This window comes from Lolium rigidum, chromosome 7, assembly GCF_022539505.1.
Source record: "Lolium rigidum isolate FL_2022 chromosome 7, APGP_CSIRO_Lrig_0.1, whole genome shotgun sequence".
Classification (NCBI taxonomy): domain Eukaryota; kingdom Viridiplantae; phylum Streptophyta; class Magnoliopsida; order Poales; family Poaceae; genus Lolium; species Lolium rigidum.
In genome coordinates, this window is record NC_061514.1 from 52,144,590 (window position 1) to 52,216,678 (window position 72,089).

At 42.9% G+C, this 72,089-nt stretch overlaps 5 protein-coding genes, 1 non-coding gene and 1 pseudogene across 7 annotated transcripts; 6 read left to right on the plus strand and 1 right to left on the minus strand.

Moving 5' to 3' along the window:
• The first annotated feature begins 7,918 nt into the window (after positions 1-7,918).
• Positions 7,919-8,200, plus strand: LOC124678772. The gene has a single exon (XM_047214629.1). It carries the CDS (start codon positions 7,919-7,921, stop codon positions 8,198-8,200), a length of 282 nt encoding a protein of 93 aa, XP_047070585.1.
• A 5,539-nt stretch (positions 8,201-13,739) lies between these two features.
• On the plus strand, positions 13,740-14,027 carry LOC124675305. The gene has a single exon (XM_047211369.1). The coding sequence runs from the start codon at positions 13,740-13,742 to the stop codon at positions 14,025-14,027; it is 288 nt and encodes a 95-aa protein (XP_047067325.1).
• Positions 14,028-14,297: 270 nt separating this feature from the next.
• On the plus strand, positions 14,298-14,712 carry LOC124671350 (annotated as a pseudogene).
• Positions 14,713-33,426: 18,714 nt separating this feature from the next.
• Positions 33,427-33,717, plus strand: LOC124675341. Its single transcript, XM_047211413.1, has one exon. The coding sequence runs from the start codon at positions 33,427-33,429 to the stop codon at positions 33,715-33,717; it is 291 nt and encodes a 96-aa protein (XP_047067369.1).
• Positions 33,718-35,288: 1,571 nt separating this feature from the next.
• On the minus strand, positions 35,289-35,360 carry TRNAD-GUC. The gene has a single exon. It is a non-coding gene; the product is annotated as a tRNA-Asp (tRNA).
• Positions 35,361-35,543: 183 nt separating this feature from the next.
• LOC124678444 (mediator of RNA polymerase II transcription subunit 15a-like) lies at positions 35,544-40,768 on the plus strand. Of its 2 annotated transcripts, none has more exons than XM_047214336.1 (11): positions 35,544-35,638; positions 36,456-36,567; positions 36,824-37,487; positions 37,598-37,650; positions 37,930-38,007; positions 38,101-38,399; positions 38,770-39,235; positions 39,331-39,633; positions 39,768-39,959; positions 40,040-40,131; positions 40,220-40,768. In XM_047214336.1, exons 1-11 carry the CDS (start codon positions 35,544-35,546, stop codon positions 40,422-40,424), a joined length of 2,559 nt encoding a protein of 852 aa, XP_047070292.1. In that variant the 3' UTR covers positions 40,425-40,768. The 2 variants fall into 2 exon arrangements, with proteins under 2 accessions (XP_047070292.1, XP_047070293.1); XM_047214337.1 differs by having other exon boundaries at positions 38,773-39,235.
• A 3,029-nt stretch (positions 40,769-43,797) lies between these two features.
• LOC124671352 (gibberellin 3-beta-dioxygenase 1-like) lies at positions 43,798-52,095 on the plus strand. The gene is made up of 5 exons (XM_047207731.1): positions 43,798-43,931; positions 46,202-46,224; positions 50,852-51,287; positions 51,373-51,531; positions 51,621-52,095. Exons 1-5 carry the CDS (start codon positions 43,798-43,800, stop codon positions 52,093-52,095), a joined length of 1,227 nt encoding a protein of 408 aa, XP_047063687.1.
• Positions 52,096-72,089: the final 19,994 nt, after the last annotated feature.

A 72,089-nucleotide genomic window follows, 5' to 3' on the forward strand; every position in this document is an offset into this window, starting at 1 on the left:
TAGTCATTTGGGAGGAACATATGCCTTCAGTTCTTTCGTCCGACCGACCATGTTAAACAGCAGGCCGGATCCATCTCCATGTTATCATCAAAATGACAGAATGAGCCATATCAGAGTCTCACGGTTCCAGTTTCAACACTAAACGACTAGGAGAACTGTTGCCTAGTGTCTTTCTGGGAACAAGACCAATCTTCTTCTTTTTTCAAACCATGCAAGAGCTTTTTTTTTTTGCGAATTTTTTTCAATCTTTTTTTTTGGAACCATACAAGAGCATTGCATGTAGTGTATTATATTCGAATAGGGAAAACCACCAATGAAGCTGAAGTTTTACAAGATGAGCAGCCCACATCAAGAATACAAGAACGACACAAAGTTCAGAAACCAAAATAGGCACCACTAGCCCAAGATTCAGAAGCTCAACATAGAGCTACGCAAAACAAACAGATGAAAGGCTTACTATCGATGAGCGACAAACGACCAACACTAGTTATTGCCTAGCACTTGGTTTCGCTTTGATCTGATAAATCAGCACATTCACAAGCTTGTACCCCTTGTCAAAAAACCCTGGAGTTCCTTTTGTTGGATTGATCTGTCAGGTTAATATACTGTCAGGTTCAGTTAACAGATAAAGGAAATATTTTCAGAAACACTTAACGTTAAGAAGAAAAGGGGGCCCACAGGACCAACGTCCAGGACGACCTTTTCTGTACGTGACTTATCTCTAAACGCCCTGATCGGGAGCGTCGCTAACCAACTGATGGTTCGTGGCCCCCTGTTGCATGCGCACATAAAAGGGGGAACCCCGGTGGCTAGCGATCATCTGTTAGTCGCCTAGTCTCGCTGCTCCCCGATATTCCTAAGGCTCTGCACCGATCGCAGTCCGCGCACAAGCAACGGGAAGGCTGGAACCTCGTCGCTCTGTTCCAGGGCAGTGCAGGTGGCGGCCCGAGGGGATCAGGAGGATCCCCGGATCGTCATCGACCACAAGTTCGTCATCAACACCGCCACACCAAGCCTGCCTCACGCAGGCGTCGATGGGATCGTCAATGCCCCGTAATGCATCTCTAAACCTCTCTGTCTTATGTTAACTAGGTGTTCCAGTGGCTGCTTTTGCGATCTCATGCAATTTTAAGCATAACAATGGTATCAGAGCCTAGTACTGCTAGCACTAGAACCCTAGTAGTGATCTGAGATCACGTTTTTTGTATAAAGATCATGTTTTTAGGCAGTTTATGTTCATGTTTAGGCTCTCAGATTATTCCATCTGCAAGCGATCTCGTGATGCTATCATGTTTTTAAGCCTCAGATTAGATGATGTATGAACCCTAATCTATGTTCCCCAATTTCTGAAAACGAAATTGCAAGATTTGGAGTGTCACCTTACGCCGCCGGGTCGCTGCCTATCCCTCCGGGGGCCGTCGGAGCAGCCGCTGCTCCGGCGAGGGCAGAGGTCCCGCGCCGCCGTTTCCTCCCGACGGAGGGGCGTGCGGGTAGACGCGTCGCGAGGCGCGGAATGGACGCAGACGCGGGTGGCCGCGCGCCGCCTGCCCCTGTCGTCACATAAAGGCTGCCGGCCTCGCCGGTCAGCACCACCTACCCTCAAGGAGACGGCGCCAGTACCACGCTCGACGGAGGAGCGCGCCGGACATGGTCCGTCGCACGCTGCTCCGGCGAGCGCCGCCACCGCGCCGGGATGAAGCAGGGAAGGAGAACGCGGGCCGCCGGGGCCGTGGTCGCCATCGCGCGCTCGCGCCCGCCGGGGCCGTGGCCACCTCGCGCGCTCGGGCCGCCGGGGCCGTGGCCGCCTCGCACGCTCGCCGTGGCCTCCTGGCGCCCTCGCGCCCGCCGGGGCCGGGGCCGCCTCGCGCGCCCGCGCCGCCGGACGGTGGTTTCTCCGCCTCTCTCTCTCTGTCGCGGAATAATCGGGGGAGGAGGCAAGAAATGTTTTAGGGTTAGGGCTCGGCCGCTGTTTTGTTCTGGCCGCGGGGGATCTCGGCCGTCCGATCGATCAGACGGTCCAGATCGCTGCGGGAAGGGGAAGCCAGGCCGGGGGTCCTTTTGGGCTAAATCTGAGGATGGGCTTCGGCCCAGGTTGTCGGTAGTCCAGTAATTTTTCTGGGCTGCCGATTTTCTTTGTCCATTTTCTGTGTTTTTTAGTGCATTCTAAATGTCATTCCTTATGTTTTTTTGCACTATTGTATACAGAAAAATCATTGCCTATAAAATATGATCAGAAAACATGTTATTGTTCTGGAAAGAAATGAACCAACGAGATTTTCTTGTCTAGAATATTTAATATGTTTTAATGTTGAATTATCAAATTAAGCATCACACATGTTGTTCCTTAAATGATTTAAAGTTGATGTTTATTTTGAGAATGTTATGGCTGCAAAATAATTCTGACCAACGTTGTATTATTTCTGCATGTCAACCCCTAATGTTGTTCTATTTCGTGTCATTTCTGCCCAACGGTGTTTGACATAGAATCAGAATTTTATGGCATGTCTATTTTATATTCATGCAATTGTACTTATGAATGTCCATGTCAATTTTCAGCTTCCGCTGCGATGCGTTATGATGCTGTCGAGCAGTTGACCGGCAGCAACTTTCCTCGTTGGAAGAACTCCATTGAGCTATGTTTGGCTTTCAACGAGTTTGATTATGCCTTAAGGGAGGATAAGCCCGTGGCGCCAGTTGCTGGTGCTACGGGGTATGATGAACTAAAGAAAACTTATGACTCCAAGATGGAGAAGTGGGACAAATCCAATCACGTTGCAATGCTCGTGATGAATTCTTCCATTTCACGTGAGATTATTGGGGCTCTCCCCAAGAAAGATACTGCTAAGGAATTTATGGAAGCCTTGGAGGAGCAATTCAAAGGCTCTGAAAAGGTTTATGCTCATGAGCTTTTTCACAAGCTACTTGGCAAGTATAAAAATGATGGTGATGTTAGGGGGACACATACTGAGAATGATAAATGCTTCAAATAAACTGAAGCACCTAAAGTGTGAGCTCAGTGACAACCTCCTTATCATCATGATCTTGGAGTCCCTCCTCGAAGAGTTCGATCAGTTCAAGATCAACTACAATTCCATGAAGGAGAAGTGGACACTTGCTGAGATATCCCCTCGGATTGTCCAGGAAGAAGAACGAATGATAAGGCAGAACAAGGATCGGGCTTTTCATGTTGTCTCCTCAAAGAGAAAGCATGATGGGTCAGGCCCTTCAAAGTCGCCAAAGAAAACCTTCAAGAAGGAAATGCCAAAGTTTAAAGGAAAGGAAAAGGATAATGGACAGTCTTCAGCGCCTACTGATAATGTGTGTTTCTTTTGTAAGAAGGAAGGCCATTACAGGAAGGAATGTCATGAATACCTCAAGTGGATGATGAAGAAAGGGATTAAATTTGATCCAAACCATAACAAGCGGGTTAAGACGACTTAGAGTTGCAAATGGAGTTGAAGTTGATGTTGAAGCTGTTGGGTCACTCACCTTGGAGCTCCACACCGGCTTTCACCTTCATTTAAATAATGTTCTTTATGTACCTACTTTAAGTAGGAATTTAATTTTTCTCTTGTCTCGATGATAACATGTATGAGTGCAAGTTTGGTAACAAACAATTTGTTTTAAACTATTGTAATAAGGATGTTGGTCTCGGTGTCAGACGAGGCAAACTATATATGTTATCTATCAATGATTATGTTTTGCATGTGAGTAATGTTTCGAATGTTGAGAAGAAATGGAAGGGTACTAGCACTTCTTCGAAATTGTGGCACTGTCGTTTAGGCCACATTTCGAGGGGGGAATGGAAAGACTTATTAAAAATGATGTACTCCTCCCATTAGACTTCTCTCGATGCGGACAAATGTGTTGATTGCATCAAAGGTAAATATGCAAAAACAATTAAGAAAGGAGCGGTAAGAGCCACGAGTGTCCTCGAACTCATACATACTGACATATGCGGACCTCTTAATGTTAAGTCTATAGATGGTTTTGATTCGTTCATCACCTTCACGGACGACTTTTCCCGTTATGGGTACATTTACCCTATACGTGATCGATCGAAGCTTTGGACAAATTTAAAGTGTTCAAAGCCGAAGTTGAGAACCAACTGAATGCAAAAATTAAAGTTGTACGATCTGATCGCGGGGAGAGTATTACGGTAGGCACGCTCCTTATGGGCAAATTCCAGGACCTTTTGCTAAGTTCCTAGCTGAGAATGGAATTGTTGCCCATTATTCAATGCCTGGTGAACCTCAACAAAATGGTGTGGCTGAGCGCCGCAATCGCACGCTTTTGGATATGGTGTGTAGCTTGCTCAGTCATGCAAGTTTGCCGGTAAGCCTATGGATGGAGGCATTGAAGATGGCTGCACATATTTTAAATCTTGCTCCCACTAAGTCAGCACCGAACACACCTCACGAGATGTGGACGGGAAAGAAACCGAGCTTGAACTATTTACGTGTGTGGGGCTGTCCTATTGAAGCTAGAATTATCAATCCACAACTTAAGAAGTTAGACCCAAAAACGGTTAGTTGTTTCTTCGTTGGATACCCGCACAGGGGAAAGGGATATCGTTTCTATTGCCCAGGTCATACCACTAAGTACGTGGAGACCCGGCAAGCGGTATTTTTTGAGGATAATGAAGTTAATGAAATAAGGAAGATCGATCTTGAGGAAAAGTGGGTGTGTGCTCCATCCCCGATTATCCAAAAGGTCGTTCTACCAATGCAGAGGAGAATCACTTCTAATGTTGAGACTGAACCTCACAGTTCTGGTCCTCAACCTGATGGTGATCCTGAAACTAATGATAACGCAAATCCAGAAGGTGAAGAAAATCACCAGTCGGATAATGAAGAAGATCCTCATAATAATAATGCCCCTCCACCACCATCGCCTGTGAGAAGATCACATCGAGAAAGAAGAAAAGCCATCTCGGATGATTATATCACCTACATGAGTGAGGATGTAGACGATATAGGAAAGGTGGAGGATCCAACCTCATACAAGGAGGCCATTAAGAGTTTGAATTCGTCTAAGTGGCAAATCGCCATGGAAGACGAGTTGAAATCTATGAGCTCAAATGATGTTTGGGACCTAGTAGAAGTTCCTAATGACGCCAAAAGAGTAGGCTCCAAATGGATCTACAAAACTAAGTACGACCCCAAAGGGAACATCGAAAGGTTCAAAGCTAGACTTGTGGCAAAAGGTTTCACACAGAGAGAAGGAATCGATTATAATGAGACTTTCTCTCATGTGTCATCTAAAGATTCTTTTAGGATCGTCATGGCTCTGGTAGCTCATTTTGACCTAGAATTGCATCAAATGGACGCTAAGACGGTATTTCTAAATGGTGACCTTGATGAAGACGTATACATGACTCAGCCGGAAGGTTTTGTTGTGGAAGGAAAGGAACATTTAGCATGTCGTCTGAAGAAATCCATCTATGGCTTGAAGCAAGCTTCAAGACAGTGGTACCTCAAGTTCGATAAGATTATTAGAACTTTTGGTTTTACTGAAAATGTTAAGGACAACTGCATTTATGTTAAGTTTAAGGGCAGTAGGTTCACAATATTAGTCCTGTATGTGGATGGCATATTATTGGCCTGCAGTGATAAGGATATGCTGCACGAGACCAAGAATTTTCTGTCTTCCAATTTTGATATGAAAGATCTCGGTGAAGCTTCATATGTCCTCGGCATTGAGATTCATTGAGATAGGTCTAAAGGTGTGTTGGGACTATCACAAAAGGCATACTTTGAGCGAGTACTAAAGAAATTCAATATGCATAAGTGCTCTGGCTCACCTGCCCCAGTAGTCAAGGGCGATAAGTTTGGGACATTTCAATGTCCGAGGAACCAAATTGAAACTGATCAGATGAAGTCGGTTCCTTATGCTTCAGTTGTCGGAAGCATCATGTATGCACAAGTTTGTACACGCCCTGACTTGGCTTTTATAACCGGGATGCTTGGCAGATTCCAATCAAATCCAGGACTAGACCACTGGAAGGTCGCAAAGAAAGTCTTGCGTTATATGCAAGAGACAAAAGGGTACATGCTGACGTACAGAAGGTCTGATAACCTACAAGTTGTTGGTTATTCAGATTCTGATCATGCCGGTTGTGTGGATAGTAAGAAATCCACGTCAGGTTATGTATTCACACTTGCCGGAGGAGCTATATCGTGGAAAAGCTCCAAACAAACTATAGTTGCTTCATCTACGATGCAAGCAGAGTTTATAGCATGTTATGAGGCCACTCGGGCAGGCTGTATGGCTAAAGAATTTCATTCCCGGACTTAAAGTGGTCGACAGCATTTCAAAACCACTTCTATTGTACTCGCGATAATGAACCCGCAGTTTTCTATGCGAATAACAACAAGTCAAGTGATGCTGCCAAACACATTGACATTAAGTATCATGTTGTGATGCATAGGATCCAGGATCAAACAACTAATGTTAAGCATATAAGTACGACTCGTATGCTTGCGGATTCGCTAACGAAAGGCTTACCACCCAGAATCTTTCGTGAGCATGTTGCCGGCATGGGATTACTGGAAGCCTTATGATTCTGGAATAAAGGGACCACAATAAGAACCACTCCCAATAAGTATTATGTTATCCATTTCGAAATAGGCTGGTATGTTATAAGTGTTGAGGTTCAATAGCATTTTTCATTGGCTATTGCAACACCTCACTTTGGTTTATTATTTCTATGGAGAATGGGCAAATGAAGTTAACCTAACGATCAAGGGGGAGAATGTTGGATTGATCTGTCAGGTTAATATACTGTCAGGTTCAGTTAACAGATAAAAGAGATATTTTCAGAAACACTTAACGTTAAGAAGAAAAGGGGGCCCACAGGACCAACGTCCAGGACGACCTTTTCTGTACGTGACTTATCTCTAAACGCCCTGATCGGGGGCGTCGCTAACCAACTGATGGTTCGTGGCCCCCTGTTGCATGCGCACATAAAAGGGGGAACCCCGGTGGCTAGCGATCATCTGTTAGTCGCCTAGTCTCGCTGCTCCCCGATATTCCTAAGGCTCTGCACCGATCGCAGTCCGCGCACAAGCAACGGGAAGGCTGGAACCTCGTCGCTCTGTTCCAGGGCAGTGCAGGTGGCGGCCCGAGGGGATCGAGGAGGATCCCCAGATCGTCATCGACCACAAGTTCGTCATCAACACCCCCACACCAAGCCTGCCTCACGCAGGCGTCGATGGGATCGTCAATGCCCCGTAATGCATCTCTAAACCTCTCTGTCTTATGTTAACTAGGTGTTCCAGTGGCTGCTTTTGCGATCTCATGCAATTTTAAGCATAACACCTTTCACACCAGATCGACCATGAGACCTGAATCACAATGGAGCTTAGCTTTGCCCCAATCGGTTTTGTCCAGCATAGCTCTTCCCTGTGTCCACCATTCCTTCAACGACCCATCCATGAGAGGGACGACCTGTTGCAGACTAGCCCAGTTGAGGATGCTACTGGATCAAGACCAATCTCTCCACTTTTTTTTCGATAATGAATTATAAAGCACACAGGAGGTCCATTTCAAATTATTAACCTGATCAATCTGTGAATTATAATAGTATCAGCCTCACACTCATAGGACAGACAACACTGAGGTATCTCCTCAGGTGCGCCGCGCACGCTCTCATCAGCAGACGCTGACATAGAAGCACTAAGTCCCTGGTATCGTGGAAACAATGGCTGTAGCCTCTGGTTTTCCCCATGCGCGTGGCCGTACGTACGAGGTAGCGACGGCCGGCAAGCACACAGCACAGTTACATCGCAACTCCGGCCGGCCTTACCTATAAAACCACCACGACTAGTACCGCCAGCTCGCAGCTCAATTACCATACACACACACAGCATCGAACGAACAACTCGAGCACATCGTCGATACGACACCATACGATCAGATGGCGAGCGGCAAGGCGAAGGCGTCGTCGTGGGCGGCGGCGATGAGCGTGGGCGCGGGCACGGCCGAGGCGCTCAAGGATCGGCATGCCGGGCTGTCAAGCTGGAACCACGCGTTCCGGTCAGTCCAGCAGCGCGCCAGCAGTACTGCGGCGGCCGGGAACAGCAAGAGCAAGGCGGTGCCCGCTGCCGGTGGTGCCGCGGCGAGAAGGAAGGCGAGGCAGGAGCAGGAGGAGGAACTCCGGACTGTCATGTACCTCAGCAACTGGGGACCAAACAACTAACCGATCGATGAACCAACAGTTAGATGTTCTTAATTAGATTAGATGGCTAGATTGGGGTGCTAGTTACTCGTTCTCGATCGGCATGCACATTCTCGGGCTTATGTTGTGTCAGATACGGTACAAGAACAAAGCTCAGCTGTGTGTTTACCTTGCACTATTGGGTGATCGCGTCCAAACCCCACTGCTTGAGCTTTCCTGATTACAAACCAATACAATCCTTGACAATGCTGCTATGACAAGGACAACTGGAAGGTTTTTTTCAGGTCAGTCACTAAAAAATCTGGAAGGGTTTCAGAAATAAAAACTGACATCCATTCCAGCCTCATAGCATTTTTGAAATCTTTCACTGAATTTGCAGCATCGGGCGTGAAGGCCTTGGACCTTCGCATAATTCATGCGATCGACAAACAAAACCTTTATATAATTCATCGTCGTTGGTTTAGCGATCAAGGGAGAAACAGTTGGTAGGAAAACAATATCTCCTCAAGCATACACGGCGACCATGCCTGTGCGTTTGGTAATTGGTAAAGCTGAAATGTCCCATCCATCCTACCCACCGGATTCTATTACATGTGTGATGCGCAAAAAGGGGAAAAAGCGAACTATTGGACGTACAAATTCCAAAAACATAAAAATAATATGGTACAAATGCATTTACAAGAGAGCATTCAAAATCCATATTTTTTTTTGGACAATTGGATGTTTCGGTCACATGAATAGGAAAAAAATACGAGAATCCTAACAAGGTCTAGTATCCACATGTCTGTGTTCCTCATTCCCACAAAGTTTTCGATGATTTAAAATGTTCAGCTTAACGTTGCAAAAACCGCCGCCTTTCTTGTTCATGAATAACTACATACTTCCTCCGATCCATATTAGTTGCAACTAATATAGATGTGTCTAGATATATTTTAGCTCTAGGTAGATTCATACCAGTGCGAAATAATATGAATCGGAGATTTATGCGCAGACCGGAAGACAAAAGTTATGTCGATGATGCATGCCAAACCAATAAATCTACTTTAATTATTTGAATTTTTGTAGCCAAATTGGATACAATAACATGCTATACAAATATCTGGTCCATTCTCCAGGATAAATAAATATGCAGCCTACTCCCTTCATGTAGAAGTTTGGCAATCAAATTGATCATGGATTTCAGATCGTGATGCACCTCATGTGTTTGGGGCCATATTAGTTGTTTTTTTTCTTGAAATAAGGACGATGTTCCAATGATCGTACAATATTTTACTACACATATAGATTTATTCCAGGATATATACTCCATGTTAAACTATTTTTGCATTTTTTATTTACATAATACGATTTGATTATGTTCCTTGCGAATTTTTAGTGGAACTATGATATGCATGCAACACCTAATTGATCACTAGTTGTTCTCTCCCAATACGAGTTTCTCTAGAAATTCGATGCAAATATGGCATCATACATTCATTTGTTCTAGGGTTTTGTCTCCCTTATGATCAACCTATTTATTTGGGTTTTTTCACCACCAATAAGTGATTGAAAAACACAAAGAGAAAACACATCACATCTTTGTATGCTTTTCTAGAGGCAATTCTCCACTAAATTATCGGTCTCACTAGTCCGATGATGAAGCGTGAGACATCCTCCATACGACTACGAGCTTATAGTAGAGACTATGTAGTAAGAAAAAAAGGTAAAAGCATTGTGATTTTATTATTTCATTATAGTTATGTGAAGTACATTAATTCTTCACTACATGTCATAAAGCTTAAATCAATTTTTTGTGTTCCCTACTTAATTTTTAGATGTAGCCATGATCTACATCGGGTGTTGGGGTTGCAACGAAGTAGTAGTTAGCTAGAGGTCCTCGATGCTCCTAATCCTAGTTACATGCCATCTAACTTGGATATTACAGGCTGCCCTCTTATTATAAGTATACCATCAAGGGCAAGGGTAAGGTAATTTGATGACATTGTGTAAATTCTAGATTGTCCCTTACAAGGGAACATCGTATATTGTAGTCTCCATTGACCATATATTTAAGAAATCATACATGATTCTCATCTTGTGTAATTTTAACATTGATATACTTTTGAAAACAAACTCAGTGGTATAATTCTTTTGGAATTTAATATGTTTTATTGGCACAATAAATGGCTGATGTTGAGTCTTAAAACATATGGGCGCCACAAGTAAGTTAACCAAACTTATACTAAGATATGAGTTAGAATTATATGTTTTAAATCGGCATGCGAAGATATTTAAAGATACTAGAATAGACACAAATATATTATAGTACATCAAACTAGCACCAACTCTTTCATACATTAAATTGATATTTGTTTCCTGTGATCTACGTGATTTATTTCGGTGAAATACCCTAAACTAACAAAACATAACATAAATTAATTTTGGGACAAAATCGAATTAGTTTATGGTAGTTTATTTTTAATAATAAAATATTTATTTGTATATTTTTTAGTTAAAATTTGTAATCTTTGAAAATACATATATAATGAAATATGATCAATAATGAAGTAAAAAAGTTAGTATAAAAAATAACAACCATTAGTATTGATTTTTCACGGTCAACATGACTATCATCAAACTGGATATCGAGGTAGATGGATCCCCATATCTACAATGTTCTGTTTCTCACATTCTTTTGCATGTGTAATATTTTACATTGACCTTAGTTAATTAGGATTGTATGTTAATTAATAACGTTGATTTTGTTTTCCAAAAGGGGTTTTCTTCAACTATAATTTTATATATTGGAGATTCATATGTCATGATCATGGTGAAAATGTGTAAACCTTGAGATGTTAACTGTCCGACAATAATTACATGTCCCTACATGCTTCTGTATTTTCTGGAACATTACGTTCCCTAATTCAATTAGGTTGCTAATTTGACTAGCACATTAAACTTAAGTCATGGACAACACTACTTTATTTTGGTATGCAAGTTTTATAATTGAACTGGCATAACTGAGCCATTAAAAAAATCTAGTAGACCATAATATGGATTGAAACATGACTATTGTAGAAAAAATAAAAATAAAAACACAATATTATTCCATTAATCAACCATATACATATTAAGTTCTATAACTATAAGATTAACAATTTGTATATTCTGCATGATTCTTATGGCACACGACTATTCTATTTTTTCAGGGAATTATTGTTATAACTAGCTAACAATTAATAGTGGAATTCAAAGAAGGATGAAAACTACAAGGAGGTGTGGGGGACAATCAAATTGACACGGGCTCAGACGGTAAAAAGATTCTTAAGGGACATCAATGTTCCTGAAGATTTGGCTCTTGATAGAAATGCATGAAAATCAGCAATTCATGTGTCGAAATCTTAGTTTAATTGTTCTTTTTTTCTCTCCTTGTTTTGGTTTCCTCGTTGTTGCTTTGTGCCCCATACCCTTTGTTGCATTGCATGAGAAAGCATTCAAATGGTCATGGGAACTTTCCCATTGCTAAATGTCGATCTCAAGGATATATAAATAAAGAACAACATACTTCAACATCATCGGGTTTGTTTGTCGGGGCAAAAGATATTCATACATGTTACAACCTCCCTTAGAATACTGACCCTAGTTCCTTGTGTGCTATGTGTTGAACTCGAGATGGATTACAAGGGGTGTCGATAGTTTTACACTACTAATCATGAAAAAAAAAAGTAAAACCATGGTTTTGGTACCATCACTTGTACCTATGGTCTCATTGACACCCCAAGAAAGTGTAGTAAAACTTTTTGGTCGAAGGGGCTAGAGAAATGTAATGATCCCATGTTTGCCATTGTAATGGAAAAATAATTATTTGATTGAAAATATTAGTATTGTTGTTTGTTGAATGGTTTATCTTTATATGTGTTCTTGTTCTATTCAATTAAGATACAAAGCTTAAAGTGATTTATTCAAAATATATAATATTATGTGTTATTTCTTGTATTTTATATGTCATGAATGACCTATTATTGTACTTCACAAAGCTATATCATAAGTAATGTTTTTTTTCCGGGTATGCATCCATTCTTTTCCTTGCATTTACCTTTTGGCTTCCGCTAAACGAGACAATAGCATTGGCTGTGTCTTGCATATGTCCAAATATGTAGACATATGTCAATCAGGTCTAGTTATAGAAATTATTTTGACTCTCATTTACTCAATTTATGCAAAGTCTGTGGGTATAAAAGTTTGATGGTTTGCACAATAAGAAAATTGTAGGAACGCTGGAGTAAACATTTACAGCTTCTTAACTGACCGATAAACAACTTTAAGAGTGATTGTGATAGTTCATAGTTCATACGCATGGTGCAACTGAGACATGTACGCAGTAGAAAAACACTATGAAGTTGAAATATGTTCCCAACTGCAATGCTCTCGGTTGTAAACCCACATCACTCTTAACAGCATCACTCTCAACTGCGTACTTATCAATTTACCGCTCTCTACTGCACAATTAATTGCACCGGCCTCAACCGCATGAAAAGCGTGAATGATTTTTTTACGAAAAAACAGTGAACACCACAAGTAAATGATAATGCAGGCGAGAAAACACTAAATTCTTATAGGTTAAGCATGCAATAGTTATCAACCGTAGGCAAATAACTACTAAAATGTAAAAAAAGAGATTAGGCCTTGTTTACTCTAGTAGTTCATTTATCATGCCGGGTGTGAACTGGATAATCCGAAATATATCACATTTTTTTATATTAACCTAGATAAAAATATGAAGAGACCGAACGTACCCTAGGGTTAGTGTGTTGTTTCCTCGCATAGCTTGACATGTTACATGCTTACAAAGTTGTTTCAGCAAAAATCGATTTGTTTTGTGTTTTATGTAAAATGTGACAAATTTTGGTGCCAAAATCATCTTTTTGTTGGGATATTATTTTTACACGGGGACTAAAATATATCAATTTTATGTGAAACTTTACTTACGCACATAGAACATGCTCCTTTGCATACAAAATTTGTTTTCTATATTTTTAGTTTTTCTTGAAATATGTTTTGTACGTACTCGAGTGCACATGCATCCGGGATCAATTTTGAGTTTCAAGATTGGTTAGAGAAAAATAAGCCGGATGCCCCAACACGGTTCATGCATCCGAAACTTTAAGCGATGCGTTCCGTACAGGTACAGTGAATGGATAGGTCATAGGCAGCAGCACACTGACTTAAGCACAGTAACAGCACACAACAACTTGCAACACAAGCGGCACGCCGCATCCCAACCTCGGCCACAAGAGAAAAGCAACCTGAGAGACGCCAAAGACCGGCTCCACCCTGCACCCGGTTTCCGCCCACGAATCCATAAACCATGCACGCGGCCGTACGTATGAGGTAGCGACGGTTACCGAACTCGATCCGGCCGGCCGGCGTTTCCTATAAAACCATCACGACGAACACTTGCATCTCGCAGCTTACCGCGCACACACAAGAAACAACACCAAACAAATCGAAGCACTCGACCACGTCACGAGAGACAAATCGAAGCACTCGACCACGTCTCATAGACCATACAGTTAATCGGATGGCGAGCGGCACCGGGAAGGCCGTGGGGTCGCCGTGGGCGGCGGCGATGAGCATGGGCGCGGGAACCGCCGAGGCGCTCAAGGACCGGCACGCCGGGCTGTGCCGCTGGAGCAATGCGTTCCGGTCCGCCCAGCAGCGCGCCAGCACAACTGCGGCGGCCGGGAACAACAAGAGCAAGGCGGTGACCGCTGCCGGTGGTGCCGCGGCGAGGAGGAAGGCGAGGCAGGAGCAGGAGGAGGAGCTCCGGACGGTCATGTACCTCAGCAACTGGGGCCCAAACAACTAGCTGATCGACGAACCATTAGTTGCAAACTTGCAATCTAGCTACGTAGTAAATCTTGTAAGATGGCTTGGATCGATGAACTCAGCATCGCGGCAAGAACCAGGAATTAGCTCTATGTTTACGCAGTTCAGTGATCGTGTTCTCACTCCACTCCCCAGTGCGTGAGCTTTCGGGTGACACACTTGACGACCTCAGTGTTCAATGAACACAGCATCGGCAAGAGCAAATCGAAGCATACTCGAGCAGCTCGTAGCAGACCATACAGTCAATCGGATGGCGAGCGGCACCGGGAAGGCGATGGGGTCGTCGTGGACGTCGGCGATGAGGTCGTCATGCGCGGGCACCGTCGAGGCGCTCAAGGATCGGCACGCCGGGCTGTGCCTCTGGAGCCACGCGTTCCGGTCCGCCCAGCAGCGCGCCGGCACAACTGCGGCAGCCGGGAAGCAAGAGCAAGGCGGTACCCGCTGCCGGTGGTGCCGCGGCGAGGAGGATGGCGAGGCTGGAGCAGGAGGAGGAGCTCCGGACTGGCATGTACCTCAGCAACTGGGGAATGGCGCAAAGCACCGACGGCCTGACTGATACGTCCATGGCCAAAAGTCGGGGACGTCGGTGTCTGGCCTGGCCAGGCCAGCCTGCTAAAAGATCCGTTGGTGTATCGACGCCCTCGGTGTCGGTAACGCTACGCTGACGGCTACCCTCGGCGCACTCCGGGCCGTCGGTTAGCCTGGACACGCGTCCCTCCAAATCCAGGCCGTGACGGCATTAGAGCTAGGCTGAGGGCTGCCCTCGGCATAGCCTCCTCCTTTTTTTCTTTTATCTACGCCTCGACGTAGGCCTAAACTTTTTTAAGTTTCAACGGAATGGCAAAAAATGATAAAACAAATTCAGAAAATAAAATCGTTTGAGATTAGTGTATGTTACGCAACCTACTATTAGGGGAAATTTAAAAAAATTAATTTCGATTTTTTTTGCAAAAAAACTTTATTTCTCGGTAAAATGACATTATCTTTTACATACGACGTCACAAAAAATGTATGGCCTATCAAAATGATGGTCTCAAAAAGTTACATCCCATTTCACCTAGAATTACTTGGTTGCTATTTTTAAAATTCTAAAAATTTCAAATGGAAATATGAAAGCAGGAAGATTTTAGTTTTTGCCAGAAATTCATGATTTTTTATTTATTTTTAAATTAAAATTAATAATTGCATTATGCATAAAGATTATTATTACTTAACCACTGATGTTTATTTAATACTTTTTTAAAATTCAAAATAATAAAGTGTTGTGATATCCCGGTCTAAGGATTAATAGAATTGATATGGTAGTATTATCAACAATGTTTTGTTTCTTATATCGAAACTTAATTGGAAGGAACGAAGAAGTTAAGCATGGTAGGGCTTGAAGATGGGTGACTAAATTGGGAAGTTTGACCATGAGTGTAATTTTACCTAAGATTAGGTGTTGTTAGAGTTAAAATTATCAATGTGAGAGATGAAAAAGAATTCAAATTTTTTGAAGTGTAGTCTAGACGGTGAGGGCGGCCATCAAAGTATACGGGCTACATCGAGGGTCGGGTCTACGCCGACGGCCCATTGTGACTACGCCGAGGGTTTCCGGCAGTCGGGGCCTTGCGTCATTCTGTAGTGGCACCTCCTAGAGATTTTGTAGCAATGGCCATTCAACTAGTTAATCTAAAGCTTGATTTTTAACCCCTTGTCAGTTTTTTGGAAGACTAAGGTTCATGCATCTGAAACTTTACCGTACAGTACTAGTGCTACTGCTCACAGTCGAAGCGAGTGTGGATAGGTAGCACATTGACTTCAGCACAGTGACAGCACACAACAACAACTTATGAGTGAGAGCATCCCCACTCGTTGGCGCTCCCCACGCCCAAATCCGGCGAAATTTTCGTCTGGATTGGATGAAGATTTGGCGTGGGGAGCGTCGAAGTTCCAGCCGTCCCCCCGGCAGGAAACCCCCAACCTCAACCATTTGACATATTTCAAACAAATTCAACCTAAAATTTAACAAGTTCGGCAAACAAGAGTACGAAAATTGCTGAAACAAATTCGGCGATAATCAGTACAATGTTTAACAAGTGCTAAAACAAATGAAGCACACAATTTCACAATTTTTCAAACAAATTAAGACAGACTAGTTGGCGTCGGCGTTGGCGTTGCCTCGGAGCCTCCATATGTGCTCCACCGGATCATCTTGCAGCAACTGATGCATTGTAGAGTCTCGAATCTCCTGGCGCATAGCAAAGAAGGCGGCCCATGATGGAGGCACCTGGTGATTAGGCTGTGCAAGAGGACCCTCTCTCTCATATGGTGCTTCTTGCTCAGTCAGAGGAATCGGATGCTTTCGCTCATCTTCAATAATCATATTGTGTAGGCACACACAGCGAGTTCATCACCTCCCACATCTGATCTTTGGACCAAGTTATAGCGGGGAACCGGACGACGAGCAAATCTCTGCTGGAGGACACCAAATGCTCGCTCGACGTCTTTTCGGCAAGCTTCTTGTTTCTTGACAAACTCGCAAAGTTTGGGGGTGCCGGGGTTGGAGATAGTCTTCACAAATGTTGCCCACTTTGGATAGATACCGTCTGCAAGGTAGTATCCTTTGTTGTAGTGCCGACCATTGATCACATAGTCCACCGGAGGAGCATGACCCTCAACAAGCTTGGAAAAGACCGGGGAGTAGTTTAGGACGTTGATGTCATTGTTGGATCCAGGCATACCAAAGAAAGAGTGCCAAATCCAAAGATCATGGGTAGCCACCGCTTCAAGTATCACGAGTGCAGCCTTTTTTGTGACCCTTGTACATTCCCCGCCACGCAAACGGACAGTTCTTCCATTGCCAATGCATGCAGTCAATGCTTCCAAGCATCCCCGATGGCGTGTAATTCACACGTTCGTTGGGAACCCCAAGAGGAAGGTATGATGCGCACAGCAGCAAGTTTTCCCTCGAAAGAAACCAAGGTTTATCGAACCAGGAGGAGCCAAGAAGCACGTTGAAGGTTGATGGCGGCGGGATGTAGTGCGGCGCAACACCAGGGATTCCGGCGCCAACGTGGAACCTGCACAACACAACCAAAGTACTTTGCCCCAACGAAACAGTGAGGTTGTCAATCTCACCGGCTTGCTGTAACAAAGGATTAACCGTATTGTGTGGAAGATGATTGTTTGCGGAGAAAACGAGTAAAGAACAAGTATTGCAACAGATTTGTATTTCGAGTATAAAAGAATGGACCGGGGTCCACAGTTCACTAGAGGTGTCTCTCCCATAAGATAAAAGCATGTTGGGTGAACAAATTACAGTCGGGCAATTGACAAATAGAGAGGGCATAACAATGCACATACATGACATGATAAGTATAGTGAGATTTAATTGGGCATTACGACAAAGTACATAGACCGCCATCCAACTGCATCTACGCCTAAAAAGTCCACCTTCAGGTTATCATCCGAACCCCTTCCAGTATTAAGTTGCAAAGCAACAGACAATTACATTAAGTATGGTGCGTAATGTAATCAACAACTACATCCTTAGACATAGCATCAATGTTTTATCCCTAGTGGCAACAGCACAACACAACCTTAGAACTTTGCATCACATGTCCCGGTGTCAATGCAGGCATGAACCCACTATCGAGCATAAATACCCCCTCTTGGAGTTAAGAGCAAAAACTTGGCCGAGCCTCTACTAATAACGGAGAGCATGCAAGATCATAAACAACACATAGGTAATAACTTGATAATTAACATAACATGGTATTCTCTATCCATCGGATCCCGACAAACACAACATATAGCATTACGAGATAGATGATCTTGATCATGTTAGGCAGCTCACAAGATCCAACAATGAAGCATAATGAGGAGAAGACAACCATCTAGCTACTGCTATGGACCCATAGTCCGAGGGTGAACTACTCACTCATCACTCCGGAGGCGACCATGACGATGAAGAGTCCTCCGGGAGATGAATCCCTCTCCGGCAGGGTGCCGGAGGAGATCTCCGAATCCCCCGAGATGGGATTGGCGGCGGCGGCGTCTCGGTAAGGTTTTCCGTATCGTGGTTCTCGCATGCGGGGTTTTCGCGACGGAGGCGTTAAGTAGGCGGAAGGGCAACGTGGGGGGCCACACGAGGGCCCCACACCATAGGTCGGCGCGGCCGGGGCCCGGGCCGCGCCGCCCTATGGTGGCGGCCCCTCGTGGCCCCACTTCGACTCCTCTTCGGTCTTCCGGAAGCTTCGTGGCAAAATAGGACCGTGGGCGTTGATTTCGTCCAATTCCGAGAATATTTCGTTACTAGGATTTCTGAAACCAAAACCAGCAGAAAACGACAAGCGGCTCTTCGGCATCTTGTTAATAGGTTAGTTCCAGAAAATGCACGAATATGACATAAAGTGTGCATAAAACATGTAGGTATCATCAATAATATGGCATGGAACATAAGAAATTATCGATACGTCGAAGACGTATCAGCATCCCCAAGCTTAGTTCTGCTCGTCCCGAGCAGGTAAAACGATAACAAAGATAATTTCTGAAGTGACATGCCATCATAACTTTGATCATACTATTTGTAAACATATGTAATGAATGCAGCGATCAAAACAATGGTAATGACATGAGTAAACAAGTGAATCATAAAGCAAAGACTTTTCATGAATAGTACTTCAAGACAAGCATCAATAAGTCTTGCATAAGAGTTAACTCATAAAGCAATAAATCAAAGTAAAGGTATTGAAGCAACACAAAGGAAGATTAAGTTTCAGCGGTTGCTTTCAACTATAACATGTATATCTCATGGATAATTGTCAACATAGAGTAATATAACAAGTGCAATATGCAAGTATGTAGGAATCAATGCACAGTTCACACAAGTGTTTGCTTCTTGAGATGGAGAGAGATAGGTGAACTGACTCAACATAAAAGTAAAAATAATGGTCCTTCAAAGAGGAAAGCATCGATTGCTATATTTGTGCTAGAGCTTTTATTTTGAAAACATGAAACAATTTTGTCAACGGTAGTAATAAAGCATATGAGTTATGTAAATTATATCTTACAAGTTGCAAGTCTCATGCATAGTATACTAATAGTGCTCGCACCTTGTCCTAATTAGCTTGGACTACCGAATCATCGCAATACACATGTTTTAACCAAGTGTCACAATGGGGTACCTCCATGCCGCCTGTACAAAGGTCTAAGGAGAAAGCTCGCATTTTGGATTTCTCGCTTTTGATTATTCTCAACTTAGACATTGATGTCTACGGGAGCTTCTATTCTTGTAGACAGTGTTGGGCCTCCAAGAGCAGAGGTTTGTAGAACAGCAGCAAGTTTCCCTTAAGTGGATCACCCAAGGTTTATCGAACTCAGGGAGGAAGAGGTCAAAGATATCCCTCTCATGCAACCACTGCAACCACAAAGCAAGAAGTCTCTTGTGTCCCCAACACACCTAATAGGTGCACTAGTTCGGCGAAGAGATAGTGAAATACAGGTGGTATAAATAAGTATGAGCGAGTAGTAACGACGGCAGTAGTAACGCGAGTAAAACGATAAACAAGCGATGATAGCAGTATTTAGGAACAAGGCCTAGGGATCATACTTTCACTAGTGGACACTCTCAACATTGATCGCATAATAAATAACTCTTTCTCATATGTGCTACATACACTCTTTTGTTGGATGATGAACACATTGCGTAGGATTACACGAACCCTCAATGCCGGAGTTAACAAGCTCCACAATTCAATGTTCATATTTAAATAACCTTAGAGCATAATAGATCATTGCAAAATAAACCAAGAACTAACATAGTGCACACTGTCCACATTACACTATGAAGGAGGAATAGATCACATCAATACTATCATAATGATAATTAACTCCACAATCTACAAGAGATCATGATCATAGCCTACGACAAGAACCACACGGTGCACACACTAGTCACCTTTACACCATGCGGGAGGAATAGACTACTTTAATAACATCACATGAGTAGCACACAACTAGTAGCGATACAAAGCTCATCATATGGATCTCAATCATGTAAAGCAGCTCATGAGATCATTGTATTGAAGTACATAGGAGAGAGATTAACCACATAGCTACCGGTACAGCCCCGAGCCTCGATGGAGAACTACTCCCTCCTCATGGGAGACAGCAGCGTTGATGAAGATGGCGGTGGTGTCGATGGAGAAGCCTTCCGGGGCACTTCCCCGTCCCGGCGGCGTGCCGGAACGGAGACTCCTGTCCCCCAGATCTTGGCTTCGCGATGGCGGCGGCTCTGGAAGGTTTCTCGTACCGTGGCTTTTCCGTATCGAGGTTTTAGGTCTGGGACCTTTTTATAGGCGAAGAGGCGGCGTCAGAAGGTCGAAGGGGCAACGACACCATAGGGCCGCGCGGCCAGGGGGTGGGCCGCGCCACCCTATCATCTGGGGGCCCTGTGGCCCCCCTCTGGCGACTCTCGGGTGTTCTGGATGCTTCCGGGGATTCTAAGATCTTTGGCGTTGATTTCGTCCGATTCCGAGAATATTTCCTTACTAGGATTTCTGAAACCAAAAACAGCGAGAAAACGACAAGCGGCCCTTCGGCATCTCGTCAATAGGTTAGTTCCGGAAAATGCACGAATATGACATAAAGTGTGCATATAACATGTAGATATCATCAATAATGTGGCATGGAACATAAGAAATTATCGATACGTCGGAGACGTATCGGCATCCCCAAGCTTAGTTCTCGCTCGTCCCGAGCAGGTAAACGATAACACGGATAATTTACGGAGTGACATGCCATCATAACCTTGATCATACTATTTGTAAACATATGTAATGAATGCAGCGATCAAAACAATGGTAATGAAATGAGTAAACAAGTGAATCATAAAGCAAAGACTTTTCATGAATAGCACTTTCAAGACAGGCATCAATAAGTCTTGCATAAGAGTTAACTCATAAAGCAATAATTTAAAGTAAAGACATTGAAGCAACACAATGGAAGATTAAGTTTCAGCGGTTGCATTCAACTTGTAACATGTATGGATAATTGTCAACATAGAGTAATATAACAAGTGCAATATGCAAGTATGTAGGAATCAATGCACAGTTCACACAAGTGTTTGCTTCTTGAGGTGGAGAGAGATAGGTGAGCTGACTCAACATAAAAGTAAAAAAGAATGGTCCTTCAAAGAGGAAAGCATCGATTGCTATATTTGTGCTAGAGCTTTTATTTTGAAAACATGAAACAATTTTGTCAACGGTAGTAATAAAGCATATAAGTTATGTAAATTATATCTTACAAGTTGCAAGCCTCATGCATAGTATACTAATAGTGCCCGCACCTTGTCCTAATTAGCTTGGACTACCGGATCATCGCAATACACATGTTTTAACCAAGTGTCACAATGGGGTACCTCCATGCCGCCTGTACAAAGGTCTAAGGAGAAAGCTCGCATTTTGGATTTCTCGCTTTTGATTATTCTCAACTTAGACATCCATACCGGGACAACATGGACAACGAGATAATGGACTCCTCTTAAATGCATAAGCATGTGGCAACAATTATTATTCTCATATGAGATTGAGGATATATGTCCAAAACTGAAACTTCCACCATGAATCATGGCTTTAGTTAGCGGCCCAATGTTCTTCTCTAACAATATGTATGCTCCAACCATTAAGGTGGTAGATCTCTCTTACTTCGGACAAGACGGACATGCATAGCAACTCACATGATATTCAACAAAGAATAGTTGATGGCGTACCCGAGAAAACATGGTTATCGCACAACAAGCAACTTAATAAGAGATAAAGTGCATAAGTACATATTCAATACCACAATAGTTTTTAAGCTATTTGTCCCATGAGCTATATATTGCAAAGGTGAATGATGGAATTTTAAAGGTAGCACTCAAGCAATTTACTTTGGAATGGCGGAAAAATACCATGTAGTAGGTAGGTATGGTGGACACAAATGGCATAGTGGTTGGCTCAAGGATTTTGGATGCATGAGAAGTATTCCCTCTCGATACAAGGTTTAGGCTAGCAAGGTTATTTGAAACAAACACAAGGATGAACGGTGCAGCAAAACTCACATAAAATACATATTGTAAACAATATAAGACTCTACACCGTCTTCCTTGTTGTTCAAAACTCAATACTAGAAATTATCTAGACTTTAGAGAGACGAAATATGCAAACCAAATTAGCAAGCTCTAGGTGTTTCTTCATTAATAGGTGCAAAGTATATGATGCAAGAGCTTAAACATGAGCACAAAAATTGGCAAGTATCAAATTATTCAAGACATTTTAGAATTACTACATGTAGCATTTTCCAATTCCAACCATATAATAATTTAACGAAGAAGAAACTTCGCCATGAATACTATGAGTAAAGCCTAAGGACATACTTGTCCATATGCTACAACGGAGTGTGTCTCTCTCCCATACAGTGAATGCTAGGATCCATTTTATTCAAAGAAAACAAAAACAAAAACAAACCGACGCTCCAAGCAAAGTACATAAGATGTGACGAAATAAAAATATAGTTTCAGGGGAGGAACCTGATAATGTTGTCGATGAAGAAGGGGATGCCTTGGGCATCCCCAAGCTTAGACGCTTGAGTCTTCTTAGAATATGCAGGAGTGAACCACCGGGGGCATCCCCAAGCTTAGACTCTTCACTCTTCTTGATCATAGTATATCATCCTCCTCTCTTGACCCTTGAAAACTTCCTCCACACCAAACTCGAAACAACTCATTAGAGGGTTAGTGCACAATAAAAATTAACATGTTCAGAGGTGACACAATCATTCTTAACACTTCTGGACATTGCATAAAGCTACTTGGACATTAATGGATCAAAGAAATTCATCCAACATAGCAAAAGAGGCAATGCGAAATAAAAGGCAGAATCTGTCAAAACAGAACAGTCCGTAAAGATGGATTTTATTGAGGCACCAGACTTGCTCAAATGAAAATGCCCAAATTGAATGAAAGTTGCGTACATATCTGAGGATCACTCATGTAAATTGGCATAATTTTCTGAGTTTTCTACAGAGAATTAGGCCCAGATTCGTGACAGAAAGAAATCTGTTTCTGCGCAGTAATCCAAATCTAGTATGAACCTTAGTATCAAAGACTTTACTTGGCACAACAAAACACAAAACTAAGATAAGGAGAGGTTGCTACAGTAGTAAAGAACTTACAAGACTCAAATACAAAATAAAAGTACTGTAGCAAAATAAACACATGGGTTATCTCCCAAGAAGTGCTTTCTTTATAGCCATTAAGATGGGCTCAGCAGTTTTAATGATGCACTCGCAAGAAATAGTAGTTGAAGCAAAAGAGAGCATCAAAAGGCAAATTCAAAACAAATTTAAGTCTAACATGCTTCCTATGCATAGGAATCTTGTAAATAAACAAGTTCATGAAGAGCAAAGTAACAAGCATAGGAAGATAGAACAAGTGTAGCTTCAAAAATTTCAGCACATAGAGAGGTGTTTTAGTAACATGAAAATTTCTACAACCATATTTTCCTCTCTCATAATAACTTTCAGTAGTGTCATGAGCAAACTCAACAATATAACTATCACATAAAGCATTCTTATCATGAGTCTCATGCATAAAATTATTACTCTCCACATAAGCATAATCAATTTTATTAGTTGTAGTGGGAGCAAATTCAACAAAGTAGCTATCATTATTATTCTCATCAAGTGTAGGAGGCATAGTATAATCACAAAAAAATTTACTCTCCATAGTAGGTGGCACCAAAAGACCACTATCATTATAATCATCATAAATAGGAGGCAAAGTATAATCAAAGAAAATTTTCTCCTCAATGCTTGGGGGACTAAAAAGATCATGAAAACCAGCTTCCCCAAGCTTAGAACTTTCTATATTATTATCAACAATGGTGTTCAAAGCGTTTATACTAATATTACTACCAGCATGCAAATAAGATTCCATAGGTTTTTTAATTTTCGCATCAAACCATCCATGTCTTAAATCAGGAAATAGAATAAGAAGCTCATTGTTGTCCATTATGCCAAACTAGTGTAAACAAGAAACAAAAAGATGCAATTGCAGGATCTAAAGGAAATAGCTTCGAGTACTTACAACGGCGAAAATAGCTTAGTAGCCGAGATCCGGAGTGTGAGTACCTTTTACCTTTCCTCCCCGGCAACGGCGCCAGAAAAGTGCTTGATGTCCACAACTGGCGCGTGGTTGACGAGGGAGGAAATCCCTGTCTAGAAGCTTTTCGTTCCCCGGCAACGGCGCCAGAAAAGTGCTTGATGTCTACGGGAGCTTCTATTCTTGTAGACAGTGTTGGGCCTCCAAGAGCGAGAGGTTTGTAGAACAACGGCAAGTTTCCCTTAAGTGGATCACCCAAGGTTTATCGAACTCAGGGAGGAAGAGGTCAAAGATATCCCTCTCATGCAACCCTGCAACCACAAAGCAAGAAGTCTCTTGTGTCCCCAACACACCTAATAGGTGCACTAGTTCGGCGAAGAGATAGTGAAATACAGGTGGTATAAACAAGTATGAGCAGTAGTAACAGCAGCAGTAGTAACGCAGTAAAACAGTAAACAAGCAGTGATAGCAGTATTTAGGAACAAGGCCTAGGGATCATACTTTCACTAGTGGACACTCTCAACATTGATCGCATAATAAATAACTCTTTCTCATATGTGCTACATACACTCTTTTGTTGGATGATGAACACATTGCGTAGGATTACACGAACCCTCAATGCCGGAGTTAACAAGCTCCACAATTCAATGTTCATATTTAAATAACCTTAGAGCATAATAGATCATTGCAAAATAAACCAAGAACTAACATAGTGCACACACTGTCCACATTACACTATGAAGGAGGAATAGATCACATCAATACTATCATAATGATAATTAACTCCACAATCTACAAGAGATCATGATCATAGCCTACGACAAGAACCACACGGTGCACACACTAGTCACCTTTACACCATGCAGGAGGAATAGACTACTTTAATAACATCACATGAGTAGCACACAACTAGTAGCGATACAAAGCTCATCATATGGATCTCAATCATGTAAAGCAGCTCATGAGATCATTGTATTGAAGTACATAGGAGAGAGATTAACCACATAGCTATCGGTACGGCCCCGAGCCTCGATGGAGAACTACTCCCTCCTCATGGGAGACAGCAGCGTTGATGAAGATGGCGGTGGTGTCGATGGAGAAGCCTTCCGGGGGCACTTCCCCGTCCCGGCGGCGTGCCGGAACAGAGACTCCTGTCCCCCAGATCTTGGCTTCGTGATGGCGGCGGCTCTGGAAGGTTTCTCGTACCGTGGCTTTTCCGTATCGAGGTTTTAGGTCTGGGACCTTTTTATAGGCGAAGAGGCGGCGTCAGAAGGTCGAAGGGGCGACGACACCATAGGGCCGCGCGGCCAGGGGTGGGCCGCGCCACCCTATCCTCTGGGGGCCCTGTGGCCCCCCTCTGGCGACTCTCGGGTGTTCTGGATGCTTCCGGGGATTCTAAGATCTTTGGCGTTGATTTCGTCCGATTCCGAGAATATTTCCTTACTAGGATTTCTGAAACCAAAAACAACAGAAAACAGCAACTGGCCCTTCGGCATCTCGTCAATAGGTTAGTTCCGGAAAATGCACGAATATGACATAAAGTGTGCATATAACATGTAGATATCATCAATAATGTGGCATGGAACATAAGAAATTATCGATACGTCGGAGACGTATCAGACATCCATACCGGGACAACATGGACAACAGATAATGGACTCCTCTTTAATGCATAAGCATGTGACAACAATTATTATTCTCATATGAGATTGAGGATATATGTCCAAAACTGAAACTTCCACCATGAATCATGGCTTTAGTTAGTGGCCCAATGCTCTTCTCTAACAATATGTATGCTCCAACCATTAAGGTGGTAGATCTCTCTTACTTCAGACAAGACGGACATGCATAGCAACTCACATGATATTCAACAAAGAATAGTTGATGGCGTCCCCGAAGCATGGTTATCGCACAACAAGCAACTTAATAAGAGATAAAGTGCATAAGTACATATTCAATACCACAATAGTTTTTAAGCTATTTGTCCCATGAGCTATATATTGTAAAGGTGAATGATGGAATTTTAAAGGTAGCACTCAAGCAATTTACTTTGGAATGGCGGATAAATACCATGTAGTAGGTAGGTATGGTGGACATAAATGGCATAGTGGTTGGCTCAAGTATTTTGGATGCATGAGAAGTATTCCCTCTCGATACAAGGTTTAGGCTAGCAAGGTTATTTGAAACAAACACAAGGATGAACGGTACAGACAAAACTCACATAAAAGACATATTGTAAACATTATAAGACTCTACACCGTCTTCCTTGTTGTTCAAAACTCAATACTAGATATTATCTAGACTCTAGAGAAACCAAATATGCAAACCAAATTAGCAAGCTCTAAGTGTTTCTTCATTAATGGGTGCAAAGTATATGATGCAAGAGCTTAAACATGAGCACAAAAATTGCCAAGTATCAAATTATCCAAGACATTTTAGAGTTACTACATGTAGTATTTTCCAATTTCAACCATATAACAATTTAACGAAGAAGAAACTTCGCCATGAATACTATGAGTAGAGCCTAAGGACATACTTGTCCATATGCTACAGCGGAGCGTGTCTCTCTCCCACAAAGTGAATGCTAGGATCCATTTTATTCAAACAAAACAAAAACAAAAACAAACCGACGCTCCAAGCAAAGTGCATAAGATGTGACGGAATAAAAATATAGTTTCAGGGGAGGAACCTGATAATGTTGTCGATGAAGAAGGGGATGCCTTGGGCATCCCCAAGCTTAGACGCTTTAGTCTTCTTAGAATATGCAGGGGTGAACCACCGGGGCATCCCCAAGCTTAGAGCTTTCACTCTCCTTGATCATATTGTATCATCCTCCTCTCTTGATCCTTGAAAACTTCCTCCACACCAAACTCGAAACAACTCATTAGAGGGTTAGTGCACAATAAAAATTAACATGTTCAGAGGTGACACAATCATTCTTAACACCTCTGGACATTGCATAAAGCTACTGGACATTAATGGATCAAAGAAATTCATCCAACATAGCAAAAGAGGCAATGCGAAATAAAAGGCAGAATCTGTCAAAACAGAACAGTCCGTAAAGATGGATTTTATTAGGGCACCAAACTTGCTCAAATGAAAATGCCCAAATTTAATGAAAGTTGCGTACATATCTGAGGATCACTCACGTAAATTGGCTTAATTTTCTGAGTTACCTACAGAGAATTAGACCCAGATTCGTGACGACAAAGAAATCTGTTTCTGCGCAGTAATCCAAATCTAGTATTTACTTTACTATCAAAGACTTTACTTGGCACAACAAAACATAAAACTAAGATAAGGAGAGGTTGCTACAGTAGTAAACAACTTCCAAGACTCAAATATAAAACAAAAATATTGTAGTAAAAACATGGGTTGTCTCCCAAGAAGTTCTTTCTTCATAGCCATTAAGATGGGCTCAGCAGTTTTAATGATACAGTCGCAAGAAATAAGAGTTGAAGCGAAAGAGAGCATCAAGAAGCAAATTCAAAACAAATTTAAGCCTAACCCACTTCCTATGGAAAGAAATCTTGTAAATAAACAAATTCATGAAACATAATGCAACAAGCATAGAAAGATAAAACAAGTGTAACTTCAAAAATTTCAGCATATAGAGAGGTGTTTTAGTAACATGAAAACTTCTACAACCATATTTTCCTCTCTCATAATAACTTTCAGTGGCATCATGAGCAAACTCAACAATATAACTATCATATAAAGCATTCTTATCATGAGTCTCATGCATAAAATAATTACTACTCCCAACATAAGCATAGTCATTCTTATTAATTGTAGTGGGAGCAAATTCAACAAAGTAGCTATTATTATTATTCTCATCATCAAATATAGGAGGCAAAGTATCATCAAAGAAAATTTTCTCCTCAATGCTTGGGGGACTAAAAATATCACACTCGTCAAAACCAGCTTCCCCAAGCTTATAATTTTCCATGGCATTAGCAACAATGGTGTTCAAAGCATTCATAGTAATAACATTCCCATTAGCATGCATATAAAGTTCCATGGGTTTTTTAATTCTCTCTTCAAACACATCATGTCCTAATTCAAGATAAAGTTCATAAAGATCTCTCATATTTTTGTTGTTTTCCATTAAGCCTAACTAGTGAAATCACACAACTTAGTATTTTCAGGAGTAGCCATTTTAGTAGTAGTAAATAAATAAAACTAGATAAAGTAAATGCAAGTAACTAATTTTTTTGTGTTATTGATATAGAGTGCAAGATAGTAAATAAAGTAAAACTAGCAACTAATTTTTTTGTGTTTTGATATAATGCAGCAAACAAAGTAGTAAATAAAGTAAAGCAAGACAAAAACAAAGTAAAGAGGTTGGGAAGTGGAGACTCCCCTTGCAGCGTGTCTTGATCTCCCCGGCAACGGCGCCAGAAAATATGCTTGATGGCGTGTAACTCACACGTTCGTTGGGAACCCCAAGAGGAAGGTATGATGCGCACGGCAGCAAGTTTTCCCTCGGAAAGAAACCAAGGTTTATCGAACCGAGGAGGAGCCAAAAAGCACGTTGAAGGTTGATGGCGGCGGGATGTAGTGCGGCGCAACACCGGGGATTCCGGCGCCAACGTGGAACCTGCACAACACAACCAAAGTACTTTGCCCCAACGAAACAGTGAGGTTGTCAATCTCACCGGCTTGCTGTAACAAAGGATTAACCGTATTGTGTGGAAGATGATTGTTTGCGAGAGAAAACAGTAAAGAACAAGTATTGCAGCAGATTTGTATTTCGAGTATAAAAGAATGGACCGGGGTCCACAGTTCACTAGAGGTGTCTCTCCCATAAGATAAAAGCATGTTGGGTGAACAAATTACAATCGGGCAATTGACAAATAGAGAGGGCATAACAATGCACATACATGACATGATAAGTATAGTGAGATTTAATTGGGCATTACGACAAAGTACATAGACCGCCATCCAACTGCATCTATGCCTAAAAAGTCCACCTTCGGGTTATCATCCGAACCCCTTCCAGTATTAAGTTGCAAAGCAACGAGACAATTGCATTAAGTATGGTGCGTAATGTAATCAACAACTACATCCTTAGACATAGCATCAATGTTTTATCCCTAGTGGCAACGGCACAACACAACCTTAGAACTTTCATCACATCGTCCCGGTGTCAATGCGGGCATGAACCCACTATCGAGCATAAATACTCCCTCTTGGAGTTAAGAGCAAAAACTTGGCCAGAGCCTCTACTAATAATGGAGAGCATGCAAGATCATAAACAACACATAAGTAATAACTTGATAATTAACATAACATGGTATTCTCTATCCATCGGATCCCGACAAACACAACATATAGCATTACAGATAGATGATCTTGATCATGTTAGGCAGCTCACAAGATCCAACAATGAAGCACAATGAGGAGAACACAACCATCTAGCTACTGCTATGGACCCATAGTCCGGGGGTGAACTACTCACTCATCACTCCGGAGGCGACCATGGCGGTGAAGAGTCCTCCGGGAGATGAATCCCCTCTCCGGCAGGGTGCCGGAGGAGATCTCCGAGAATCCCCCGAGATGGGATTGGCGGCGGCGGCGTCTCGATAAGGTTTTCCGTATCGTGGTTCTCGATGCGGGGTTTTCGCGACGGAGGCTTTAAGTAGGCGGAAGGGCAACGTGGGGGGCCACACGAGGGCCCCACACCATAGGTCGGCGCGGCCAGGGCCTGGGCCGCGCCGCCCTATGGTGGCGGCCCCTCGTGGCCCCACTTCGACTCCTCTTCGGTCTTCCGGAAGCTTCGTGGCAAAATAGGACCCTGGGCGTTGATTTCGTCCAATTCCGAGAATATTTCGTTACTAGGATTTCGAAACCAAAAACAGCAGAAAACAGCAAGCGGCTCTTCGGCATCTTATTAATAGGTTAGTTCCAGAAAATGCACGAATATGACGTAAAGTGTGCATAAAACATGTAGGTATCATCAATAATATGGCATGGAACATAAGAAATTATCGATACGTCGGAGACGTATCAATCCCTGGAAAACCCCTAGCTTCATTTGTTGCAAGGATCCTCTGAGTGTCTTCGACAGTGGGTGATCTCAAGAAATAGTCCCCGAACACTGCTATGACGGCCCTGCAGAACCGGTAGAAACAATCAAGGGCGGTGGACTCCGCCATCCGAAGATAGTCATCCGCAGTATCACCGGGAGCTCCATACGCCAGCATCCTCATGGCCACTCTGTGCACTTCGCGGTGACGAAAATCCAACCAAACCAGTGCAATCCGCATTGCATCTGAAGTAGGGATCAAAGTGGCGGATGGCATACACAATTTGCAGAAATAGCTTTCTGCTCATCCTGAAACGACGCCGGAAAACACACTCACCGTGCAATAGATTGTCGGCGAAGTAGTCGGCGTACAACATGCAGTAACCCTCCATTCGCTGTCTCGGCTTGCACTTCCGGCGACCTCGTGCCGACCCACCACGTCGACCAGTTGCCAGTCCGGCGTACATGCTTGCCAAGCAACCAAGGATCATCATGTGCTCGTCGTCTTGGGCGGCTGCTGCCATCTCTTCTTGCATAAGCTCGACGAACATCTGCTCCTCCTCTTCGTCCGAGTCCATGGCCGGCAAGGCAAATGGACGAACACCTGACGGGCGTGGTCGAAGCAACCCGAGCCGCGAGCGACGAGGAGCAAGCAGGCCGGAAAACAGGCCGGCGGAAGAGCAGCCAGATAGGCTGTCGTCCAAAGACGGCGGAATATAGGCAGGTGGGGAAGGAGGGGCGGAGGAATCTGGGCAACAAGCCGGCGGGGTGGTGCCGGCAGCGAGAGAGATACGAGGGGTGGGGGAGATTTTGAGCGACGTGGTGGTGGGGTTCGTGCGTCGAGTCACCGACAGATCGGGCCCTTCCCCGCTTTTCACTCGTCCGGAGTCCCCGAGCGCTCCCCGGGGGCCGGGGGTGGCGTGGGCTCGCCGGATGGATGAAGGGCCAAATCCGGACGAAAACGAGGAACCGGGGGCGCGACTGGGCGGAATTACACCGTCCGGATGGAAAAAACGCTCGCCGGGGGCCTCGACGGGGGCACGAGTGGAGATGCTCTGACACAAGCGGCACGTCGCATTCCCCAACCTCGGCCTCCGGGAACAACCTCCTGAGACGCCAAAAGCCGGCTCAATTCTGCACCTGGTTTCCGCCCACGAGTCCATAAACCATGCGCGCGCCCGCACCAGCGTACGTAGAGGAAATTGCACATAACACCATATGTTGGAACATGTTTTGCACAGAACCACAACCATATCTTATTTTTGCACGGAACACCATATTTTGTTGTAATTGTTGCACAAAACACTAAATAGGGATACTAGCTCGTTTGACACACAATTAGGCCCATGGGTTCACTACCGGAAGAATCTGGTGCGCCGACGGTCCCGCACCGTCGGCACAGGCTCTGCCGACGGTGACCGTTGGCGTAGCCTCGTCGGCATAGCTGGCGTCGGGGCGTGCGCAGGCACCGTCGGTGTAGAAGATCACCGTCGGCACAGGCGTACGTCGACGGCTGGACGGTGGCCGTCGGCACAACCAACTCGCCGTCATGTCGCCTGCCGTCAACGTGCCCAGCTGTGCCGACACCATCGGCACAGTTGCACCATTTTTTCCTAGAAACACGCGCGAACTGTGCCCTTTCAAACTGGAAAAAGCGCGCGAGACGGCCGGATGTGCCAACGGTGAAACCGTCGGCACAGGCTCTGCCATTTGGCACAGTTAAGGGACTGAACCGTCGGCACAGCCACTGCACTGATGCACAACATTTTGCAGTGCTGCTGCTTGCACAGCCACTGCACAGCATTTGCACAACATTTTGCACTGCTGCTGCTGCTTGCACAGCCACTGCACAGCATTTGCACAACCATTGCACATAAAATAGCTTCCGACACATGAATATCACACATATAGCTCATACATCACAGATATAGCACAAATATGGCACCAAATCCCAAATTTAGTACAAATATAGCACACAAGCAATACCTTACATATATTCATCCTACATAGATCATTCTACACATATAGCATGTGTCATGTAGCTAGTACAATGTAGCAACTATGATGGTCTACCACCCGGAGGGTAGTACTCATGATCACGCAGCTCGTCGGAGTTGAAGCGAGGGAAAGGTACTTCGAGGGTGCTCGGGAATGTAGAACCACGACGAGAGCCACCGGAAGTAGAACCATGCCAAGCTGCGCCAGAAGCACCAGGAGAATAGCGACCGGGGTGCATCGGTGTACCATCAACAGAGACGTTCCCGTTCCCGGATTCTCCCAATCCCTACATGTTCGAGGGAGTTAGCAACTTAGCCATGTAACACCAAGTTATCAACTTAGCCAAGTTAGCAACTTACCGGGGTCAACTGACGCTGACGCTTGTACATGCAATAGAACTTCTCCTTCGATGGGAACACTGGCGTCGGCCCCGGATGAAGTGGCTCTGGCTGTGTTTCCTCTCGCACATCGGCTGGCTATCGGCACACGCCGTCTCTCCCGTAGTGGTTGGTTATGTGCTGCCCGCGGACGGCAACGTGTATGCGCGCGTCCTCTTGGAAAATCCTCGAGCCCGCCCATTAGTGGTCGAGGGAGGTGAGGATACGCAGGCCCACGCGCACGTGCAAACGCCGGCTAGTCTTAATAAATGAAGATCGCGGTCACGCTCCAATCACTTGTCGTCCCCACGACACACGCGCTAGCTGATCTTAATAACCAGGCGCGGGTGCTGGTGTCGGCCATCCCGTTTCACGACTCCGGGTGTCGCCCAGAGATCCTCCCACTGGATCTGCAGCGGGATCCGGTGTGCACCTTCGACTCCCCAATGTGGAGCCGGAGTCGAATGTACTATCAGTGGTCTTAGGGGACTAAATATGTATCAAATGAGGTAACGACCCTACTTTGTGTTTTGTGCAACAATTACAACAAAATATGGTGTTCTGTGCAAAAACAAATCATTGTTGTGGTTCCTTGCAAAACATGCCCTAATATATGGTGTTATGTGCAATTTCCTCGCGTACGTACGAAGCTCGCTAGCATTCCCTGCACCTCTCCATGTACGGTTACAGACCAGCTCCGGCCGGCCTGTCGGCCGGCGTTTCCTATAAAAGCACCACGACGATCGAACACTGGCATCTCGCAGCTGACCACTTCACACACAAGACACAGCATCGAACGAATCGAAGCATACTCGAGCAGCTAGATCGTAGCAGACCATACAGTGTCAATCGGATGGCGAGCGGCACCGGGAAGGCGATGGGGTCGTCGTGGACGTCGGCGATGAGGTCGTCGTGCGTGGGCACCGTCGAGGCGCTCAAGGACCGCCATGCTGGGCTGTGCCGCTGGAGCCACGCGTTCCGGTCCCCCCAGCAGCTAGCTAGTGCTACGGCGGCGGCCGGGAACAGCAAGAGCAAGGCGGTGCCCGCTGCCGGTGGTGCCGCGGCGAGGAGGAAGGCGAGGCAGGAGCAGGAGGAGGAGCTACGCACAGTCATGTACCTCAGCAACTGGGGCCCAAACAACTAGCTGACGAAACATTAATTGCAATCTACGTAGCTGCGAGTAGATCTTGTAATATGGCTTGGATCGATGAACTCAGCATCGGCAAGAACCAGGAAGTAGCTCTGTGTTTAGGCAATTCAGTGATCGTGTCCCCACAGTACCCAGTGCGTGAGTTTTCCGGTGATACACTGCACAACCCTTGACTGATAGTCTTTCATGAACGCATACATTCCGGTGACACACTGGTACAACCCTTGACTGACAGTCTTTCATGAATGCATACATTTGGAGATAATTCAGAACCACAAATTACCATCTTTCCAGCCTAGCAGCTTAAGTGTATTATCCAGTCTTTCCGCTTCATTGCCGCGCGCTCCCCTTCTGGGGCGGACCCAAGTTGAGCTGAGTGGGGGCATAGGACCCCACTCAAAAATGTGAATTCCAGTAGTATTTATTCATATTTGAGATAGAATTTTCAAATTCTGCAAAATGTTATCAAGGAATGCCCCCACTCAATTGATTTGCCCCACGCATTAATTTCTTTGGGTCCGCTGTCCCCTTCCCTTCCCTTCCCTTTCCTCGCACGCCACCGCCGCGGCGAGGGATTCCTCCGCTCCAATTTTAGTAGATGATGTATTGATGTTCTACATATTTACAATCTGCGAATATTCTAATCCTTTTGTGGATCATGATCGGGATAATCTGAGAATATAAAGCTGAATGCAAAGTGCCTCTGAATTGAATGTAACTGCCTACGATCAGCTAACTGGGTTATACTGTTTTGTGTTTTGGGGCCGCTGAGAAACAGCAGGACGATGCTCAACGTTTTTATTGTTGTGATATAAGCTACTCCCTCCCTCCCACGAAAGTTAATGTATCTAGGCACCTGACGAGGTGCTTTTGCATGATCCTGTTTTTTTTTTTTAAACGAGGTTTAAACGTTTTAAGTGCATTTTAAAATATTACTCCTTCCGATACATAATAAGGGTCGGAAAATAAAGCTTGAACACTTTTTATGAATTGGAGAAAGTAAAATATTCCGACAAAAAATATCCACACATACATATAGATGTTCTATGTGTTCAGAAAACTATTTCGAAAAAACCGATATATTTCTTTATATTTTTTACACATGACATAAAAATATCCATTTTCCAGAAAACATGACATGCACATATAAAATATCGCGATGTATGCGTGAATTTTGTTCTTCGGTTTCTTTTGACATTTTAAAATGTTTTTCCCAGTTGCACGAGCAAATACACGCAAGATCAAAAGTGAATTTCCACGCATCCGAATTCATTATAAGAAACATAAAACTGGAATTTAAAGACTATTGTGAAAATATTTCAGGAAATATTGAGTAGCTGGACTGTCTAAGTGTTGTCATACTGCTTAAACCTATAGTTGTCATATGGTGGTTGTTAACTCTTACTAGTAAGCAACGTTCCTAATGCATGACGTCATCTTAGGGGGGGGGGGGTGGTGAAAATATATGATTTCTATCTTGCCAGATTTTTCTAGTGGTGAAAAGAAACCTGAAAAATCTCATCTAAAAAAAATAAAGAATAGAAAGAAAAGCAAAACAAAAAATGCGCCGTTGCCGGGGATCGAACCCGGGTCACCCGCGTGACAGGCGGGAATACTTACCACTATACTACAACGACTTGCTTGTTTACTATTTGAGCCAAAGCTTATTCTTAGCGATAATTGTTTCTCGCTCAACACGAACATTTCCTTAGTGATGAAGGTTCCACTTACAGCATACCGCTTCATTGCCACGAACCCCGCGCGCTCCCCTTCCCTTCCTTCCCTCGCACGCCACCGCCCGCGCGCGGCGAGGGCTTACGATGGCCGCCGCCGGCGGGAGCGGCGGCGGCGGAGGCAGCCGCCGCCACTGGCTAGCGGACGATCCCGGCTTCCGCTCCGGCGTACTCCGGAAGCTGTAAGCGGCACCTACCACCCCTCCCTCCCCCTCCCATTCTCCTCGTTCCGCGACGCGACCCCCCTCCGCCGTTCCGCTCGCGATCGATCGATTGCCCCGTAGCTCGAATCTCCGGAGGATTTTGCGTTTCCTTACGGATCGAGACTCTTCCCCACTGTTGGGTTGGGTCGAATGGAACTTAGCGGATTTGCTCAGGGCTTAGGGTTTCCGCTCGGTCGACGGGGGTTCAAGCTGGGCCTCTGGGGCTACTGGTTTTGATCCTCTATCTGTTGCCATTTCTCGCTGCGATTTAAGGCTGGCAGGCAGCAGGCTGCATTTGTGTGCCCTTGCTTACTTCGATCGACCATCAGTCCATGTCCCTACCTGCTTGCTACGTTTGTTTTGATTGGTGACCGCCACTGCATATCAATCGGGTCCGGTGAATGATCACGGAATTTGCCAGCCTGTGGCTAAATGGGTTTGCAAGTAGTGTACTGGGGCTCAGCTTGGTTATTGTCTCGGGGCAGGATGTCATTTCTTAATACTTTGGTAAATTGGTTTAGTTGGTTAGCCCGCTGTCTAGAAATGTTTGTTTTCGCTTAATTTGAAGAAGTCTCTTAGCTATTGACACACCTTTTTACAGGCTACCTGGTGCCGTGATCACATTTGTAGTGTATATTTTGTGTGCTTCGTCATGAATGATTTTATTGGTTTTAATGGTTAATTTGATTCTGGGGGCTGCATCGCAAATACATAAGTTGAGCTCAGAGTGTTGTTATAATACAAGCTCCTGCGTTGATGTATGATCCTTACCCCATTTCTGTCTAATTTTATTCAGAACTACCAGATTGAACCCATATCTCGAGCCTAGGTATGCTCCTGATTCCCAAGAGGCCCAACGTTTTGTTACCAAATTTGAGGAGGAAGCATTCAGTGGGGCTAACAGTAAGGTGTGTTTATCCAGTCTTGGTTCGTTGCACCAGTTAATTAGCCTTTTTTATGTTATGTTTCAGATCAGGGGGAAAATGTAGCATTATTAGGTTATGCATACAATGATATCTTTCTGCTAGTTAATTGGTTAACTCGAGAAAGTAAATGTTAGGCACTCGCAGTTATGCATTACAAATTTTTTTTTTGACTTGGCTTACATTTGAGTATGGTTCGTTCTTGTCTCCCATTGTTTATTTTAATTTTGAACTTGTCCAGGAAGACTACATGAGAATTATATCAAACAAGTTGCTCTTATTTGAGAAAAGAAGAAGTGAACAGATGCAACGACGAAGGCAGTCACGTAGCCAATTGCAACAGACTAATGCACCTCAGGCTTTACAAGGAGGCAATTCTTCTGTAATGCCAGAGGCGGTGATGATGGCTAGTCCAAGGCCAACTTCTCAGCCTATGACACCTATAACTCCAGGGCTAGTGGAAAACCAGATGCAATTAGGAGCCAGTCAGTGTCAGAGCCAATACCCATCCAGGCAACTGCAGGCTACAAACTTTGTAGGTTGCAGCCCAACAAGTGTGTCAAAGCCAGCTATTCAACCAAATTCTCAGCAGAATCGCCTACTTGCCAAGAATGATAGTGCCATTGGTAGGCAGCAGCTGACAAGGATGAATCAGCAAACTTTGGGAGCCAACCAACAAGAGATGGACTTGCAAAGGTACCATATCCTTGGAGCACAACAGGCTGATGCCTCTAAGATGCAGGTCGGTCAGCTTGGAGGAAAGAATAATCAGCAGGATTCTAGGCTGACAGATCTACTACATTCACAGTTCAAGGCATCTGAACCTGAGCATATGGCTCGAACTCTACAACAGATTAGCGGTGCTCAACAGAGCACTTTTGTCTGTCAGAATTCTCAGATTCCAGGTATTGACTGCTGATTTATCCATAAAAAAATGGATAATGCAATATTAATTTATTCGATGTTTTCCTTTGCCTTGTTTATCTTTCACAAGTTACAGTTTTTGCTATTTCAGCTACCGTTGGAAGTGCTAGAGAATGTGACGTAATAGAGAAAATGTATTGCCAGGTGAGAATCCAATATTTTTATATGTGAATTAACTGTTCATATTTCTGTAGTTATTGTTATGTCCCTAGTATGCGTTAGTTATGCAAAATTTGCTGCATAAACCCAATTTAGTCCTTTAAGGCTCTAATACAATATAACGGGGCTGGTTTCATTGACCTTGTATTTCAACATACAAGCATTACTAGCCGAATGACAGAATCACATTATTGAGTTGTCGATGTTTTTTTTTGTTAAATTTGAACCTCAGCCTAATCGTATTACTGCAATATTCCATTTCAGATCAAGTCTTGGAAGGATGCGTATTATTTACAGCTTGTTGAATTGGAGGAAAAGTTTCGTGTTCCAGTACTAACAGAGGTCATCTGTCCTTTTCCTAGAGATGAATCTTCATCCATTGATAATTTGCAGTGAATCTCTGTTACTTACAACTTTTGTTCCATCTCCATACAGGAACAATTGTTGTCACTACCTGGATCGAAAGCTAATTCATACAGAAAAAAAGTTGATCTCAAGAAGCAAATCAGAAAGATACTAAATTTTTTGCAGTTGAGGAAAAGTGATGTGCACGAGGGTTTAAGGTTGGAGTTCAGCAAGTACGAAAAATATATACATAATTTGGTGGATTTTATCAAGAAGACTAAAGCTCACGATGGAAAGATGAATATTGGATATCAGTTGCAGAATTTTGGTCAGCAGTCTGCAGCCATTAATCTTACTGAAAACGTATCCCTAATCGCTGGTGATAAAAGGTTGGTAAAAGCGATAGCTTGGACAAATCTGTAGATATTAAGATCAATTCTTTCGTTTGATGCAATTCTATGTATTTACTTCAAATACCAAAATATAATGCTAAGAAATATTGGACAGCGTAGACTGTCACCCTAGCTTCGGAATCAACAGAACATGCCATCCTTAATAACATGAAGTAGTAGTAATGAGGTGTTGGATTTCTTCCTAAAGTATTTTTCATTTTTGTTTAACATTTTGTAGTAACCAACATCGGTAAGACGATAACAATTCTGTTCACTCTTAACCCCATTTTTCAGAAATTATCATGGCATATGTATGTAATCTGCAATGCTCTTTTTAATTAAAATGTTTAACCTTTTGCCATTGCAGTAGACAACAAAAGCAACCTGGAGATGCAAGCATTTTGCAGTCAAGGCAAACAACTACAGCTCGAACATCACCAGATCATCAACATAACAATCACAGCCACTTGTTAGGAATAACAAGTCCTTCCTCGATCAGTTCACCAGGATCATTGCAATCTTGGTCTACCAGTATGCTTGAGTACTTGACCCCCTCACCAGTTGCCAAGCCAGGGGTAGCACCAGACTCACCCTGTGCTCCGGTGATGTCCAGATTCTCAAAGGACGTTGGCAGCATATCTGACTTTCTGTTGCATGATAATGCAGCAGCACCACCACCAAAAACAAATAGTTCTAACCATGTCACTCCTACTAAACCAATGTCAGCTTCATCACTTCAGACAGAGATAGCAGCTGGTCAAGTAGAGGATCAGGTGCGATGTAGGGACAGAACATCGGTGACTAAGAAGCCCATCGATCGTCTCATTGATGCGGTATGTCTACCAGATTTCTCAGCTCAGTCACAGTTCATGAATTGTTGCAATCCCTTATACTGACAGTTCCGTGCTTATTTTATATGTAACATCAGATGAGGTCTTCATCACCAGCAGCGCTACGCAGCTCAGCTAATTCAATCTGGTCTGTTCTTAGCATCGGTGACATTGTTCCACCTGGGAAAATTGGCACAATTTTGGATTGCAAATCCTCTCAACAACAGCAGTTTGGTGGATCTAATACTGTGAACAAAATGAAGCGTGTATTCAATAATACATCATCATGCTCTGGATCGCTACTAGCAGGAAGTTTTGATAACAGTTGCATGTCATTTGAGTGCGATGCCTCTGACTCTGGTTCGAGCAGCAAAAGAAGCATCAAGAGGCAGAAAACAAAGGTAACATGATTGATCATTAGGTTCTTAAGTTGGCAACCCAGTGCAATTTGTTCTCTTATCTATCGGAGCACAACTGATTTTCTGCTTGTCATCACTTCTTAACAGCCTAACATACTTTGAATATCTCTTGGCAGAATGCTAATGATGCTCTCTTGGAAGAGATTAAATCTATTAACAGCACACTTATCGACACAGTGATCAGCATGTCTGGTGACTGTGAAACAGATGGGTTTGCCTCCTGCGGTGGCGGGACAACGTTGAAACTGTCTTACAACGCTGTGTCCATTTCACGTGCCGTAATATCACTCTTTGCAACATCTGAAATGGTACTTTGGCTTTCACTTCCTGCACTTTACACCACATGCCGTGCACACCACAGTGTACTGACTGACTCTAACTGATGCAGTCGCTTGTCTGCCCCGCAAAGCTTTTTATCCCCCCAGATTATCCAAGTAGCTCTCCGGTACTTATTAATGACGGAGGAGATGAGGTGCTAAGGTCAGTGGCTGGTTTATGCTTGTTTACTAATTGATGAGCAGGATGTCCAAATCTGGCCCGGCTTCATAATAGCTTCGGCTACCTGCAGGAAGAATTCCAGTGCCATCTCGGTCTCACTGGACGTGGCGTTCCGGCATGTCCTCGCTGGCCTCCCGGAACCCCGATCAATCAAGGAGATAGCCAGGGCGTGGGATGCTTGTGTGCGGAAGGCTGTAACGGAGTTTGCGCAGCGGCAAGGCGGAGGGACGGTCAGCATGATGCTTGGCCGTTGGGATAGATGCGCTGCCGCATGAGAACATATATAGGATGCCCTGTGTGTCTGGTTTGCTGTAGAACGGAACATAACTGATAAGAAGGTGAGTCCATACTCCTATCCCTAGACAGATGCATATGTAGAATCTTTGGTAATCGCACCGGAACTGTATAGACTTGGGTTTTCAACATATAGAGATTGACATACCATAGGATGATAGGAGTTGATGTTGACTCCAATAGATGTAACATGTTTGAAAGCAGTAGATGTAAAGTGCTGATCACCAATGGACGGCAGGAAAAAAATGCAGTTGTAAACTCTGAACGAGGAACAAGAAAGACGTATAGTTTTACTTGTGTCTGAATAATATTTCTATTCTAAATCTGAAGAGGTTTTATGCCTTCGAAAGTTGCTTTTTTTTTCAGTCTTATTCTGACTAGACAAAAAAGACAGACAATCCATGCATGATAACAAGAGTTGAATGGACAAGGATCACGAGAGCATCAGCTTTACTAGCACCTTGTTTTGTTGAGAATTTTCACATTCTGATAAGTTAGATCGTTCATACCTGTGTCTTTTATGTGTACATCTAATGTTTTTCTTCTTTGGAAAGTACTGCAAGATATAACCATCTGATGCAAACAACGCTAATGTCGGATCAGTAATCACCTTTGTTCGTGGACAATAGAAAAGAAACTGGCCTGATGTTGCCATGGGAACTCTCATTTCATAGTCCACAAAATCTTAGAGAAACCATAGTTATGTGCCTATGTATCATGTCCAAGTCACATGTCATTATTGTTTGAGTATAACAACCTTCGTACAATGTACATCGAAACAAAATTGATTGTACTTTATGCTTCACATGTGGAGGTATACCCATCGATGTAATGGAAGCTTCATTAGACTAGATTCCAAACAAAATAATGTTGTTTTTGTCAAGCTTCATGCATTCGATGCATCCAAAATTCTGAACTGATAGAAAAGGCTGGGCAATCCATATATATAGTTTTGAATAGGATATTTGACGAAGCTTGTATTCAAGACACGTTTCGCTGGATCTATGAATGTTTTGCATTTTATACGATGATATATTTTCAAATGTTAAGGGCGTGAAAAATAACCTTTTTGGTCGCTGCAGTATTGTTTGCTGGTGGTAAGGTCTTGATGGGGTAACAGCCTTTAGCATTCATCAACACAAACAAGATTGGTGATAAATAAGTATTTTACCAATTATGGTTCACAAAAAGATTGTTGGTAAATAATAAATTTACAGCGCATAACCTGATACTACCACCAGTAAACAATACTGCAGAAACCCAGGTCGTCGTCGCTGACCTGTCCGGCCAACGCCGCGTACATGAGCGCCATGGAGCTCGTCAAACAGGATATTTCAGTCTCCATGGGGAGGCTCAACCCCGTGTTGGACGGTTGGACGCTGTGCAAGCCTGCAAGGTTGGAGGCAGACCAAGCTGTTCCTGCCGCTCATCAATGCGCGGAGGCAGCCCAAATCTCGAGTCTGCAGCGCCGGCGGCATCCTCGATTCGTACATCATCGACCCGCTCCTTGATGTCTTGATCTACACGGTGATAAGCACGGCGACGTCGACCGTCTGGCTCTCTGAGACGACGAGTTGGTGAGCCTCGTCTCGGAGTTACTCGGCGCCGGTCGTGGGCTGCTTGGAGTGGACGCTCGCCTACGTACCTCGTGGAATATGCCTATATATTCACTTGCAAAATTGGAGAGGTGCCTTTTAGATATCTAGGGATGCCTGTACATTATAAAAGACTTTGTAAGATTGATTGGAGGCCAGCAGAGGAAAAAGTAGAAAAGAAATGTCCCTGCTGGCAAGGGGGATAATTCTTACAGAGATTTATCTTAGTAATGTGCTTGGTTTCATGATGTTTTTTTCTAGAGTTCCGAAAGAAGTCCTTAAACGTTTTGATTTCTTTAGGGCTCGGGTTTTATGGCAAGAAAGGGAAGGGGTCCGCAAATACGACCTTGTGAAATGGGCTGATGTGTGTCAGCCGAGGGATCAAGGTGGTCTGGGACTCACAAATCTTGACGTAAGAAACATTAGCTTACTTTGCAAATGGTTATGGAGACTAGAGAACGAGGAAGGGGATTGGCAAAAAATCTTAAAGTTTAAATACTTTAAGAATGGTATTATTACGCATGATAGAAAATATGTTGGTTGCTCCCATTTTTGGTCAGGTTTGATGGAGGTAAAAGACGTTTTTTATAGTTGTTGTAAAAGGGTGTTAGGGGACGGATGTAAAACTAGATTCTGAAGATGTGTGGGTGGGAGAGAAACCGCTGTCTGTACTCTTCCCGAGGCTTTATAACTTGACTTTCTCACAAGGTGTTTCGGTAGCTAGAGTTTTTGCACAAGATTTTAATTGCATTCAATTTAGAAGATGCTTGTATGGGGAGTCTCTGGAAATGTGGAACAAACTTCTGGACATGTGTGGTAGTACTACCTTGTCACAGGAGCCTGATAGGGTGAGTTGGAAGTTTACTAAATCTGGAATTTTTTGTGTTAAGTCGTTGTATACTTATCTGATGGCTAGGTGTGTTCTTTTCCCATATAAGATGATTTGGAGGATGAAAATTCCTCTCAAAATCAAAGCATTTATCTGGTTGGTAGTGAAGAATAGAATCCTGACTAAGATTAACTTGGCCAAGAAAGGATGGAAAGGTAGTGTCCTGTGTGAATTCTGTGGGGAAGTGAAGATATGAACCATCTGTTCTTTGAATGTCCCATGGCTAAATATAACTGGATGTGGCTAGTTGTGCTTTAGGTATAGGAACAAAACCGGTGAACTTCTATGATTTGTGCCAGAATTGGCTTCAGAAGTTCACTGGCCGTGATAGGACTGTAGTTATGGTGGGTACAACAACTTTGTTGTGGAATTTATGGAAGACAAGAAATGCATCTTGTTTTCAACGGAAATTCCCTAACAACCCTGCTGAAGCGATCTTTTCTATGTGTCGACTAATGGATGAATGGAATTTTCTTCAGAAAGAAAAGGTTCAAGAGCTCGTGCGACGGGTGTCTGAACGGATTCGCAGAAGACATGGGTTGGCGCCTATGACAAAAAGGATATGTGACGGCTGAATCGCTTCATCCGGAAAACTTGGATCCTTTATGTATAGAGACCTGCCTGTCATTATGGTTGTTATGTCGTGTTCAAAAAGTTGGTGTTGTCCTGTAGAGATGGTCCTGGAGGTTTTAGTAACTGTTTAGATGGTTGGTCTTTTTAGTTTGTGTGACTGAGCCTGGAGGGTTTAGTTGTTGTGTCATACATTTGAATGTAATGCTGACTCCAATTTCTTAATTGAAATTGGGGGCCATGTGGCCCCTACAATAAAAAAATGTACCTTGTGGTCGTGGACGTCCAGGACAAGCTGCGATGGTGACTGGTGAGACGGAGACCAACGGCAGCATGCCGTACCTGAACGCAGTGGTGCTCGAGTTGAGAGCCGCCGCATGCACCCATCAGTGCCGTTCATCTTACGCGGCGTCCATGGCCAGGGAGCCGCCACAGTTGGCGCGACCCTGCTGTCCGACGGTTTGAGGGTGCAGTTCGTTGCATGGCGTCTCTAGAAATTTAGGATCCCGATACCATATGCAAAATGATGTCCAAGTTTTTTTTTAAATCACACGACTATTTTTCTTGAAAAGGGAAGGTACATCGAAGGATCCCGAACATTACTGCATTAATTCTGAACGGTTACATAAGCTTTTATACGGGACCCTAAGAAATTAAAAATTATAACATTGCCATGATATTTTGCGCAAAGAATCCTAAACATCACGTTGGAAAAGAAATCTGGTCCTTGTATTCCGCCACCACAACTGGAGCTCCACCGCCGGCCACTCTTGCTACCACCGGGGACAAATCCACTTCGGGCAGTAAGAGCGATGAACGTTGTCGATGCTGCATGGCTCCATGGAAAGGCTTCCACATCGGAGGTTGCATTGATGCCAACAAAGGCATCTGGAGAGACCACCTGCATGACCACATATCATGGCGACAACGAGCTACCATGTGTTCTTCTCCAACTTCCAGCATCGATATTCCGCAATCTCGTCCACAACCACAGGCCACCACTCTCTCCAACACCTTCTCGCCGCCACGGCCGGCCAGAAGGAGTAGGAACACAACAAAACTGCATCAGAAGAGGAAGTCCAAACCAAGCTTAATTATTTTGGGCTCTATCGCCCAGCTCCCGACCCAATAGCAGCCGACCACCAAGGATGACCGTCAGGGGAAGAAGAAGATGAGCTCCCAGACGCCGCTCGCAGATGCCCAAATGCATCACCGTGGCATTGCGCCATATGCCATGAAGGCAACACCTACAAGAACCGTAGATCTAAACCTGCAACTACGGGTGGCATATAGAGGGGGAGAGAGAAACTATACCTCTCTGCCCCTCCACTCAAGCGACAGCGGGCGGGGCTAAGGAGACCAGGAGATGAGAGATAGGAAAGGAGAGAGAAAAGAAAGAAAGGACCTCTTCTCTATAGGATCTGCAGCTCAACTTCACTCATAACTATTTCAAGGAGCTATATTTTTGCACCCTGCAGGGCAGCCCGTGTTGCACTGGGCTTAGGCCCAAACCTGCATTTAATCTCCTTTATTTTTTTTTTTTGGCAAACTCGTGTAAATAGTAGTTCAATGTCTACACACGGGCCAACTCGGTGCGTGGCCCATTTCTAGATCTGCCCCGTGTTAAACTGTCAATTTATATAATCTTCAAAAATGTATCCAATACAAATGCTAAAGACTAAATGTAGCAACAAATTTGTAAACTAACCTCATGTTCTACCATAAGGCATCAGTGCATCACCCCTCTCGTATTTCCTGAATAAAATCTTTTGTCATAGTCCCCTAAAAAAAACTTAATTGATCTTCTCTATCAGCAGGTTATCACCAATATTAGCATCGGAAGAATTTCTTTTAAGGACTAACTTAAGTTTCCCTTCACAACGGATCTACTATCAACACAGGAATGACACTCGCGTTTCCAGAAGAAATGATTTGTCTTGTTCCCTAAATCAGAAAAGAATAATATAAATGAATTTAAACACTTCATGAATGAAATTGTAGAAATGTCAATATTATAACTTATTGGAACCGCCAATGTGAGATCTCTTTTTACCAACGGCCAAGGCTACAGCGCTGATTTTAGAGCATGTAAACGGAAAAAAGAGGAATGGGTATGACCGTATGAGGCAGCAAGGAAGACAAACACTTGTAGCTAAGCCTAACGTGAAAACAGTCAAAGTCACGGATCAGGATAGGACCAGGACACATATAGTACCAGTATAGATGTCGGTGTAAAAGTGTGTTATCAGAGAGATCAAACCATGATCAGACTTCAAGGCTGGATTGCTAGTTTGAATCTTTTTTTTCGACAAAGGATGCTTTATTACTTTAAAAAGCAATTACATCCAGCCTCTACATAACCAGGATGCACACAACCGTTTTGTTGTCTCAAGTCAAAAACATGATAAAAAGTTGATTGCGGAAAACCTTGTTTGAATTGATCAAAACTAGACATGCCGCAGTTAGGACGGCACTTGACGGACATGTGCTGGCGGCTGGCAGTGGGTGCCATCCAGACTCTAGTGTCCAAGGCGACGCGGGTAGGCTCTACGCATGCAAGAGTAATCAGATTTGATCACCACAAGTATCTTGCAAAGCTTAGTACGTATGTACACTTACCCTTATGGATAAATTCACATCATATCTCTACGAACATCTTCAAAAAGTAAAAGAGACTGATTTGGTGAATTTTAATATTAACGAGATCATCACAGACGCCTCGCTATTAACGGAAACATCGAGTTTTATTCCGACCATATGAACAGGGAATCGGGATCTAAGTCATGCTATTTGTTCGGTTTGATAGGCCACCATGGATCGGGAACCATTTTTAATAACTTCCTCGAATCAAGAACTGATGTGTGCGTGGCTATTCAGAACCAGACCAAATCAGATATACAGAGAAAAAAGAACTGAACCAAAACAAGCCCGCACACCCCAGGTGGTGTGTTTTGGGCCGGCCCATGGGTCGTTCTCACTTTTCTTTACTTTTATTCATTATTCATTTTTATTTTATCAAAAGATGAATATTTCTAAACCTGTTTTTTTAAATCTGGATGGTTTTCAAATTATGATTTTTTAAATTGAATATTTTTAATTTAAATATTTCTTAAATTTGAACATTTTTCGAGATTGAACATTTTTTGGGACTGAATATTTTTTCGAAAAAGACCATTTTAATTTTTTGAACATTTTACGAATATGAAATATTTTATAAATTCAATTATTTTAAATCTAAAAAATTCAAAATTTTGAACATTTTTCGGGATTGCCCATATTTAAGAGCATGCAAAGGGTTGTGCCAAAGATAAGAGTCAGGGCCATCTAGTTGGCAGCTGACTAGTAGAAGTATGGTAGGATTTAATAGAATAAGATCAGATTTTGTTGTTACCATATCCTATACGATATTTTTTTAACTGATTCGGAGCGGGTCGAATAATGACCGGTCCCGAATTCAAATATATATGTATGTGTGTAAGAGGATAGGATCATTTTCGCATCATTAATTTAGAGATAAAACTAAAAGATAAGATATTGTGTCACATGTTTTATCATCTTCTCTAAACCATACACGATAAGACTTCTATCTTTGTAAACACTTGTAACGTGGATTTCCACTTTTATTTACAAAAATGTGAAATGCAATGTGTGTGGCAAGCATGCTAGCCTCACGTGAAAATGATTACACTGTGCGATTTTATATATTATTTGAGGGGAACAAATTAATTGTGCAAAATTATCCTATCTGCACCATTAATATAAAAATAACACTATAAGAAATATATTGTACCATATATTTTTATTGTCTTCTCTAAATGATACAGAAATATCTACTTAAAGTATAAGACTGGTATCTTTGTAAATACTGATGATGTGGATTTCCACTTTTATGAACAAAAGATGAAATACATTGTGCGGCAAGCATACTAGCCTCACATGGAAATTCTTATCCTCCATGCTTTCATATATTATTTGACGGGAATAAATTACTGATGCGGAAATTATCATATCCACACCATTAGTTTAGAGATAACACTAGAAGATAGTGTGTTTTATTGCATTATATGTTTTATTGTCTTCTTAAAACGATACACAATATTTAAAAGATAAGATAAGGCCACCATCTTAGTAAATACCGGTGACATGATTTCCACTTTTACTAACAAAAAGCTAAACTTCATTGTGGGCCAATCATGCTAGCTTCACATGAGAATGCATACGCCTTGTGCTTTTATACTCCCTCCATACCGCATACCGGTTTAGAGGACAATTACGTATTTCGAGAAAAAAGTTTGACTATAAATTTAATTCACAAAATATAAGATACATGTCACATATATATTTAATATTTTGTTGACCAAATTAGTAGTTTTTTTCTCGAAATACGTAATTGCCATGTAAACCGGTATGGATGGAGTATATTACTTAGGAAAATAAATTAATGGTGCAAAAATTATCATATCCGCACCATTAGTTTAGAGATAATACTAGAAGATAATGTATTTTATCCCATGTTTTATTGTCTTCACTAAATGATACAAATGCTATCTTTGTAAATACCGATGATCTGGATTGTGGATTTCCTCTTTTATGAAGAAAAATGTGAAATATACATTGTAGAGCAAGCATGTTAGCCTCACATGGAAACGCTTCGGACGAAGCCTACCCGGTGATGCGTCTCGTTCCGCTCGTCAGAAGTTAGCCTCACTTTTATATAAATTTAAATCACAATATAACATGCGGCGTGACATGGTGACAATACATGGTGATAAGGGAAAAGATGTTTTGTTCTCAAAAATAATAATTAAATCTCCTTTTCATAACAGTGAGATGAACTGCTCCTCTGTCCGTGAATAATTTCAGATGTCCAGAATCATTTTTTTCCGAGATTAATTGAGCGTGCCTAGAATCATGATCCCATGTTTATGTTTTCTTGGTTCTAGATAACAAAAGCAAGATATGGAAGCATTTTGTAGTCAGGGCAAACAACTATGGCTAGCGAACAACTATTCACGCGCTAGCGTACTAGCATAACCAGAATATGAATATAAGAACATGATACTAATACCATACATTTATAATACATTAAACACATACTAAACATGACACTAGTGATATAGTAGAAGAAGGACTTGACGTGACAATTCCGGAAATTCGTCCCTGATAGGAATCGAACTCCGGTGTCGTTGAGGTGTGCCACTGCAACCCCAACCACTGTGCTAAGCCCACGTCGTCACATTAAACACATATTGATATTGCATTTCATAACCCATCTTATAGCGAAAGATCCATTATATAGGTATTACAGATAACCATAATTATGTAGAGAAACTCATATGGTTCTATTTTAAAAAAAAGCAAGGGCAAAAGCTTAGCCCCTTTTGGTTAATTAAGAAGAGAGTGGATTTGGTGATCAGGGGATACGTGAGCACCCGGTTATCACCGTTGGATTTGGTCCACCACCGTTGGATTCCGCTACTCACTAACGGCCACTCACTAACGGCCACTACCTCACCGGCCTCCACCTCCACCTCGCCGGCCTCCACCTCGCGCATCTGAGGTCGCGCCAGTGTCTCCCCGGCCAAGCGCGTCGCCGTGCACCTTCCCCGTCTCTCCTCCCTTCCACTCGACGCGCTGGACCGCGTCGATGCGTGTACAGTGCTAACATCGTTAGACACATCTCGAGCAGAGAAGGGGTGCTCACGTATCCCCCTGATCACCAAACTTCATTCGTAATTAAGAAAGTAGTTTATAATAATTGATAATTGTCATAATACAACAAAAGTTCTGGAAGGTATGTAATTGCAACTATAGGGGGTGGATGTGAAAAGGAGATACACAAATTTAAGATTTTCTAAGTTTTAGGCTTTAAACAAAAGGTGGAGTTGAACAATGCAAAATGAACAACCTAAATGACACAAACTCAAAGGAACACAAAAAGACCGAGCAACAAGAAGAGTGACACGAAGAAACGAGATAACTGTTGAGGAGACATGAGACCTGAGATTTGTTTCTCGTAGTTCCTTCTCTTTTAGGGGAAGCAGGTCTATGTTGGAGGGATGTGACGTCACAAAGGCCACCAACACCACAAAGGGCTCACCTTCTTCTGCGTTGAAGCTACCACAAAGGCGAGTTCACTTCTCCATGAGGCGGTCCCGGTCGAGGTGGCTACCAAACCTTCACAAGGTTGGGGCACAACTCCAAAACTCAATTGAAGGCTCTAGACTACACCTTGAAGGTTGTACAACACCAAGCAAGCTCTCAAGATGCTCTCATTACAAGGGTCTCCATCATGAGGACCTAGGGTTACAAGTTCCACAAAGGAATTAAGAGGAAATTCGAATTCCTTTGGCCACAAGTAGATCGAGCTCTCCTCATTCGATTCTTCAAAGATGGAGTGAATTGATTGGTTAGAGAGGGAGACCCACAACTTGAAGCTATGGGGTGACGAAGGAGAGAGAAAATCCATGACTAGCGTACCCCTTGAGGAAGAAGGGGTGGCTATTTATAGTCCTCAAATTTCCAGCCATTGCATTGTCGCAGGGCCAAAATATCCGGAATTAGTATACCCACAAGGGGATATTCCGTCCCCCGCATTTCGGCAGGCCCGAACCACTCTGGCTAGGTTGGTTTGACCATCAGCTAATATGCCCTGGCTGGTCGGATAACTACGACCAATATTCCGACCAGGAATTAGAGACTGCAATATTTGGCCGGAATTGGTCCAGACTGGGGTTGGAACACTCCTATGCCGCAGGCAATGCCACAACCAGAAATCTGAGGCTCTTTCTTCACCATTTGCTCAGATATAAACACAAAAACTTGAAAACCTACAAAATAAGACTTAGAGTAGACTATGGTCTTCCATGTCGATTTTCTAGTTTTTGATGGGCCGTCAACTATCTTGTGCTTCATTAGATAGACTTATACACTTAGCATAGATGGTAAAACATTAAAGATCGGATCGGTTTTTGCAGTTACCATATCCTATACGATATTTTTTCGACGGACTTAAAGCGGATAAGATAATTACCAGTTGCAGATTCAAGTATAGATATATGAGTGTAAGCGGATATAATAATTTCTACATTTAGCACTAAGAAATAATGTATTGTATCACATGTTTTATTGTCTATTCTAAACGACACACAATGTATAAGATAAGACAGCTATCTTTGTAAATGACGTGGATTTCCACTTTTATGAACAGAAAGGTGAAATACATTGTGGGGCAAGCATGCTAGCCTCACATGGAAATGCTTACACGCTGTGCTTTTATATGCATAAAAAAAGAATCATTGGAATCAACTATCCAAAGCCACCATGGCGTCCGTCGAGAATGCCGCCACCACCATCGACTTCCTTGCAATGAAGTGTGTTCCGGAGTCGCACGTGTGGACTGAGCAGAAGGACTATCCGGTGGTGCTCGAGTCGGCAGGGAGCGATGAGGTGCCTGTGGTTGACATGGCTGACGGCACGGACGGTGCTGTCGCCGCCGTGGCGCGGGCTGCGGAGGAGTGGGGCGGGTTCCTGCTAGTCGGACACGGCGTGCCGATCGAGCTCCTGGTGCGTGTAGAGGAGCAGATCAAGTGCCTGCTCGCGCGCCCGGCTCCAGATAAGGAGCGAGCCGCGCGCGGTGGAGACTTCAAGAATGGCTACGGCGTGCCGCCCTATGCGCTCTACTTCTCCAAGCTGATGTGGTCGGAGGGATACACCTTCTCCGCCGCCAACGTCCGCTCGGAGTTCCGGCGGATCTGGCCCGACGGCGGTGATGAGTACATGCGCTTTTGGTACGGACTAGTTTACTACATCCATGCATATCGATCTCATTGAGTGCAGGTGCATTACTAATGCCGTGATGCGTGTTGTACCCAGTGATGTGATGGAGGAGCTTCACAAAGAGATGAGGGCACTCGGTGAGAAGGTGTTGGACATGTTCTACAAGGCGCTAGGGCTTAGCGCTGACCACATCGCCGGCGGCGAGGTGGAGCGCCAGATCCGCGACACGATGACGGCCACCATGCGCCTCAACATGTTACGTGCACGCCCCATAGTAATTAACCAACTTTATTATGTCAGTGACACACAGGGGGTGTCACTCACGCTCTCTAATCTTCTTGCAGGTACCCCAAGTGCCCAGAACCGGAGCGCGCGATTGGGCTCGCGGCGCACACGGACTCGGTCTTCTTCACGTTCATCATGCAGAGCCTGGTGCCGGGGCTGCAGCTTCTCCGGCGTGGGCCTGATCGGTGGGTGACCGTGCCCGCCCAGCCTGGAGCGCTTCCTGTCCTCATCGGCGACCTCTTCCACGTCCTCACCAACGGCCGCTTCCACAACGTGCTTCACCGGGCCGTCGTAAACCAGGATCGCGAGCGCGTCTCCGTGGCTTACCTTATCGGCCCGCCGAAGGACATGAAGGTCGCTCCGCTCGACGTGGCCATTCGTCAGGGGAGCAAAGCTGAGTTCCGTGTCGTGACGTGGCCGGAGTACATGGTGGCAAGGGAGAAGACGTTCTGGAACGACGGGGCGGCTCTCGAAATGCTGCGGGTGACCGAGGATGAAGGAGATGCAGAGCTTGCCCAAGGAATGAATAAGTGATCGTTTCTTATTTCTTTTGTTGAAAAATAAATGGAGACGATGTACTGCTCTGTCCTCTATTTACTTCTTTATTACTATGAGAAAATAAGAGATAAACTGGTCATACAACATAATCACGATCCCGATGTTTATAATTCTTGGCTGCACGGCGGTGATTTTGTTACACAGATTTGCCAATTCTCCGTATAATGAGATTCATGTTACAGCTCAATAGATTTTTCGACGCGTTGCTTTTCCGAAAATAATATGCATGGGCGGGATTCGATCCCTGGACCTGACGCTCACTGATGGAAAACCGTTTTTTTTTAACACGGAGCGCCCCGAAGGGCGTAGAAGCATCATTAATACCAAGCGGTGGGTGTACAATAAGTTATAAAGAACCCCAAGAAATAGAGAAATAACACATAGGTCCCTGGTAAATGCAGAAAAGACCTCACTAAGAAAAAGAAGAAAGCAATCAGGTCCTTCTCTTTCCCGACCGGCGAGCAAGAGACCAGAGAGCCGCCATCGGACTCCAAGGTGGGGACGGCACTACTTGCTTCAAAGTCGACGAAGAACGCGACATCCAATCTCCGAGAGGGCCTCCGATGGAGGTTGAAACATCGCCAAGGATCACTGGCGTAGATAACGACAAGCAAAATCGCCGCCGATGTGCTGCTCAAAGAGATCGCTTCATAAGAGCTCCGGTGCCACTTCCGCACCCCACCCACCATGCAGATTCCCCTGCTTGTCACCACCTTGGCGCTTGGATCCGGGGAAAGCTGCAGAGGAGGCAAAGTCGAAGAAGCAGGAGGGACAACCCTACACCACGACGAAGAACTTGACCCGCCATCGGACCCGAAGAACCTTCCACGGACTCGGGGAGACGAGCGTAGATGATGGCGACGCCTGCAGAACCAGTAGATGAGCTTATTGAGGAAGCCATCCACGGATCTTCTTCTTCCTTTGACCGTCCACCATGGACGAGTACCGGGAAGGAGAAGCTCCACGATCTGGTTGCTGCTCACATGCAACCACATCGGATGACAAAGGAAGAAGGGGAGGGCCTTATTGGCGAAGATGCCACGCCGCCTCCTCGCCGCCTGCCGCCGCTCCTGCCACCGGAGAAGGACAGCCACGAAGAAGAAGGCGAGGACGGGCCAGATCTGGCCATGGGGATCCGGCCTCCTACTCGCAGACTCCACTAGGGTAAACAGCAAAGAACAACATCCTAGACTACTAATTACAGGCTGCCAGGCGCCTCTCCATCCTCCGCTTCGGCCGGCAGTGGCGATGGAGAAGATTCCGGATCGTTCCGGCGAGGGTGGCGACGGGCGGTGGACTCTCAAAGGGGCGAGCTACTGTAGCGAGCTGAGAGGGGGAAAGTCGACCACAATAGCGATGGAAAACAGTTAGAGCAGTGGCACACCAGTAATACACCGATCATCATTGCTAGCCCATTACCTCTAGGCTCTAGCGCACTAGATTAAGGACGTGCGACTGTTATGTTTGGGTGAGTCAGAAGTTTAGTAACCACGTAGCAGTGGCCCACCATGTTTTGTCCGCCACTAGTATTGTCAGTTTTGAAATAATAAATGAAAATTATAGAAAATAAAAAAATAAAATTCTTTGAGATGACCATGTGTTTATGTATTCTACTTGTTAGAAAAATTAGCAAACATGAATTTCAACATTTTTTTCAAAAAAACTGGCACCATGTTTTGGTAAACTAGCTGCGGATTTTGCATGCGATCTTTAATGAAAAAATAAATATATGAAAATGTATCAACCAAAAAAGTTACATCTTATTTCAACGGCCTGCGATCGTTTAACATTTTTTAGATTCCTCAAAATCAAAAAGGAAAATGGAGTTTTCGAAACTTTTAGATTTTGATAAAAAAAATAAAAATAAAAATAGCAGTGGCGCACGAGGAGTTGTGGTTCGCCACTGCTAACTTTTCGAAATATAGGGAGCAACTACATACACCGCTAGGTCCACTATATCTCCTTCCACACATCCTTTATCCACCCCTGCTTCCTACCTTCTCTTCCTTCCTACCTACTTGCCTCATTCTCTTCTTTCTCCATGGATCCTTCTCATCTTCCTCCTCCTCCATGTCTACTCCTCCTCCATGCCTCCTCCTTCTTCTCCTCCTCCTAATTCCTCCTCCTCCTTCTCATTATCCTCATGCACCCACCTTCTACCCCAGCCTCCTACTCCCCTTGCTTGCCAATCCGACCTCGCCACCAGCCGCCCTGCACCGACCTCACCGTCAGCCACCCTGCCTCGAGCACACCGTGTCAATCTCCGGCGAATCCACCAAGATGCACAAGAACGAAAATTATTCAAAAAAAATCACAAATAAAATGGTGCCAGATCTAGATCGAGATTTCAAAATTAGCAATGGCGCACCTACTTTTACATAAATGGCACATCGGGCAGGACTAGCAGTGGCCAACCTAACAACTAATAGTGGCGCATCAGGTGGTACACCGCTAGTATATGGCTTACCAGTGGCGCATCTAGGGGTGTGCCACTGGTACCCACTAGTGGTGCGCCACTGCTAGGTTTTTTCTAGTAGTGGCAAGTCAGCGTAGCAAACAAAAAGTATTAACCAACCCACCTAGTATTGTTTGGTGCAGGAAATAGACACAAACTATTTTTGTTCTATGTCATATATACGGTACCTATATAATTTGTCTTATTTTTGTACTTTCAAATACCATCAAATGAACTAGGCGAACCATTGGTCTAACCAATGAACCGCGAATCATATATAAGAGTGGCATGTGTTCCACTGCTAGCCCATTACTAGTGGCGCACTTGGTTAGGGATGTGCCATTGCTATATCTGGGGATGTGGGAATTTTAGTAACCACATAGCAGTGGCACATCATGCTTTGGTATGCTGTTGGTATTTTCAATTTTGAAAAAATAAAATAAAATGATAGAAATTTTAGAATTAAATTAGATGTGTTATATATTCTAGTTGTTAGGAAAATTAACAAACATGAATTTTGACTTTTGTATTATAAAATGGTGCCATGTTTTAGTAAAATTGCTCTAGATTTTACATACGACCTCAAGTGAAAAAACTATATGAAAATATATCTACGGAAATACTTACATCTGATTTCAATGTCCTACAGCAGTTTAACAATTTTTTAGATTCCTCAAAATAAAATAAAAACCATAGTTGTCGAAACCTTTAGATTTCGGAAAAAATGGAAGTAGCGCATGTGGAGTTGTGGCGCGCCACCGCTAAATTTTTGAAATTTAGGGAGTAGCTACCTACACCCTATCTCCACTATATCCCCTTTCACGCATCCTTTATCCACCCATGCCTCCTTTCTTTTCATTCTCCCTGCCTACTTGCCTCCTTCTCCTCTTTCTCCATGCCTCCTCTTCCCCATGACTCCTTCCCATCTCCCTCCTCCTCCTCCATGTCTACTCCTCCTCCTACTACTACTACTCCTCCTCCTCCTCCTCCTCCTCATGCCTCCAACTGACGAATTGTTAACCTCGTCAATGCCCATGATGAAGCGCTTGAGTTTCAGGAAAGAGGACACAGGCGAATCAACAAACCGGTCATCCAAACTAGGCAGCCGACGAATATTATTACCAATGGCAAATTGCCGAGGTTATAGTATCTGGAACTAGGGTTACGAGGTGTATTCTATGATCCAATCTCCCTCCTCGGTGGCTCCTCCTAGCCCTTTATATAATTGGTTGGCTCTCAGAGTCCACCTCGAGGTCGTATTCCAGTATAAGTAGGTTTACCCGATGTGAGCTTCACATTCCTAACGCGATATCTTCGGATCCTTCAGGATGTTTTCGTGGGCTTTCCTCTATTCCCTCTCGAGCTTTGTACCAGGGGTGGCAATGCTTAGGATCCGATATGGCATACCCATGTCACGAACTTCTAATCCCTAACCATCGGCCGCTCTACCATGACCACGTCATCTCAATCTCCAGCGCCTCCACAAGATGCACAAGAAATAAAATTATAAAAAACAAAACAATTACAAATAAAATGATGACATATCAGATTTCATAAATAGTATTGACACACCTACTTTTATATGCGCAATGACCCACAAGTATAGGGGATCGCAACAGTTTTCGAGGGAAGTACAACCCAAATTTATTGATTCGATACAAGGGGAGCCAAAGAATATTTATAAGCTTTAACAACTGAGTTGTTAATTCAGATGCACCTGGAAATAGACTCGCATCAGTTTATCACTAGTAACAGTTTTATAGCAGTGGCAGTAGTGAAGTAACAATAATAATGAAATCAAAACAGCAGTAGTGATGATTGTAGTAGACAACATGATTAAAATATTGTAGGCATAGGATGGATGAACGGGCGCTGCATGGATAAGAGAGTCATATAATAAGAAAGATATGGACATTGCAAGTATAATGATAAAAGCATCCTAGTATAAAGTAACCATAGGCGTGTGATCCTATTTAGTCGTGCATGCTCGCAATGAGAAACTTGCACGACATCTTTTGTCCTACCAGCCCGTTGCTGCGGGGCCTCAAGGGAAACTACTAGTAATTAAGTTACTCCTTTTGATAGAGTGTCGAAGCAAAGCATTAACACTCTGTGAAGACACGTGATCCTCACATCATAGCCATCTCCTCTGGCTATCCCAATTGTTGTCACTTTGGGGCCTCGGGTTCCGGACAACGTTATGTGTATACAACTTGCAGATATGATAAAAAATAATTATTATCCTCATGAAGTATGCAACTAAAGCTGCTCAATAGTCATGCAAGCTATGAAAAGATACCAACACAAAAATAAACAACATGAAACATAAGTATCCACAGGATTGCAATGTTCATAATTTGATATGATAAAGTTTTATTTCGCTTGCCCTTATTTGTGGAGCAAAACATAAATGCCAAGGCACCTCTGAAGTTCAAGAGAAGACTAGAATTAAAAATATCAAAAGATACAAGCATCACAGTTATACCACAATTAATTGTATTCTAGGACAAGCATGTTACACTAAGAATGACAGCTATGCTTTCGAGAAAGTGCTCAAACAAAAGACGGTGACTCAACATTAAAGGTAAAAGATAGCTCCTTCGAAGAAGGAGGTATGGTTAACAAGTTTTATTAATCTCCCAAAAAGTACGGTACTTATTAGCTTTGAGCTCTCATTGCCCCTATCATAGACATCTTGAATGGTTAAAGTTAATGTGAGTGCACAAATGAGTTATATTATTGACAAATCATAAGTTGAAAATCTCACGCCTCTTGAATACGAGTACCTACACCTCATGCTATTTAACTTAGGTCCCAAATAAGTTCTTGTCATTGTAAGTATACATGTATTATAAAGAACGCAACAGGGGTACCTCTTGCCCCATGATATGGAAGTACTCTTTAATATAAGTGCAATCCCACACCAAAATGACAAGACAAACAGACAGTGAGCATCTCAACAATCCTTTTATTTAGTATGGGTATAGCTTTTTATTGAAGATGCTTCATAGAATGCTCACTATGGAATGCTGTAAACTTTCACCATGAATATATGATGCATGACTTAGGTTAGCGGCCCATCGTTTCTCTAACGCATATACAAACTCCATGGACTTACAAGTTTCCATTTTATTTCGCATCAATAGGCATCCATAAACAAAAGAACATGATATCAAGTAAATAAGAATAAGTACAATGTCAAAAGCGTTCCCTATGAAAGCATGGTTGTGCTAACTTACAACTTACAACTTCAAGCATATAATCTACATAAGATAGTCACAATGGCTCATGTTTATTAAGTGCGAGAAAGTAAATATGTCATCAAGTTTGTGAGAGCCTTACTAACTAATTTTCTCAGGACAAAATTTAATTTGGAAGATGAATAAAAACATGATAAATATACTTGGAATAGCAATGATGCTAGTAGGTAGATGTGGTGGACACAATTGGCAAACTTCGGTTTTTGGGAGTTGGATGCACGAGTAGAGCATACTCATTACATGTGAAGGCTAGCAATAGATTGGGAAACGATAATCAAGAAAGCAGTAACTATCATAATCATGCTTGCGACAGAATAAAATTAACAGAAGCATAAAAGTAATACAAGAACTCTGAGGCAAAATAAATCATCATGGCTTAATTGAATTTTGTTCAGTCATATGCATGCGTGAGCACATGCCAAGTAGATTCAGATGAAGCGTTCAGAGGAAGATACCACAATGTTATACTGTTATACGAATAGAGCAATGCAAGCAAATCTCTATATGACATGTTACTTACTATTAGTAAATTTGAACCAATCATAAGAGAGAAAGAACTACTAAGCATCATTAAATAACATAAACCTTATACGAACAAACTAAGCATGTCCACATAAATGAGAATATGTACAAAACCAAAAACAAATAGAGTTCATACCAGCCTCTCACCATATCTCGAATTGTCGTAGGTCATCATTATTGCTCTTTACTTGTGGCTTGAATAACATGAAATGATAACAATGCTCCAATGGAGTCACGGAAAACTATTGAACTCTGCAGCAAAATTTACAAAATCAAAGAAGGATAACAAATATTTTTGGGTTTTCGCTTTTTGAATCATCAAACAAAGCAAAAATGTTTTTGGATTTTCGTATAGCAAACCATAACGAGAAAATGAAACAAACTAAATAAGCAAATGAAGAGAAACAACAGAAATATTTTTGGTCTTTTTGTGTTTTGTAAATAGAAACAAAACAAGAACAACAAAAAGAAAGAAAACTAACATAGACATATAAATGCGAAAAGTGGCAGAAATCTGCCAACACAGAACAACAGGTAAAGATGGAATTTTTAGAAAATGTTCTGTTGCTCAGATCAAAAAGTTCTCAACTAATGAAAGTTAGATAACAACCTGGGGAATAGTTTCAAAAATTCACAGCTCAAAATTACGTTCTGGCTGGGAATACAAATTTTTATGGGACATCACAGAATCTGTTTTGGGACAGCAACTTCCCCGATACTTACCTCCTTCCTATTAGAGGCTATCGTTGGTATGAAAATGAAATAAATGGGATAAGGATAGGTCATTACAGTAGTAACAACTTCCAAGATTCAATAAAATAGAAATTATAGAAATAAACTAAAAAAGAACAAAAGAAAGCGAAATATGGATATACAAAGTTCTCACGGAATATGATATATCGATGAGTGAGATGTTGGTATACGCCCCTCCCCCCCCAAGCTTAGGCTTTTGGCCTAAGTGGAGATCAATCCCAAGGATCCCAAGAAGTGGCACCTCCATAATATGACGATGAAGCACCTTCGTCCTGATATGAACTCGAGGACGCCCCGGTGTAATGCACGACGTAGTCATCGGCGGGCGCCTCCTCCTGGTGCTGCTCATGAAATTCAAGCAAGCGCAGCTGCTCGTCCAGCTCCTTCTTGGAGCGCTACCACGGCATCCTGCGAATACTAAACAAACTAGGTTGTGGCAGGGGAACTTCCCTTTCACCCCCATCAGTAAATAACATTCTATAAACCAAACTTCCTGCACAAGAGTCAGCAGTAACAAATTGATGGATTTTCATGGCAGTAAGATCAAGTCTCTGTGGTGCCAACAATACATCATTGGGATCAACAGGAATATCCAAAGTAGCTATAATACGTGTAGCAATAACTCCTCCATAGATGTCTCCTCTAGTAACTAAGCGACGACCAATAAGAGCACCAAGGTTGTACTTAGTACTATTATTGAGTGAAGTATAGAAAAGCCAAATGATAATGAGAAATATTACTAGTCTTTTTCCTACCAAAAATACTAGTAGCAAGGTAATAAGTAAAGTATCTAATACCTGGGAGTTGAATGTTTTTTTCTTGCCACGTTGGGCACTACGGTCATCATCATTCGTCACCCCTCTGTAGAGTTCCAACAAATCAGTAGGTGTATCTTTGATCCTCTTCGATGTTCCAATCATATCAATAACTAGGATGCCACAAAATTTTGACAAGGACATAGTAATAGGCTTATTATAGATTTTAAGTGAAATAGTTGGCCTGAAAATAGAGTTGTTAACAACAAAACACTCAACAAAAGTCTTAGTGAGCAAAGCATATTAGTCACTCTCATCATTCATGTATGTAGTTAACCTAACCCTGCTAACAAGGAGCAATAAATCATTATAGATCCCTGCATCTCTCATAAAGTCAGTGCAAGGGAAAGTGGATGGATGTGCATCTCTATCATCCACCTCACCAGTGCTTGGTGCAATGAGATCTTCATTATAGGATTGCCTAAATTGAGTAGATGATCTTGAAGACCTTCTTAACCTTGGTGCTTCTATCTCAAATATTTCTCCATAGGTATGGTTGTCCATCCTTCTTTTCTGAAATATTTAGCAAGTCTCATAAAAAATGTTTTTAAGACAAACAAATGAAGGAGAACACTATATGGACTTATAAGAGAACTACACATGCATCAAATCAACTTATCTAAGCATAGTACAAGCATGCTAACATTTGACCTAAAGCAGCAAAATACTCAAGAAATACTCCACCAAAGAAAATTCTACTTGGATAATGAGAGGAGTTGCATACCGGAGAGCAAATGCTTCAATTTTCAGCAGGAAATATGGGCTGATCAAGGAGGTCGAAAATTTGCGAGCAAGAACAGAAAGAACACGGTTTTGAACAATGGTGGAGTATTGTTTCGGGTGAGGGAGTGAAATGGCAGAGGATACAACAAGTGGAGGGCCAGGGGGACCCACACTAGGCCTTGGCGTGGCCTAGCCTAGCCCACGCCACCACATGGTGTGGTGGCCTAGTGGGTCCCCCATGGCTCCCCCAGGTGCCTATCTGCCCCTTTTCATGCGTAAAAAATTTGCGGATGTTTTCTGGAATTTTTTGGGCAATTTTCAGAATTTGATAAATGATTCTTTCACAGGAAAACTTTTATGAAATGATGAAAAAAACCCAAAACTAACTCTACAGTAATTCTAAAACATTCTAATATGAAATTAAATAAGTGGACCATAGGTGAAGACATAGTTTCATTCATCCAAAATTACTTTGCTAACAAGGTTGATCAAGTCTTGTTACCAAAACAATTTCATATGAAACAAAACTTTGCATTTCACTAGATGATCATGTTACCTCAATCTTGAGAGGAATAGTCCCAACCATAACAATATAATAATCTTTCTTCGGTATTGGCAAAGGCAAATGAAATTTTCCAATTTGAATAGTCTCAATGTTATTGATGGTATTTAGACCATACTTCTGTTGGAGATATGCCCAAGAGGCAATAATAAAAGTGGTTATTATATATCTTTATGTTTATGATAAATGTTTATATACCATGCTATAATTGTATTAACTGAAACATTGATACATGTGTGATATGTAAACAACAAAGAGTCCCTAGTAAGCCTCTTAACTAGCTTGTTGATTAATAGATGATTAGTTTCATAATCATGAACATTGGATGTTATTAATAACAAGGTTATATCATTATATGAATGATGTAATGGACACACCCAATTAAGCGTAGCATAAGATCACGTCATTAAGTTATTTGATATAAGATTTCGATACATGGTTACCTAGTCCTTTCGACCATGAGATCATGTAAATCACTTATACCAGAAAGGTACTTTGATTACATCAAACGCCACTGCGTAAATGGGTGGTTATAATGGTGGGATTAAGTATCCGGAAAGTATGAGTTGAGGCATATGGATCAACAGTGGGATTTGTCCATCCCGATGACGGATAGATATACTCTGGGCCTCTCGGCGGAATGTCGTCTAATGTCTTGCAAGCATATGAATAAGTTCATAAGAGACCACATACCACGGTACGAGTAAAGAGTACTTGTCGGAGACGAGGTTGAACAAGGTATAGAGTGATACCGATGATCAAACCTCGGACAAGTAAAATATCGCGTGACAAAGGGAATTGGTATCGTATGTGAATGGTTCATTCGATCACTAAGTCATCGTTGAATATGTGGGAGCCATTATGGATCTCCGGATCCCGCTATTGGTTATTGGTCGGAGAGAGTTCTCACCCATGTCCACATAGTTCACGAACCGTAGGGTGACACACTTAAGGTTTGATGTTGTAATAGTAGAACTTGAATATGGAATGGAGTTCGAAATATTGTTCGGAGTCTCGGATGGGATCCCGGACATCACGAGGAGTTCCGGAATGGTCCGGAGAATAAGATTCATATATAGGAAGTCATATTCCAAGTTTGGAAATGATCCGGTGCATTTATGGAAGGTTCTAGAAGGTTCTAGAAAAGTCCGGAAGAAATCACTTTGGAAGGCGGAGTCCCGGAGGGACTCCACCACCCATGGCCGGCCAACCCTAAAGGGGAGGAGTCCCAAGTGGACTCCCCTAGGGTGGCCGGCCACCCTCCCAAGGAAAGGTGGGAGTCCCACCTCAAGTGGGAATCCCACCTTGGGTAGGTTTCATGTCATATGGAAGGTTTTGGTTTGGGGTCATATTCGAAGACTTGTAGACCAACTCTTGGGTGTTCCACCTATATAATGAGGGACAAGGGGAGGGGGCCGGCCACCACAAGCCATAGCTTGGCCGCACCCCTCAAGTGGCCGGCCACCCCCTCTCCCAAACCCTAGCCGCCCCCTCTCTCCTCCACCTCTCCCGCACGCTTAGCGAAGCTCCGCCGGAGTTCTCCATCGCCACCGCCACCACGCCGTCGTGCTCGCCGGATTCAAGGAGGAGCTACTACTTCCGCTGCCCGCTGGAACGGGGAGAAGGACGTCGTCTTCATCAACACCGAACGTGTGACCGAGTACGGAGGTGCTGCCCGATCGTGACACCGTGATCAAGATCTTCTACGCGCTTTTGCAAGCGGCAAGTGATCGTCTACCGCAGCAACAAGAGCCTCATCTTGTAGGCTTTGGAAATCTTCAATGGTGAGTCTCGATCATCTCCTCGTTGCTCCCATCTTCTAGATTGCATCTTGGCTTGGTTTGCGTTCTCGCGGTAGGAAATTTTTTGTTTTCTATGCAACGTATCCCTACAGTGGTATCAGAGCCGTGTCTATGCATAGATGGTTGCACGAGTAGAACACAATGGTTTTGTGGGCGTTGATGCTTATGTTGTCTTTAGTTTGAGTACTTTGCATCTTTGTGGCATAGTGGGATGAAGTGGCTCGGGCTAACTTTACATGACCGCGTTCATGAGATTTGCTCCACGCTCGACATGCAACTTGTATTGCATAAGTGGCTTTGCGGGTGTTCGTTGATACGTCTCCGACGTATCGATAATTTCTTATGTTCCATGCCACATTATTGATGATATCTACATGTTTTATGCATACTTTATGTCATATTTATGCATTTTCCGGCACTAACCTATTAACGAGATGCCGAAGAGCCGATTCTTGTTCATCGCTGTTTTTGGTTTCAGAAATCCTAGTAAGGAAATATTCTCGGAATTGGACGAAATCAACGCCCAGGGGCCTATTTTTACACGAAGCTTCCAGAAGACCGAAGAGAAGACGGAGTGGGGCCACGAGGCGCCGCCACAACAGGGCGGCGCGGCCCAGGTCTTGGCCGCGTGGCCCTGGCGTGTGGGGCCCTCGTGTGGCCCCCTGACCTGCCCTTCCGCCTACATATAGTCTTCGTCGCGAAACCCCCAGTACAGAGAGCCACGATACGGAAAACCTTCCAGAGACGCCGCCGCCACCAATCCCATCTCGGGGGATTCAGGAGATCGCCTCCGGCACCCTGCCGCAGAGGGGAATCATCTTCCGGAGGACTCTTCATCGCCATGGTCGCCTCCGGAGTGATGAGTGAGTAGTTCACCCCTGGACTATGGGTCCATAGCAGTAGCTAGATGGTCGTCTTCTCCTTACGTGCTTCATTGTCGGATCTTGTGAGCTGCCTAACATGATCAAGATCATCTATCTGTAATGCTATATGTTGTGTTTGTTGGGATCCGATGGATAGAGAATACTATGTTATGTTGATTATCAATCTATTACCTATGTGTTGTTTATGATCTTGCATGCTCTCCGTTATTAGTAGAGGCTCTGGCCAAGTTTTTACTCTTAACTCCAAGAGGGAGTATTTATGCTCGATAGTGGGTTCATGCCTCCATTAAATCTGGACGAGTGACGTAAAGTTCTAAGGTTGTGGATGTCTTGTTGCCACTAGGGATAAAACATTGATGCTATGTCCGAGGATGTAGTTATTGATTACATTACGCACCATACTTAATGCAATTGTCTGTTGTTTGCAACTTAATACTGGAAGGGGTTCGGATGATAACCTGAAGGTGGACTTTTTAGGCATAGATGCATGCTGCATAGCGGTCTATGTACTTTGTCGTAATGCCTAATTAAATCTTACTATACTCATCATATCATGTATGTGCATGGTCATGCCCTCTCTATTTGTCAATTGCCCAACTGTAATTTGTTCACCCAACATGCTATTTATCTTATGGGAGAGACACCTCTAGTGAACTGTGGACCCCAGTCCATTCTTTTATATCAAATACAATCTACTGCAATACTTGTTCTACTGTTTTCGCAAACAATCATCATCCACACTATACATCTAATCTCGTGTTACAGCAAGCCGGTGAGATTGACAACCTCACTGTTTCGTTGGGGCAAAGTACTTTGGTTGTGTTGTGCAGGTTCCACGTTGGCGCCGGAATCTCTGGTGTTGCGCCGCACTACATCCCGCCGCCATCAACCTTCGACGTGCTTCTTGACTCCTACTGGTTCGATTAAACCTTGGTTTCTTACTAAGGGAAAACTTGCTACTGTGCGCATCACACCTTCCACTTGGGGTTCCCAACGGACGTGTCATCTACGTGCATCAAGACTGTTTTCTGGCGCCGTTGCCGGGGACCTTGATACGTCTCCAACGTATCGATAATTTCTTGTGTTCCATGCCACATTATTGATGTTATCTACATGTTATATGCACACTTTATGTCATATTCGTGCATTTTCTGGAACTAACCTATTAACAAGATGCCGAAGTGCTAGTTCCTGTTTTCCGCTGTTTTTGGTTTCGAAATCCTAGTAACGAAATATTCTCGGAATCGGACGAAATCAACGCCAAAGTTCCTATTTTCATCGGAAGCATCCAGAACACCCGGGAAGGACCAGAGGGGGGCCACAGGGCCACCAAACCCTAGGCCGGCGCGGCCGAGAGGGGCCGCGCCGCCCTATGGTGTGGCCCCCTGTCGGCCCTCCTGCGCCGCCTCTTCGCCTATAAGAAGCCCCTGGATCAGAAAACCCGATACCAATTGACGAAACCCACGAAACCTGCCGGAGCCGCCGCCATCGCGAAGCCAAGATCCGGGGGACAGGATCTCTGTTCCGGCACCCTGCCGGAGCGGGGAAGTGCCCCGGAAGGCTTCTCCATCGACACCGCTGCCATCTCCACCGCCATCTTCATCACCGCTGCTGCTCCCATGAGGAGGGAGTAGTTCTCCATCGAGGCTCGGGGCTGTACCGGTAGCTATGTGGTTCATCTCTCTCCTATGTGTGTCAATACAATAATCTCATGAGCTGCCTTACATGATTGAGATTCATATGATGATGCTTGTAATCTAGATGTCATTATGCTAGTCAAGTGAGTTTTACCTATGTGATCTCCGGAGACTCCTAGTCCCACGTGTGTAAAGGTGACAGTGTGTGCACCGTGTGGGTCTCTTAGGCCATATTTCACAGAATACTTACAAATTGAATGGCATAGTGAGGTGCTTATTTATATCTCTTTATGATTGCAGCATGTTTGTATCACAATTTATCTATGTGCTACTCTAGTGATGTGTTATTAAAGTAGTTTTATTCCTCCTGCATGTGTGCAAAGGTGACGATGCGTGCACCGTGTTAGTACTTGGTTTATGCTATGATCATGATCTCTTGTAGATTATGGAGTTAACTATTGCTATGATATATTGATGTGATCTATTCCTCCTACATATGCATGAAGGTGACAGTGTGCATGCTATGCTAGTACTTGGTTTAGTCTGTTGATCTATCTTACACTTAAGGTTACTAAAACATGAGCATTATTGTGGAGCTTGTTAACTCCGGCATTGAGGGTTCGTGTAATCCTACGCAATGTGTTCATCATCCAACAAAAGTGTAGAGTATGCATTTATACTGTTTGTTATGTGATCGATGTTGAGAGTGTCCACTAGTGAAAGTCTATTCCCTAGGCCTTGTTCCTAAATACTGCTGAGTTACTACTACTTGTTTACTACTGCTGCGTTACTACTACTGCGTTACTACTGCTTGTTTACTGTTTTACTGCGTTACTACTGCTGCAATACCACCACCATCAACTACACGCCAAGCACTTTTCTGGCACCGTTGCTACTGCTTATTCATACCACCTGTATTTCACTATCTCTTCGCCGAACTAGTGCACCTATTAGGTGTGTTGGGGACACAAGAGACTTCTTGCTTTGTGGTTGCAGGGTTGCATGAGAGGGATATCTTTGACCTCTTCCTCCCCGAGTTCGATAAACCTTGGGTATCCACTTAAGGGAAACTTGCTGCTTGTTCTACAAACCTCTGCTCTTGGAGGCCCAACACTGTCTACAAGAATAGAAGCTCCCGTAGACATCAAGCACTTTTCCGGCGCCGTTGCCGGGGAGGAAAGGTAAAATGCACTCATACTACGGTCTCGGGTAAAGTATTTTTCCGGCGCCGTTGTGTGTGTGCTCGAAGCTATTTCCTTTAGATCCCGCAATTGCAACTTTTTGTTTCTTGTTTACACTAGTTTGGCATAATGGACAACAGTGAGCTTCTTATTCTATTTCCTGATTTAAAACATGGATTGTTTGATGCGAAAATTAAAAAACCTATGAAATCTTGTTTGCATGCTGGTAGTAATATTAGTATGAACGCTTTGAACACCATTGTTGACAATAATATAGAAAGTTCTAAGCTTGGGGAAGCTAGTTTTTGTGGTCTTTTTAGCTTCCCATCTTTAGGGGAGAAAATTTGTTCTGATAATGCTTTATCTCCCATATGCGATAACTCTAATAATGCTTCTGATATTTTAAATCCACCTGCTGAAAGTATTCCTTATAAAATACCCATGAAAATTATTGAACGTGTTATGGACAACCACTATAAAGGAGATGGAACTGTCCATCCTAGAGATCATTTACTGTTTTTGCACGAATTATGTGGGTTATTCAAGTGTGCAGGTATCTCTATGGATGAAGTGAGGAAGAAGCTATTCTCTGTTTCATCTGTCCGGTAAAGCAGCGCATTGGTATAAATTGTTGGAGAATAGGCATTCTCTTGGTTGGGAGGAAATTGCATCTCTCTTTTATTCTAAATTTTATCCTCCGCATGAAGTGCATATTGATAGGAATTATATTTATAACTTTTATCCTCGTGATGGAGAGAATATTTCTCAAGCGTGGGGGAGATTGAAATCACTAATGCTCAAATGTCCCATTCATGAGCTCCCCCGTAATGTTATTGTTAACAATTTTTATGCGAGGCTTTCAGGACAACACAAGGACTATCCGGACGCGTGTTCGGAGGGATCTTTCACAAGCAAGGAGGTTGAAGCTAGGTGGGATCTCCTTGATCGGATTGAGGACAACGCTGAAGGATGGGAGAACAATGAAGGTAAAGAGTCGGTATAAATTATGATTATGAATGCATTGAAGCTTTTATGGATACCGATAAATTTCGAAATATAAGTGCCACTTATGGTCTTGACTCTCAAGTTGCTGCAAATCTTTATAAAGCCTTTGCTTCTCATTTCGAATTGCCTAAAAATAATTTTGATAAGTATCATGAACCTTTTAAAGAGGCTTGCATGAAGAATGAAATTGTTGTTAATTATTGCAATAAGCATGCTCAAACTCCTAAGAATGCTATTTCCTATAAGCATGTTAATTTTTGTGGAATACATAGACCTTGTGGAATTAATCAAATCAAAGATGAATATTGCATCCATCATGCTAATGAAAAAACTAGAAAGTGGTTTAGGGCTCTAGATGATCTTGGTAAAAAAGTTTGTGCCCTCTATCCTTTTATTTGTGAAGTTTGCCATGAAGTGGGTCATTTTAATTTTCAATGTTCCTCCAGTGATATTTTGAACCCAATGAGTGCTGCAAATTTGTTTGTGATGATGAAATTACTCCTAATCAGCATGATGAACTTACTTTATTTTTGGGGTGTGAAGAACTGTCGAGAAAAATCTCTTGGTTACATATGAGTGATCTTGATATTGATGATGTCCTGCATGGGTGTTTTTCTTATTGCATTGATAATAGCCATACAAATACTTACATACAAAATATTTTAGAAGATGACACCTTGCCAAAATATGATAGGACCGCTGTGTGTTTTCAACTAATTAATGAAAAGGAGGGATCCTCCCAAGTTTCTTCTATTGTTTCTGAAAGTAAATCAGGTTATGCGGACAAGCCACCCTTCAAGCCTCTCCCTCCTGAAGAAGGGAACGAGGAGAAGGAAGAGAAGGAGAAGAAGAAGGGAACGAAGAAGAAGAAGAAGAAGAATAAAAAGAAAGAGGTAACATCATATCCCCGCGTATATGAGATAACAATAGGTAACCGTAAGTATGTTGCTCCTAATGATTATTGTGATAATGAATCTGAATATGATGATCTTCCTATGCCCTTTACATACATTAGCAATCATGATTTGAATGAGCACACTACTTTTGATATTGCAAATCTCCGGGAAATTAATTCTGAAAATGATGACAATGTGCCTCCGATCCCTAATAATTATTATAAAGAATGCTATGATATAGGTTCTAACTATCCTTATGAAACTTGTCATAGTCATGATTGGGTTACTAAAAACAATTCCCTTAATAGACAACTTGTTTACCATGTTCAAATTCTTGATAATAATCTTGCTCCAATTACTATTAATGAGAATAACTCTTCTTACGCCAAATTTAATGATACTTCTATGCATATGAACCATGATAAGAATGTTTTAAGTGATGGGTATATTGTGGATTTCATCAATGATGCTACTGAAAGTTATTATGAGAGAGGAAAATATGGTTGTAGAAATTTTCATGTTACTAAAATGCCTCTCTATGTGCTGAAATTTTTGAAGCTACACTTGTTTTATCTTCCTATGCTTGTTACTTTGCTCTTCATGAACTTGTTTATTTACAAGATTCCTATGCATAGGAAGCATGTTAGACTTAAATGTGTTTTGAATTTGCCTCTTGATGCTCTCTTTTGCTTCAAATACTATTTCTTGCGAGTGCATCATTAAAACTGCTGAGCCCATCTTAATGGCTAAAAAGAAAGAACTTCTTGGGAGATAACCCATGTGTTATTTTGCTACAGTACTTTGTTTTATATTTGTGTCTTGGAAGTTGTTTACTACTGTAGCAACCTCTCCTTATCTTAGTTTTGTGTTTTGTTGTGCCAAGTAAAGTCTTTGATAGTAAAGTAAGTACTAGATTTGGATTACTGCGCAGAAACAGATTTCTTTGCTGTCACGAATCTGGGTAAAATTCTCTGTAGGTAACTCAGAAAATTATGCCAATTTACGTGAGTGATCCTCAGATATGTACGCAACTTTCATTCAATTTGAGCATTTTCGTTTGAGCAGGTCTGGTGGCCTAATAAAATCCATCTTTACGGACTGTTCTGTTTTGACAGATTCTGCCTTTTATTTCGCATTGCCTCTTTTGCTATGTTGGATGAATTTCTTTGATCCATTAATGTCCAGTAGCTTTATGCAATGTCCAGAAGTGTTAAGAATGATTGTGTCACCTCTGAACATGTTAATTTTTATTGTCCACTAACCCTCTAATGAGTTGGTTCGAGTTTGGTGTGGAGGAAGTTTTCAAGGGTCAAGAGAGGAGGATGATATACTATGATCAAGGAGAGTGAAAGCTCTAAGCTTGGGGATGCACCCGGTGGTTCACCCCTGCATATATCAAGAAGACTCAAGCGTCTAAGCTTGGGGATGCCCAAGGCATCCCCTTCTTCATCGACAACATTATCAGAGTTCCTCCCCGAAACTATATTTTTATTCCATCACATCTTATGTGCTTTTTCTTGGAGCGTCTGTTTGTTTGCTTTTGTTTTTGTTTGTGTTTGAATAAATTGGATTACATCATGCTTGTGTGGGAGAGAGACACGCTCCGCTGGTTCGTATGAACACATGTGTTCTTAGCTCATAATATTCATGGCGAAGTTTCCTCTTCGTTAAATTGTTATATGGTTGGAATTGGAAAATGATACATGTAGTAATTGCTATAATGTCTTGGGTAATGTGATACTTGGCAATTGTTGTGCTCATGTTTAAGCTCTTGCATCATATACTTTGCACCTATTAGTGAAGAATACATAGAGCATGCTAAAATTTGGTTTGCATAATTGGTCTCTCTAAGGTCTAGATAATTTCTAGTAAGGTGTTTGAACAACGAGGAAGACAATGTATAGTTTTATAATGCTTGTAATATGTCTTTTATGTGAGTTTTGCTGTACTAGTTCATACTTTTGTTTGCTTCAAACAACCTTGCTAGCCTAAGCCTTGTATCGAGAGGGAATACTTCTCATGCATCCAAAATACTTGAGCCAACCACTATGCCATTTGTGTCCACCATACCTACCTACTACATGGTATTTTCCAGCCATTCCAAAGTAAATTGCTTGAGTGCTACCTTTAAAATTCCATCATTCACCTTTGCAATATATAGCTCATGGGACAAATAGCTTAAAAACTATTGTGGTATTGAATATGTAATTATGCACTTTATCTCTTATTAAGTTGCTTGTTGTGCGATAACCATGTTTACTCGGGGAACGCCATCAACTCATTGTTGAATTTCATGTGAGTTGCTATGCATGTTCGTCTTGTCCGAAGTAAGGGCGATCTACACTCGAGTTGAATGGTTTGAGCATGCATATTGTGAGAGAAGAACATTGGGCCGCTAACTAAAGCCATGTTCCATGGTGGAAGTTTCAGTTTTGGACAAACATCCTCAAATCTCTAATGAGAAAAGAATTAATTGTTGTTGAATGCTTAAAGCATTAAAAGAGGAGTCCATTATCTCGTTGTCTATGTTGTCCCGGTATGGATGTCTAAGTTGAGAATAATCAAAAGCGAGAAATCCAAATGCGAGCTTTCTCCTTAGACCTTTGTACAGGCGGCATAGAGGTACCCCTTTGTGATACTTGGTTAAAGCATATGTATTGCGGTGATAATCCGGGTAGTCCAAGCTAATTAGGACAAGGTGCGGGCACTATTAGTACACTATGCATGAGGCTTGCAACTTATAAGATATAATTTACATGATGCATATGCTTTATTACTACCGTTGACAAAATTGTTTCATGTTTTCAAAATCAAAGCTCTAGCACAAATATAGCAATCGATGCTTTTCCTCTATGAGGACCATTCTTTTACTTTCAATGTTGAGTCAGTTCACCTATTTCTCTCCACCTCAAGAAGCAAACACTTGTGTGAACTGTGCATTGATTCTTACATATTTGCATATTGCATTTGTTATATTGCTTTGCATTGACAATTATCCATGAGATATATATGTTACAAGTTGAAAGCAACCGCTGAAACTTAATCTTCTTTTGTGTTGCTTCAATGCCTTTACTTTGAATTATTGCTTTATGAGTTAACTCTTATGCAAGACTTATTGATGCTTGTCTTGAAGTGCTATTCATGAAAAGTCTTTGCTATATGATTCAGTTGTTTACTCATGTCATTACCATTGTTTTGATCGCTGCATTCACTACATATGCTTTACAAATAGTATGATCAAGATTATGATGGCATGTCACTCCAGAAATTATCTTTGTTATCGTTTTACCTCGCTCGGGACGAGCGGAACTAAGCTTGGGGATGCTGATACGTCTCCAACGTATCGATAATTTCTTGTGTTCCATGCCACATTATTGATGTTATCTACATGTTATATGCACACTTTATGTCATATTCGTGCATTTTCTCGGAACTAACCTATTAACAAGATGCCGAAGTGCTAGTTCTCGTTTTC

What these genes read in the sequence shown, in the direction of transcription:
- LOC124678772 (XM_047214629.1), top strand. Translation starts at nt 7,919, where the DNA reads ATGGCGAGCGGCAAGGCGAAGGCGTCGTCGTGGGCGGCGGCGATGAGC.
- LOC124675305 (XM_047211369.1), top strand. Translation starts at nt 13,740, where the DNA reads ATGGCGAGCGGCACCGGGAAGGCCGTGGGGTCGCCGTGGGCGGCGGCG.
- LOC124678444 (XM_047214336.1), top strand. Translation starts at nt 35,544, where the DNA reads ATGGCCGCCGCCGGCGGGAGCGGCGGCGGCGGAGGCAGCCGCCGCCAC. An exon ending in TCAGTGGGGCTAACAGTAAG is followed by an intron (nt 36,568 to 36,823) that starts GTGTGTTTATCC and finishes GAACTTGTCCAG; the next exon opens with GAAGACTACATGAGAATTAT. An exon ending in GGAGGAGATGAGGTGCTAAG is followed by an intron (nt 40,132 to 40,219) that starts GTCAGTGGCTGG and finishes GGCTACCTGCAG; the next exon opens with GAAGAATTCCAGTGCCATCT.
- LOC124675341 (XM_047211413.1), top strand. Translation starts at nt 33,427, where the DNA reads ATGGCGAGCGGCACCGGGAAGGCGATGGGGTCGTCGTGGACGTCGGCG.
- LOC124671352 (XM_047207731.1), top strand. Translation starts at nt 43,798, where the DNA reads ATGGTGACTGGTGAGACGGAGACCAACGGCAGCATGCCGTACCTGAAC. An exon ending in GATGAGTACATGCGCTTTTG is followed by an intron (nt 51,288 to 51,372) that starts GTACGGACTAGT and finishes TGTTGTACCCAG; the next exon opens with TGATGTGATGGAGGAGCTTC. An exon ending in GCCACCATGCGCCTCAACAT is followed by an intron (nt 51,532 to 51,620) that starts GTTACGTGCACG and finishes ATCTTCTTGCAG; the next exon opens with GTACCCCAAGTGCCCAGAAC.